Genomic DNA, 72,089 nt, shown 5'->3' with positions numbered 1-72,089 from the left:
GGAGTTTCAGCTTCAACATCAGTCCTTCCAATGAACACCCAGGATTGATTTCCTTTATGATGGACTGGTTGGATCTCCTTGCAGTCCAAGGGACCCTCAAGAGTCTTCTCCAACACCACAGTTCAAAAGCGTGAATCCTTTGGCCCTCAGTTTTTTTTTTACAGTCCAACTTTCACATAAGTACATGACTACTGGAAAAACATATCTTTAATGAGATGGATCTTTGTTGGCAAAGTAATGTCTCTGCTTTTTAATATGCTGTCTAGGTTGGTCATAACTTTCCTTTCAAGGAGTAAGCATCTTTTAATTTCATGATAGTCTTAAAATAGGCAAAGTGCTTTTCCATCACTATAGTTCCATTTATTCTTTTGTAGAATGTAATTTCAGAGATCTGAAATATTTTACCCCTAAAATGATGAGACATACTTTAGAACAATATATGTAAATTTAATGTTATTTATACAATTTACAAATATTTATCAGATACCTAACATTGTGTCACATTTTTCAGATAATGTAAACTCAGAGCCATCTCAAAGTGTCTACTAATTAATTAATGGTCATGGCAAATACCAGGAGTGATACTATCAGAGAACAAAAAGTAACAGTGTTACTGTGGAAGCATCTTTTCATTAAACTCTCCTTCATTTCCAATTAAGGATGCTTCTTTAGGTTAAAAGATGGCTTCTGACTTCATTTAATTTTTTAAACCTTTTCGTGACAAATACCATATAAGTCTTAACCAGCCATGTTCTAATCTTGTTCCACTTGTTACTCAGTGATAGTGAAGATTCCTTAACGTTTCCATTTAGCAAACTATTATATTTGATCATAAATGTCTCTTTCTACTCCAGTGATCTAGTTTATATGATATGAAAGCCAAAACTCTTATGAAACTGGATTTTACATAAATTTCATCATTAATATGTGTAACTTGAATGTCTTTAAAAGTCTTCTTTTAGAAAATATATATCATTTTTATCATGAAAGCTATTTCAAAACCAGTAAAATATACTTTATTAAAAACATATTAAAAAGCAGAGACATTACTTTGCTGACAAAGGTCCGTCTAGTCAAAGCTATGGTTTTTCCATGGTAGTTATGTATGCATGTAAAAGTTTGACTATAAAGAAACTTGAGCACTGAAGAATTCATGCTTTTGAACTGTGGTGTTGGAGAAGACAGCAAGGAGATCCAACCAGTCCATCTTAAAGGAAATCAGTCTGGATTATTCATTGAAAAGACTGATGCTGAAGCTGAAACTTCAATATTTAGCCACCTGATGTGAAGAACTGACTCATTTGAAAATTCCCTGATGCTGGGAAAGATTGAGGGCAGGAGGAAAAGGGGTTAACAGAGGATGAGATGGTTGGATGGCATCACTGACTCAATGAACATGAGTTTGGGTAAACTCCAGGAGTTGGTGATGGACAGGGAGACTTGGCGTGCTGCGGTCCATGGGGTTACACAGAGTCAGACACGATTGAGCAACTGAACTGAACTAAAAATATAGTTTTATAAATCTAGGTGTAATACTTTAAATAAGGGTCAATCATCACTCTGGGTCATAATTTTCATATTTGTAAAATGAGATTTTGATAGTTTCTGTGAGTATCTAGTGGGCTACATATATGTATGTAACAGAGTTCTTGAACCAACATAGATAATCAATCTCATTTTTTTTTTGTTTACAAAATATCAGAAATTCAATTTAAGCATATCAGTAAGTTTATATCCCTCTGAAATGTAAAACATGGTGAGAAAACACATATTTTATTCAATTATTTACATTAATATAGGCCAAAATATATTAATGAAAAGAAATAACAAGATTAGAAGAACATAAAAATTCATTTATTATGCAAAATTATACACATGTGCTTAATCATTTTAGTTGTGTCCAACTCTTTGTGATGCTATGGACTGTAACCTGCCAAGCTCCTCTGTCCATGGGATTCTCCAGGAAAGAATACTGGAGTGGTTGCCATTTCCTCCTCCAGGGGATCTTTCCAACCCAAGGATTGAACCCGTGTCTCCTGTGTCTCCTGCATTGTAGGTAGATTCTTTTCCACTGAGCCATTGGAGAAGCCCATATATACACATATAAATATCTATGATTTATATATTACAATATATATGATTTAATGTATCACATTTTATGTTCACAATGACAAAAATAAAATCTCCAATTTATAGTTAAAACAAACAAACAAAAAGCTGAGGCTCAGAATTTCAAATTAACTTTCCCAAAGTTACCTGATTTTAAGTGACAGACCTGGAATTGGAGTCTAAATTTGATTTATTTCATTTTCTCTATGGTCAGTAGTTTAAAAAAAATAAAAAAATAAAAAAAAAACTAAAACTTCAGTTCTTAGAAACTCAAGTGATGTGATTCCCTATGTACTGTAATACAGAAATCTATACAAATGCAAAGCCTGGTTTCACTATTAACTATTAAAGTCTTACCTTTTGGAAACTTGCTCACAATTTGAAGGGGAATTTTTAACTTACTTATGAAGACCTGGAAGTCTTTGGGCCATCTGCTTAACTCATCGAGGACAAAAAGCTGCTTTATTCTTTGAAGGCATATTTGATTTCATATGTTTATGTCTGTCCATTTTCTCCATGGTCTTCCAAGTATTTCAGAAAAGTTTTACGTACATTGTAGATCCATTTCAAAAGAATCATAGTAGAAGAAAAACTAAAAATTTCCCATTAGAAAAATTTCTCAAAAACTCATAAAAAATCCTATATCATCCTGTGTCTACATATGAAGATAACAGCAGCTATTTTACCAGTTAAATTTCTATCTTATCTATTCTTTTCTAGCAATATCAATAAAGAATAACTACCATTCAGATGTTTAACCAGTCTCATTATATTGTATTGGTATGGCCAAACAGTTCTACTTTAGATTTAGAGATAGCATTATTGTGTCTTTTTTATATCATGGTTTAAGCCTACTAAAGCATCTCCTGCAATCATTACATTAGCTCTTAAGAGGATAGTGTTGTCTACTTAATACAAGCAAATGTCATGATGATTTTGTACCTTCTCATGATGTTGATCATGGAATCCTGCAATTGGAATGTATCCCAAACTGGTTGTTGTTTAATTAAATTCAATGGGATTTTCCACCAAATCTTAAAATAACATCTACATGTTAAAAAAAAATCTGTTCAGGCAATCATATCACATAACTAGGGTAAGGAATATGTAACAAAAGGAAAAAAAAAAAAAAACAGTCTCAGAACCATTATGGAAATATTGCCAGCTGAAAATAAAATGTCAGCCCTGTCATTTTGTTCCACTGACAATGAGTTTGACACTTTCTCTACTTTGCCTTAGCAAGACATTTTTCTTTGATTTAATCAACTTATTTCCATATAAGTGTGAGGCTGAACAGGTGAAAATCTTATCTCCAATACAGCTATCTAATCATTCATTAAAAAAAAATGAACATATATATTTTGTCAGGTTTTATTCTATGAGCTATTAATGTAATAGTTAATAAAACAGAAGAAAATAACAGGATAAACTCAGCTTACATTCACATTAAGCTCTTATAATAAAGTCAGAAAATAAAAAGTGGAACAACTTAGGCAGGTAATTAGAGTTTGAGACTTCTAACTATAAAAATTCCAGTATTAGAAATGGACACATCCAGTAGGCATAAAATCAGTAAGGGCATAGCTAAACTCAACAGCATCAGTTGACTGGATAAAATGGACATCTATAGACTACTTCATCCAACAACAGCAGAATACACATTCTTCCAAGCAAGGGCTAACCCTTCCAAAGATTATTTAAGATTTAATCAAATTATCAATTATTAAGTAGCTTTCCTACTTAAACTCACTATGCAGATTCCATCATCAGCTAACAATCCTGACTGATGTACTAAACTGATCTAAAATTTTCCATTTCAATTTGTCAACAAGAATAAAAGTCACTATCTTCAATTTCAGAAGCAACCAGTTAACGTGTCCCTTTTAAAAATGCATTTACTCTTTATCTTTATTTATTTATTTAGGCTGTGCCTGGTGTTCGTTTCTGCATGTGGGCTTTCTCCAGCTGTGATGAGCCAGGTTTACCCATCACTGTGGTGCACAGGCTTCTCATTGCAACAGCTTCTTCTCTTGTAGAGCACATGCTTTAGGCCTGTGGAGGCTTTGATGTTTGCAGCACATGAGCTCAGTTGTGGTGGCTTGCAGGCTCTACAGCACAGGATCAGTAGTTGTGGCATAAGAGCTTAGTTGCTCCACATCATTCTGGCACCTTCCCAGAAAGTGAAAGTGAAGTAACTCAGTCGTGTCCGACTCTTTGTGACTCCATGGACTGTAGCCTACCAGGCTTCTCAGTCCATGGGATTTTCCAGGCAAGAGTACTGGAGTGGGTTGCCATTCCCTTCTCCAGGGGATCTTCCCAAACCAGGGATTGAACCTGGGTCTCCTGCATTGTAGGCAGACGCTTTATCCTCTGAGCCATCAGGGAAGCCCCTGGCACCTTCCCAGACCTGGGATCAAACCCATGTCTCCTGCATTGGCAGGCAGATTCTTTTCCACTGTACCATCAGGGAAGTCCTGTATTCACTCTTAAAAGGGGTAACTGGAAGTGATAGCTTTTTATTTGGGAAATATTTAAAAAGTATTTACTCTGTTTCAAGTCTATTCTATGTACTGGAAATGCAGTAATGACTAAAATAGCCAATACCTCTACTACATGGAGTTTACATACTAATTAGAAGGGAGAGATAATAAGTATATTAAGCAATCAGATGATGAAGATGCTGTACAGAAAAGGTAATACAGTGAGGTGATGGAGAGTAAATCAGGGAGATAGACAATGATTTTATATTGGAGGCTGAAGAATACTTCTAAGGAGGTGACAGGTGAACTGAAGTCTGAGTGGGGACCATGATCCAACCAGATGGAGTTTTAGAGGAAGAGTATTGTGGGAATAAAGAGATTTAGTTCAAAGGTTTGTGAGCAAAAGCAAGGCCATTGCAGCTGGAGCTAGTGAACAAGGTAAAGGATGATATAGGACAAGTTCAAAGATATGCATATTAAAAAGCAGAGACATTATTTTGCCAACAAAGGTCCATCTACTCAAGGCTTTGTTTTTTTCTAGTAGTCATGCACAGATGTGAGAGTTGGACTACAGAGAAGACTAAGCGCCAAAGAATTGATGCTTTTGAACTGTGGTGTTGGAGAAGACTCTTAAGAGTCCTTTGGACTGCAAGGACATCCAATTATTCCCATCCTAAGGAAATCAGCCCTGAATATTCATTGGAAGGACTGATGCTGAAGTTGAAACTCCATTACTTTGGCCACCTAATGCAAAGAAGTGACTCATTAGAAAAGGCCCTGATGCTGGGAAATATTGAAGGCAGGAGAAGAAGGGGATGACAGAAGATGAGATGGTTGGATGACATCATTGGCTCTATGGACATGAGTTTGAGTAAGCCCTGGAGTTGGTGACGGACAGGGAAGCCTAGCGTGGTGCACCCCATAGGATCGCAAAGAGTCGGGCATGGCTGAGTAACTGAAATGAACTGAACTGAAAGGGATGTGCGTTTGAAGGGAGTGGAGGTATTGAAATTGGGCAGAGGCTGATAGACCAAGACCAATTACTAACAGTGTAAATTTGATTAAATGGATAACTTTCTTTCTACCGAGCAGTTTAGTTCAGCTCTTCTACTTCTACATGGAAGAAACTGCAGAATTTAAAAGAAGCCACAAAGAGGCAATATGGAAATCTATGTTGCTGACTACACTAGAGTCCATCAAAGAGAACCCCCAAAGAGAAATGAACACAAGTTCTGGGGAAAGAGGTTGTTTGAGTACATATGTTTTATTTCACTTCCTCCTGATTTGAGTGGAACTTGATTAATCATAACATTAAGGTTGTTTGGTTATCTTTGAGTTAGAAAGAAGTTAATGATACTCATCCAAGTCAGATAAAACTTCCCTTCCTACATGGACAAATTCCTTTTGAGTGGTTTTAATCATGACCTTCAGGTCAGTGTCTCCCATTCTGGACATTGTTAGACAAGTGCTATAAATTCTTGCTCTTGGGTCTTCCTTGAACACACTATCTAAAGTGGTCCCTGCCATCACTCTCACATCAGGTATTTCAACTTTTTAAGCACTTTGCACTCTGAATGCAATTTTTAATAGGTTTCTTACTTACCGCCTATCTCCCTCCACTAGAAAGTGTTGTGAGCTGTGTGATGTGTATCATTATTATGATATAGAGTGTAGTCTTTAAGAGTGCAAGTTCTAAAGCCATATTCAGTAGGTTTAAGTCCAACCTCAGGTGTTTTCTAGTTGTGGTCTCTGGTAAAGCTTCAGTTAATTCTTCTGGAAAGCAGGAATAACATCTATTTTCACAAGGTTTTCATGGAGATTAAATAAAAACTTGCTTTTACAGCACCAGCAAAATTGTAGTAAATAACAATAGCTTTTACTACAATCACTAATTATTGCACTACAGATTTCTAATTTGTCATACAAAGTTTATCAGACGTTGGGATCTTCCTGAACCTGATTTTAACTTTGGAGATGTTCACATTTTAAGATGAATTGTTTAGAAAGTGAATCCATGCTTCTTGCATTAATTTAGGGGGTTTTACTCTTAGAATCTTGAAAGTTTCTCATGACCTCCTAATATAATAACTACATAGAGTTGAAAAATAAATGTAAATCAGTTTTTTTTTTTAAGGTCGAATATAACTAGGAAACTGAGGAGGATATGAAGGAAGTGGCAAAGATAGTGACATTTGTTAAGCACCCACTGAGTGAAAAACATTGTCATGGATATTTTGCATAAAATGTTTTCATCTAATGCTTAAAATAGACCTATGAAATGAACTACCATTTCATCGCACATATGAACTGAGAATAAAACAAGATCCCATGAGCTTATGAAATACATGTACTGTTACATAAACTAAAGAGGTAGAATTCAATACTAGCTCTGTTAGTTCAAGGGAAAAAGTTATCTGACACAGTATTGCTTATATAAGGAAGCATCTTTTTCACCTAAGAAATCAAGCTAAGATCCATGGAGCTCTTGATCTGGAAGGAACGATGCTCTTGCATTGTATCTTTGAGATACAATCCCAAATCTCGCCTTTCTGGAAGGCGGGTCAGCACCAGTCAATTTTTTTTTCCTTTTAAAAACATTTTTATAACATTTACCATTAGCTAGAAACCTCTTCAAGCACTTAATATCTGTAAACCCACTTAACTGGCCCCATATCATTATGAGATAGGCATTATAGCCACTGTAGTTACAGATAAATAAAGTATGAGGTAGAAAGATTAAATAACTTTCCCAAGTAACATGAAAACTCAGGAAAGCTGACTTGAGTCAACTCTTACCATTGCACTATACTACCTTCTCTACACAAATATCTGGTCATATTCTGGTTGCCTGTTGTGTTGAAGCCCCATACAAAAGAAACATATTCTATGATTCACTTACATGAGGTACCTAGAAAAGGCAAAATCATAAAGACAGAAAGCAGAATAGTGGTTCCCAGGGATTCAGGGGAGGGGAGGTGCTATTGTTTAAAGTGGAATATATATATGATGGACTATCACTTAGCTATAAAAAAGAGCAAAATAATGTCATTTTTTTGGGGCATTAGAGATTGTTAGATGGACCTGGAGATTACTATACTGAGTGAAGTAAATCAGACATAGAAAGACAAAATACCATATGATATCGGTTATATGTGGAATCTTAAAAAGAGGGTACAAATGAACTTATTTACAAAACAGAAGTAGACTCACAAATGTAAAAAACAAACTTAATCAGGGAGGTTAGAGGAAAGCATACCTATAAATGGATCAGTCCCAAACCCTAAGGGACATGAGGCCAACGGAAATCAGAAAAGCAAGAGAGAGTGGTGAGTAATGGCTGAGAATGTTGGGAATCACTCCAGCCCCCAAGAAATGCTATAAGGCGAGTCAGCTCAGAGCCTTACTCTTCACAGAAGATGCAGATAAACCATGCATTATCTCTCCTAATGATCAGAAACATTAGATTAATGAATGATTCTATATAGTTCAGAGATTCCAATAATGATATTCATGATAGCTAATAGCTATGGAACACTTATTGATAATAAAAGATCCATGAGGATTATTTATTTAATCTTGATAAAGTTTCTATCATTCTTTTTTTTTTTTAACTCAGAAAGATGTGATTTGCCAAAGTTCATACTCTATGTGGTGAAACTAATTTTTGATCTCAGATTTATCTTACTCAGATACTACTCTTAACCATTATAGAATATCAAAGCCTATCACACATTCCTCCAAATGTGCATATAAAAATGACACATAAAGTCTCTTTCACAGAGCAAAATTGTAAAAGCAATGTTCTCAATATGAATGAATAGTTGAGATTACAATAACAATGAATTTTATTAATAGTCCAAATAACTTAGCAAGAATAGATGATAGATCTTCCCTTTGTAAGCACAGAGAGAGAGGAAAAAATAAAAAAGACCACATGTAGTAAAATATTTAAAAAGTATAGAAAGATAATTTGGAGAATAAAGACCTTAAACATATCTATTTTCTCAGAATACTATATTTTTTGTTCTGCATTGCAAAGGTAGTAAGTGTGTTTTGCATGATCTATGAAGAACTGAAAGTTTTATGATTTTTGTAATATATGCTATGAAAGATAATCCCCAGGAAATGCTTTAATCAAGTGATTCATTAATCAGTTGAGGATACATATATTATTTACAGCTCTATTATTCAAAGTGTATGCATAAATTACCCACTTAGGAACATCTGTATAAATTTATTTAGAATGTAGATATGCCAACCCCACAGTCCTATTGAATTAGAATCTCTAGAGCTGTGTCCTGAGAATGTACATTTTAATAAGTATTCTGAATAATTTGGAAAGTATACCCAAGTTTGACAACCAAATGGGCACTAAATAAATCTAAATAGGGTATTTGGAAGTGATAAACAATTTTCTGCCTGAAATTTTCCTCAAAGGATTTATATGCCAACACCAACATACTTTTACATATGGTATTCACTTGGCGCTGAACCAGAGAAATTATTTTTGCATTTAGAAGACAAAGTCATTTTATGCTGCTGTGATTATTTCTCAGTTGAAGTCACCTTTTGACCCAGAGCTTCTTCATAGCATTTTTCACCTCTGCATTTCTGAGAGTGTAGATTAAAGGATTTAACATAAGTATTATCATGGTATAAAACACAGCTGCAGCTTTATCAATGGAAAAGTGATCACTGGACACATATATACAAATAGGTAACGTGCAAAAAAGAGAATGACCACGGTGATGTGGTAGACACAAGTGGAGAAGGCTTTCTGTCTCCCCCACGAGCTACAGGTCCTTAGGGAGCACAAGATGACCACATCTTGGAGACCATCAAAAGGAGGAATTTCAACAGGCAGATGAAGCCACTGTTGGCAGCAACAAAGAGACCAAGGGTATGAGTGTCCATGCAGACCAGTTTCAACAAAGGGTTCAAGTCACACATGAAATGATCTATGACATTAGGTCCATAGAAGGGCAGCAGACTGTAAAAAGGATCTGAACGGTTGCATGGACAAAGGCTCCAGCCCAGGCCACTCCCACAAGAAGGCTACACATCTGCTGACTCATGAAGGTTGTGTAGTACAGGGGTTTACAGATGACCACATAACGGTCATAGGCCATCACTGTTAGAAGGATACTCTTAGCAGCACCAAAAAGATGCTCAACAAAGACGTGAGTCATACACCCCCCAAAAGAGATAGGTTTTCTCACAGTAAGGGAGTCAACTAACATCTTAGAGGTCACGGAGGAAGAACAGCAGCCATCTATAAAGGATAAATGAGACAAAAAGAAGTACATGGTGGATCTTAGGGTTGTGCTGGCACTGATGGTGATCATGATGAGCAGGTTGCCTGCCAAAGTGACCAAGTAGACAATTAAAAACACAACAAAGGATAATTTCTGAAGCTTCACATTTTGAGTCAGGCCCAGGAGAAGGAATTCCGTCACATGAATTCCATTCTGGTGACAAGGCACTTCGCTGGAATGAAAATCGCAGTAATCCTCAATTATAACCCTTTTACTTAAGGAATAAATAATGTCATAGAGTGCCTATTTTCTTTAGTTTTATAAAAGCCAAAGACAAGCACAAAGCCATAAAAAATGTTTTTATTTTGTATATCCTTACAAGTGAAAATACAGGTGGTATTTATTTTGTTCTTTATAAGTTACAAATTTGTTTTTAATTTTCAGTGATAAAAAATTTGTAACTTTTAAAATCAGAAAAGAAAAAAATACATCAAGCTTTAAGAGCCAATCCATGATGTGGCCACATAGGCGGCACATCACAAACATCCAAAGATGTATGAATTCTGTTCCTTGAAAAGCTGGACATGTCTACCAGTGAGACACAAAAAGACTCAAAAGATAAGATTCTCATGAGCCATATATTTTCCTACTTGGCATGTCTGATAGCTTCTCCACTTCCTCAAGATTGAGAAATGGTGTCTCTTCCAGATCTCAGAGGCTGTAGTCAACGTCCATTATAGCACTGGTCACACTGTTTCACACTCATATCTCTTTTTTATAACTGTGTGTGCCCTTGAAGGCAAAAATATGCATTACTAGAACTGCAATCTTATTCATACACTCTTTCTCCTCTCCTGGTCAAAAAGTAAACATTTACTGACAGAGAGAAAGAAAACAATAAAATAAAAAAAGAGGAAAAGAGAAAGTGGGGGAGAAAAAAGAAAAGTAAAGTTAGAAATCCATTAAAGAGCAAAGAAAGAGGAACTTAAAAATCCAAAGCCTTAGTTTAAATCTGGGACTTACACCTTATTAACTATGTTACATTGATCCATTTAATCTTTCTTCAATTTTTTTCATCTGTTAAAGGAAGCTTATGTATGACTGTATTTAGGATTACCATAAAGATTACATTTTAAACATTATTATTGTTGTTGTTGTTGTATGATTTAACTCTTTTCATGAATTCATCACTAAAGAAAACTTCAAAATTCTCTCTAAACATCACCAAAAGGCAAAGATTCTGAAAATGCAAACTAATCAGTTGAGGAGAACATGGATAAATGTCAAAAGGAAGGTCCTCAGATTTAAAAAAATTGAAATAAGCTATTAATAAAATCTTTAACATAAAGATATAATTCTTGCTTTTTTTTTTACTTTTGTGGGCTTTTCTATCATTATTTGTTTCATTAACTCATTTGCTAAATACATAAGAAATTTAATACTTCCAGTTTCATCATATGACTGGGTGTGAAAGTTTTTGGGAAAATAGTAACTTTAAACTTAACTCATTATTCAAATAAAGACTTCATAGATGGGAGGACACAGGTACACCTGTGGCTGATTCACATCAATGTATAGCAAAAAGCACCACAATATTGTAAAGTAATTAGCATCCAATTAAAATGAATAATTTTTTCTTTTTAAAAGGAAAATAAAATATACAGGCTAAAACAAAAATAAATAAATTTAAGTGGAATATAACCTTTAAAAAACAAGCAAAAAAAGTCTTCATAGAATGAAGTTTTATGATGTATTTATTTTTGGCCAATATTTGGTATTATAAAGCATTTGGTGAGAGAGACAGGAAATGTGGAGAGAAACAGACAGCACAGTTGAGGGAAAAGGTGAAAGGATGAAATAAAGAAAGGAAAAAACAAAAAAGGAAGAGGAAAAAGAGAAGAAAAAGGACATGCTACAGAGTGATCCGAGAAAGACATTTTGAAGCAAATGCTTTGTAATATAGCCAACAAGTGCTACACTTGAATTCCAAACTATTTAACTTCTTTATTGTAGCCACTAAGATCAGCAACACACAAAAAAATACAATGACACTTGTTAAAGAGATTGTCTTTAATCCATTGTATATTCTTGCCTCCTTTGTCAAAGATAAGGTGTCCATAGGTGTGTGGATTTATCTCTGGGCTTTCTATTTTGTTCCATTGATCTATATTTCTGTCTTTGCGCCAGTACCATACTGTCTTGATGACTGGGGCTTTGTAGTAGAGCCTGAAGTCAGGCAGGTTGATTCCTTCAGTTGCATTCTTCTTTCTCAAGATTGCTCTGGCTATTCAAGTTTTTTTGTATTTCCATACAAATTGTGAAATTATTTGTTCTAGCTCTGTGAAAAATACCGCTGGTAGCTTGATAGGGATTGCATTGAATCTGTAAATTGCTTTGGGTAGTGTACTCATTTTCACTATATTGATTCTTCCAATTCATGAACATGGTATATTTCTCCATCTATTAGTGTCCTCTTTGATTTCTTTCATCAGTGTTTTATAGTTTTATATATATAGGTCTTTAGTTTCTTTAGGTAGATATATTCCCAAGTATTTTATTCTTTTCGTTGCAATGGTGAATGGAATTGTTTCCTTAATTTCTTTTTCTGCTTTCTCGTTATTAGTGTATAGAAATGCAAGGGATTTTGGTGTGTTGATTTTATATCCTGCAAATTTACTATATTCATTGGTTAGCTCTAATAATTTTCTGGTGGAGTCTTTAGGGTTTTCTATGTAGAGGATCATGTCATCTGTAAACAGTGAGAGTTTTACTTCTTTTCCAATTTGGATTTCTTTTATTCTTTTTCTGCTCTGATTGCTGTGGCCAAAACTTCCAGAACTATGTTGAATAGTAGTGGTGAAAGTGGGCACCCTGTCTTGTTCCTGACTTTAGGGGAAATGCTTTAAAATTTTCACCATGATAATGTTTGCTGTGGGTTTGTCATATATAGCTTTTATTATGTTGAGGTATGTTTCTTCATTCCTGCTCTCAGGAGAGTTTTTATCATAAATGGATGTTGAATTTTGTCAAAGGCTTTCTCTGAATCTATTGAGATAATCACATGGCTTTTAGTTTTCAATTTGTTAATGTGGTGAATTACATTGATTGACTTGTGGATATTGAAGAATACTTGCATCCCTGGGATAAAGCCTACTTGGTCACAGTGTATGATCTTTTCAATGTGTTGCTGGATTCTGATGGCTGGGAAAACTGGTCAACCATTTGTAAAAGAATGAAACTAGAACACTTTCTAACACCATTCACAAAAATAAACTCAAAATGGATTAAAGATATAAATGTAAGACCAGAAACTATAAAACTCCTAGAGGAGAACATAGGCAAAACACTATCTGACATAAATCACAGCAAGATCCTCTATGATCCACCTCCTAGAATACTGGAAATAAAAGCAAAAATAAACAAATGGGATCTAATTAAAATTGAAAGCTTCTGCACAACAAAGGAAACTATAAGCAAGGTGAAAAGACAGCCTTCTGAATGGGAAAAAATAATAGCAAATGAAGCAACTGACAAACAACTAATCTTAAAAATATACAAGCAACTTATGCTGCTCAAGTCCAGAAAAGTAAACGACCCAATCAAAAAATGGGCCAAAGCACTAAATAGACATTTCTCCAAAGAAGACATATGGATGGCTAACAAACACATGAAAAGATGCTCAACATCACTCATTATCAGAGAAATGCAAATCAAGACCACAATGAAGTACCATTTCACACCAGTCAGAATGGCTGCGATCCAAAAGTCTACAAGCAATAAATGCTGGAGAGGATGTGAAGACAAGGGAACCCTCTTACACGGTTGGTGGGAATGCAAACTAGTACAGCCACTATGGAGAACAATGTGGAGATTCCTTTAAAAACTACAAATAGAACTGCCTTATGACCCAGCAATCCCACTGCTGGGCATACACACCAAGGAAACCAGAAATGAAAGAGACACGTGTACCCCAATGCTCATTGCAGCACTGTTTATAATAGCCAGGACATGGAAGCAACCTAGATGTCCATCAGCAGATGAATAGATAAGAAAGCTGTGGTACATATACACAATGGAGTATTACTCAGCCATTAAAAAGAATACATTTGAATCCGTTCTAATGAGGTGGATGAAACTGGAGCCGATTATACAGGGTGAAATAACCCAGAAAGAAAAAATCAATACAGTATACTAACACATATATATGGAATTTAGAAAGATGGTGATGATAACCCTATATGTCGCACAGCAAAAGAGACACAGATGTAAAGAACAGACATTTGGACTCTGTGGGAGAGGGAGAGGGTGTGATGATTTGGGAGAATGGCATTGAAACATGTATACTATCATGTAAGAAATGAATCACTAGTCTAGGTTCGATACAGGATACAGAATGCTTGGGGCTGGTGCACTGGGAAGACCCAGAGAGATGATATGGGGAGGGTGGTGGGAGGGGCGTTCAGGGTTGGGGATTCATGTCAATATATGGCAAAACCAATACAGTATTGTAAAGTAAAAAAAAATAAAATTAAAAAATAAAAGTTAATGAAAAATAATTCATAAGTTGTTCTACATGTAAAATGATCAGAAAAAAAAAATATTTTTGCCCAGTTCAGGACTCAGGATTACAAACTAATGACCTATGAACATTTGGTCCTTTGAAGCCTCAATAATATTTAAAATAAATTCCATTGGGGTTTTCTTCAACCTAAGGTGTGTGTAATCAGAATCATGAACATGTTAATTTACTGCACAAAGGAAAAAAAAAATCCAAGTGTTTCCAGAAAAGGAAACCCTGAAATAAAATTTCAAAAAAGAGAACTGTACTTCTACATATCAGTTCAAATTTGATTCTGTCTAAGACTTCTCCCTAACCGCAGGCAGCTGCGACCGGTGCACTAAGCACGGCCGAGAGGAGCTACCAAAAGTCTGAGGCCAGGGGCGGTGGCTGGAAAGAGCAACCCCATGCTGGAGGTCAGGGGCGGCAGCCGGGAGGAACAACCCCACATCCAAGGAGCAGTGGCTGTGCAGGCACAGGAGGGCCTAGAGGAGATATCCCACGTTGAAGGTCAGGAAGGGTGGCGGTGAGGAGATAACCCTCATCCAAGGTAAGGAGAACCAGCTGTGCTTTGCTGGAGCAGCCGTGAAGAGATATCCCATGCCCAAGGTAAGAGAAACCCATGTAAGATGGTAAGTGTTGCAAGAGAGCATCAGAGGGCAGACACACTGAAACCATACTAAAAAAAAAAAAAAAAATAGTCAATCTAATCACACTAGGACCGCGGCCTTGTCTAACTCAATGAAACTAAGCCATGCCTGCTGGGCAACCCAAGATGGGTCGGTCATGGTGGAGAGGTCTGACAGAATGTGGTCCATTGGAGAAGGGAATGGCAAAGCACTTTAGTATTCTTGCCTTGAGAACCCCATGAACAGTATGAAAAGGAAAAATGATAAGAGTACTGAAAAAAGGAACTACCCAGGTCAGCAGCTGCACAATATGCTACTGGAGATCAGTGGAGAAATAACTCTAGAAAGAATGAAGGGATGGAGCCAAAGCAAAAACAATACCAAGCTGTGGATGTGACTGGTAATAGAAGCAAGGGCCGAAACTGTAAATGGCAATATTGTATAGGATCCTGGAATGTCAGGTCCATGAATCAAGGCAAATTGGAAGTGGTCAAACAAGAGATGGCAAGAGTGAACGTTGACATTCTAGGAATCAGTGAACTAAAATGGATTGGACTGGGTGAATTTACTCAGATGACCATTATATATACTACTGCGGGCAGGAATCCCTCAGAAGAAATGGAGTAGCCATCAATGGTCAACAAAAGAGTCCGAAATGCAGTACTTGGATACAATCTCAAAAATGACAGAATGATCTCTGTTCATCTCCAAGGCAAACCATTCAATATCACGGTAATCCAAGTGTATGCCCCAACCAGTAATGCTGAAGCAGCTGCAGTTGAAGGATTCTATGAAGACCTACAAGACCTTTAAGAACTAACACCCAAAAAAGATGTCCTTTTCATTATAGGAGACTGGGATGCAAAAGTAGGAAGTCAAGAAACACCTGGAGTAACAGGCAAATTTGGCCTTGGAATGTGGAATGAAGCAGGGCAAAGACTAATAGAGTTTTGCCAAGAAAATGCACTGGTCATAGCAAACATCCTCTTCCAACAGCACAAGAGAAGACTCTACACATGGACATCACCAGATGGTCAACACCGAAATTAGATTGATTATATTTTTTTGCAGCCGAAAATGGAGAAGCTCTATACAGTCAACAAAAACAAGACCAGGAGCTGACTGTGCCTCAGATCATGAACTCCATATCACGAAATTCAGACTTAAATTGAAGAAAGTAGGGAAAACCGCTAGACCATTCAGGTATGACCTAAATCAAATCCCTTATGATTATACAGTGGAAGTGAGAAATAGATTTAAAGGCCTAGATCTGATAGAGTGCCTGATGAACTATGGAACGAGGTTCGTGATATTGCATAGGAGACAGGGATCAATACCATCCCCATGAAAAAGAAATGCAAAAAAAGCAAAATGGCTTTCTGGGGAGGCCTTACAAGTTGCTGTGAAAAGAGAAGTGAAAAGCAAAGGAGAAAAGGAAAGATATAAGCATCTGAATGCAGAGTTCCAAATAATAGCAAGAAGAGATAAGAAAGCCTTCCTCAGCAATCAATGCAAAGAAATAGAGGAAAACAACAGAATGGGAATGACTAGAGATATCTTCAAGATAATTAGAGGTACCAAGGGAACATTTCTTGCAAAGATGGGCTCAATAAAGGACAGAAATGGTATGGACCTAACAGAAACAGAAGATATTAAGAAGAGGTGGCAAGAATACACAGAAGAACTGTACAAAAAAGATCTTCACGACCCGCATAATCACGACGGTGTGAACAGTCATCTAGAGCCAGACATCCTGGAATGTGAAGTCAAGTGGGCCTTATAAAGCATCACTACGAACAAAGTTAGCGGAGGTAATGGAGTTCCAGTCGAGCTATTTCAAATCCTGAAAGATGATTCTGTCAAAGTACTGCATTCAATATGCCAGAAAATTTGGAAAACTCAGCACTGGCCACAGGACTGCAAAAGGTCAGTTTCCATTCCAATTCCAAAGAAAGGCAATGCCAAAGAATGGTCAAACTACCACACAATTGCACTCATCTCACATGCTAGTAAAGTAATGCTCAAAATTCTCCTAGCCAGGCTTCGGCAATATGTGAACCATGAACTCCCTGATATTCAAGCCAGTGTTAGAAAAGGCAGAGGAACCAGAGATCAAATTGCCAACATCTGCTGGATCATCGAAAAAGCAAGAGAGTTCAAGAAAAAAACATCTATTTCTGTTTTATTGATTATGCCAAAGCCTTTGACAATGTGGATCACAATAAATTGTGGAAAATTCTGAAAGAGACAGGAATAATAGACCACCTGACCTGCCTCTTGAGAAATATGTATGCTAGTCAGGAAGCAACAGTCAGAACTGGACATGGAACAACAGACTGTTTCCAAATAGGAAAAGAAGTACGTCAAGGCTGTATATTGTCACCCTACTTATTTAAGTTATATGCAGAGTACATCATGAGAAACGCTGTACTGGAAGAAACACAAGCTGAAATCAAGATTGCTGGGAGAAATATCAATCACCTCAGATATACAGATGATACCACCCTTAAGGCAGAAAGTGAAGAGGAACTAAAAAGCCTCTTAAAGAAAGTGAAAGAGAAGAGTGAAAAAGTTGGCTTAAAGCTCAACATTCAGAAAACGAAGATCATGGCATCTGGTCCCATCACTTTATGGGAAATAGATGGGGAAGCAGTGGAAACAGTGTCAGACTTTATTTTGGGGGGGCTCCAAAATCACTGCAGATGGTGATTGCAGCCATGGAATTAAAAGACACTTACTCCTTGGAAGAAAACTTATGACCAACCTAGATAGCATATTCAAAAGCAGAGACATCACTTTGCTGTCAAACGTCGGTCTAGTCAAGGCTATGGGTTTTCCAGTAATCATGTATGGATTTTAGAGTTGGATTGTGAAGAAGGCAGAGCGCCAAATAATTGATGCTTTTGAACTGTGGTGTTGGGGAAGACTCTTGAGAGTCCCTTGGATTGCAAGGAGATCCAACCAGTCCATTCTGAAGGAGATCAGCCCTGGGATTTCTTTGGAAGGAATGATACTAAAGCTGAAACTCCAGTACTTTGGCCACCTCATGTGAAGAGTTGAATCATTGGAAAAGACTTTGATGCTGGGAGGGATTGGGGGCAGGAGGAGAAGGGGACGACCAAAGATGAGATGGCTGGATGGCATCACTAACTCGATGGATGTGAGTCTGAGTGAACTCCGGGAGATGGTGATGGTCAGGGACGCCTGGCGTGCTGCGATTCATGGGGTCACAAAGAGTCGGACACGACTGAACGAGTGAACTGAACTGAACTGAACTGAAGACTTCTCATCCTGGCCTGACTTGTGCAGATAAAATTCTTGTCCAGACAGAAAACATATGCAGTTTGTATTTAAAAGGAATTTGGGTTTTAGAGAGAGAGGAAAGAGTTCAGCAGCTGTAGCACATTTCTATTTCTCTGAGACTCAAAGATGTTTATAATATTTTAAGTTTTGGCTCAGACAGTAGAAGCGTCTGCCTGCAATGTGGAAGACCTGGGTTCAATCCCTGGGCCAGGAAGAAACCCTGGAGAAGGAAATGGTAATCCACTCCAGTATTCTTGCCTGGAAAATCCCATGGATGGTGGAGTCTGACAGGCCATGTAATCGCCAAGAGTCAGACATGACTTCACTTTGGTCTGCTAGGCCCTAAGAACATAATAGCCATACCTAACACTTTAAAAAGTAAATCCAATTATAAAAATTAGCAGTGGATTAAAAGTACTTTGGTTAGAAACTTCTCGAAGCCATTTCTTCCAACTTTTTTCAGAGCATCTACACTCAATGAAAAGTCAGGTATTTTGGCCCTTGAGACTCAACTTGCCCTCTCTCATCATTTCACTAAACACCATGGCTAGCCAAAAAGAAGATCATTGCCTTTGTGGTTTATGCACCAAAATACCTTCACAGTTCTTCTCAAATCCTTCAGTTCTTACAATATAGAGACACTAGTTTTATTCAAGTGGGTGACTTATCTTTGTGTTATTGTCTCAAGGAGAGTAATTAATTTGGGAACACTATGCGAAAATGACAACCAAATGTCTTTCCCTTCCCCCTATGGTTCCTCTGACCAGAGAATGATATTTCTGACAAGGGTTAGAATTTGTCTGTAGGAATGGGATCACCAGGCTACAGTCAGACCTTGGAATCTTCATTTTTTTTTCAATAAATGTTTATGGAATATCTAAAATGAACCAGGGAGTTTTATTCAATAATAAAAAAATGATAGCAACAAACTATTGAGTGCTAATGATGAAACTCTATATTAAACACACTATGTGAGGTACACTTTGTGATGGGTCCTTTTATTATTCGCACTTTACAAATGAGCTGTGTGAGTTTAGATAATTTACCCAATATCAGAAGTGAGTAGTGGCAGAGCTGAAATGTATATACAAATCTGCCTCCAAAGCCTCAATAATATTCCTGCCATTGTGATGCAAGAATTCAACTATTAAAAGAGAGAGAGAGAGTAGAAAAGTGTGTGTGTGTGTGTATCTGTGTGTGTCAAGTAGGACGGAAGTGAAATGCTCAGGTAAGGTTTTCTTTCAAAAATTGATATTGAAGTTGAAGCCAAAAAAATATTATCCAAGGCCTAGATTAAATAAATTGAGGGATTAGGAATATTTACAGGTTTTAGAATTGAGCCAGACTCTATCATTGTTGAACAATGAAGAAAATATCTCTGTGAGTCCACCCGGTACATTGGTAATTCCATCCTGTTATGAGCCAAATCCAATCAACTTTACTTTTTGAAACATTCTTCAAGTATATCATGTGTTTTCATTATCACTATTAATTATCTGGAAAGTACATAAGCAGAAGAGTTAAAATGCACTGAGCAACTGAAAAATCAGTTATAGGTGATTCAGTGAAATATGAATAAAGACAGCTTAGTTAAGTACAGACCTAATCTCTAACCTAAGCTGTGCTTTCAGTTTTACCTTGAAATGAGTTATTCAAGCTTCCTCAGCCTGTTTTACTCATTTTCATTTTTTTTCAAGGGTTAAATAGACAAACAGTAAAAAAAAGAAAAAAGTCAATAAATGGGAGCCATATTTTTACTAACTTAAAAAAGTAGGATCCAAACTCTAAATAAAATTTCCATTAAAATTTTGTAAAGTAAAAATTAAAAATAAATAAATAAATTTAAAAAAAAAAAATAAAGCAATAACAATGGAAGAAAAAAAAAATAAAATTTTGAGAATTTGTTTTCAAGTGACTAAAGAAATTAACCCTCTCTGACATTCCTCATAAAATTATTTCCCATCACATAACAAATATGGTCACCCTTTCTCCCTGGAGCTTTTTGTTCTGCAAGACACCAGTGCTGAATTCTACAGTATTTGGGGGGAAAACTGTGGTCTTTGGAAGTGCTCACTGTAGTACTTAAGAGCTGATGTTGGTTCACAGATTTCTGTGTGCATCCACATTTTATATGCTACTGACAGTCTACTATAAGGACTAGTACACAATTCCAATTGTACAGGTGTCAACTATTTCTTGGGTGCACATCTAGGAGGTGAACCTAAGAATTGAGGATATGTGAATGTTTAGATAAAACTAGATAGAACTTATTAATGAAGCATTTGTATCAATATATACTTCCAACAGCAATGTAAAAGACACCAGTTGGTTCATATATTCTACATCAGACTGGCTCATACAACTCAGTATCAAAAAACAAACAACCTAACTAACTAATGGGCAGATGACCTGAATAGACATTTTCAGGGTAGAAGACCTGAGAAGACATACAGATGGCCAACTGGCACATGAAAAAATGATCAACATCACTAACCATCAGAAAAATGTATATCAAACTCCACAATGAGGTAGCACTTCACTCACACCTATCAGAATGGCTCCTTTTAAAAGACCACAAATAACAAATGTTGACAAGAATGTAGAGAAAACAAAAACTTAGTACATCGTTGGCAGCTTTTTTGTTTGTTTGTTTTTAGTAGTTTGGTGCAGACACTATGGAAAACAGTATGGATGTTCCTGAAAAAAACTAAATATAGAACTACCATAGGAATTATCAATTTTACTGAGTATCCCCAGAATTTTTGCCTCGAGAATTCCATGGACAGAGGAATGTGGCAGGCTACAGGCCACAGGGTCTCAAGAGTTGTGCACAACTACATGACTAAAACACCACCACCATTCCTGAGTATCAGTTCAGTTCAGTTTCTCAGTTGTGTCAGACTCTTTGCAACCCCATGAATTGCAGCATGCCTCCCTATCCATCACCAACCCCTGAGTCCACCCAAACCCATGTCCATTGTGTTGGTGATGCCAACCAATCATCTCATCCTCTGTCAACCCTTTCTCCTCCTGCCCTCAATCTTTCCCATCATCAGGGTCTTTTCAAACGAGTCAGCCCTCCACATCAGGGGGCCAGAGTACTGCAGTTTCAGCTTCACATCAGTTCCTCCAATAAACACCCAGGACTGATCTCCTTTAGGATGTATTGGTTGGATCTCCTTGAAGTCCAGGGTTTCTCAAGAGTCTTCTCCAACAACACAGTTCAAAAACATGAATTCTTCAGTGCTCAGCTTTCTTATAGTCCAACTCTCACATCCATACATGACCACTGGAAAAACCATAGCCTTGACTAGATGGATCTTTGTTGGCAAAGTAATATACCTGCTTTTTAATATGCTATCTAAGTTGGTCAAAATGTTCCTTCCAAGGAGCAAGTGTCATTTAATTTCATGGCTGAAATCACTATCTGCAGTGATTTTGGAGCCCAGAAATATAAAGTCAGCCACTGTTTCCCCATCTATTTGCCATGAAGTGATGGAACCAGATGCCATGATCTTAGTTTTCTGAATGTTGAGCTTTAAGCAAACTTTTTTATTTTTTTTTTACATTCATCAAGAGGCTGTTTAGTTCCTCTTCACTTTCTGCCATAAAGTTGGTGTCATCAGAATATCTGAGGTTATTGATATTTCTCCCAGCAAGCTTGATTCCACACTTCTGCTTCCTCCAGCCCAGCGTTTCTCATGATGTACTCTGCATATAAGTTAAATAAGCAGGGTGACAATATACAGCCTTGATGTACTCCTTTTCCTATTTGGAACCAGTCTATTGTTTCATGTCCAGTTCTAACTCTCGCTTCCTGACCTGCATACAGGTTTCTCAAAAGGCAGGTCAGGTAGTCTGGTATTCCCATCTCTTTCAGAATTTTCCACAGTATATATCCCCCTAAAATGAAAACACGAATTCAAGAAACTCTATGCATCCCAGTGTTCACTGCAGCATTACTTACAGTAGCCCAAATATGGAAGCAGCCTAAATGCCCATCAACAGAAGAGTGGATAAAAAAGATGTGAAATACACATATCAGTTCAGTTCAATTCAGTGATCAGTCGTGTCTGACTTTCCAACCCCATGAATCGCAGCATGCCAGACCTCCCTGTCCATCACCATCTCCTGGAGTTCACTCAGACTCATGCCCATTGAGTCAGTGATGCCATCCAGCCATCTCATCCTCAGTCGTCCCCTTCTCCTCCTACCCCCAATCCCTCCCAGCATCAGAATCTTTTCCAATGAGTCAACTCTTCGCATGAGGTGGCCAAAGTACTGGTGCTTCAGCTTCAGCATCATTCCTTCTAAAGAAATCCCACGGTTGATCTCCTTCAGAATGAACTGGTTGGATCTCCTTGCAGTCCAAGGGATTCTCAAGAGTCTTCCCCACCACCACAGTTCAAAAGCATCAATTCTTCAGCCCTCAGCCTTCTTCACAGTCCGACTCTCACATCCATACATGACCACAGGAAAAACCATAGCCTTGACTAGACGGACCTTAGTCGGTAAAGTAATGTCTCTGCTTTTGAATATACTATCTAGGTTGATCATAACTTTTCTTCCATGGAGTAAGCATCTTTTAATTTCATGGCTGCAGTCACCATCTGCAGTGATTTGGGAGCCCAAAAAACTAAAGTGTGACACTTTTTCTACTGCTTCTCCATCTATTTCCCATGAAGTGATGGGAACGGATGCCATGATCTTCGTTTTCTGAATGTTGAGCTTTAAGCCAAGTTTTTCGCTCTCCTCATTCTCTTTCATCAAGAGGCTTTTTAGCTCCTCTTCACTTTCTGCCATAAGGGTGGTGTCATCTGCATATCTGAGGTTATTGATATTTCTCCCAGCAATCTTGATTCCAGCTTGTGTTTCTTCCAGTCCAGCATTTCTCATGATGTACTCTGCATATAAGTTAAATAAGCAGGGTGATAATATACAGCCTTCACGTACTCCTTCTCCTATTTGGAACCAGTCTGTTGTTCCATGTCCAGTTCTAACTGTTGCTTCCTGACCTGCATATAGATTTCTCAAGAGGCAGGTCAGATGGTCTGTTATTCTCATCTCTTTCAGAATTTTCCACAGTTAATTGTGATCCACATAGTCAAAGGCTTTGGCATAGTCAATAAAGCAGAAATAGATATTATCTGGAACTCTCTTGCTTTTTCGATGATCCAGCAGATGTTGGCAATTTGATCTCTGGTTCCTCTGCCTTTTCTAACACCAGCTTGAATATCATGGAGTTCACGGTTCACATATTGCTGAAGCCTGGCTAGGAGCATTTTGAGCATTACTTTACTAGCATGTGAGATGAGTGCAATTGTGCGGTAGTTTGAGCATTGTTTGGCATTGCCTTTCTTTGGAATTGGAATGAAAAGTGACCTTTTGCAGTCCTGTGGCCAGTGCTGAGTTTTCCAAATTTGCTGGCATATTGAGTGCAGCACTTTCAGAGCATCATCTTTCAGGGTTGAAACAGCTCAACTGAAATTCCATCACGTCCACTAGCTTTGTTCATAGTGATGCTTTCTAAGGCCCACTTGACTTCACATTCCAAGATGTCTGGCTCTAGATTATTGATCACATCATCATGATTATCTGGGTCATGAAGATCTTTTTTGTACAGTTCTTCTGTGTATTCTTGCCACCTCTTCTTAATATCTTCTGCTTCTGTTAGGTCCATACTGTTTCCGTCCTTTGTTAAGTCCATCTTTGCATGAAATGTTCCCTTGGTATCTCTAATGTTCTTGAAGAGATCTCTAGCCTTTCCCATTCTGTTGTTTTCCTTATTTCTTTGCATTGATCGCTGAAGAAAGCTTTCTTATCTCTTCTTGCTATTCTTTGGAACTCTACATTCAGATGTTTATATCTTTCATTTTCTCCTTTGCTTTTCACTTCTCTTCTTTCACAGCTATTTGTAAGGTCTCCCCAGACAGCCGTTTTGCTTTTTTGCATTTCTTTTCCATGGGGAGGTCTTGATCCCTGTCTCCTGTACAATGTCATGAACCTCATTCCATAGTTCATCAGGCATTCTATCTATCAGATCTAGGCCCTTAAATCTATTTCTCACTTCCACTGTATAATCATAAGGGATTTGATTTAGGTCATACCTGAATGGTCTAGCAGTTTTCCCTACTTTCTTCAATTTGAGTCTGAATTTGGTAATAAGGAGTTCATCATCTGAGCCACAGTCTGCTCCTGGTCTTGTTTTTGTTGACTGTATAGAGCTTCTCCATCTTTGGCTGCATAGAATATAAACAATCTGATTTTGGTTTTGACCATCTGTTGATGTCCATGTTTAGAGTCTTCTCTTGTGTTGTTGGAAGAGGATGTTTTCTATGACCAGTGCATTTTCTTGGCAAAACCCTATTAGTCTTTGCCCTGCTTCATTCAGCATTCCAAGGCCATTTACCTGTTACTCCAGGTGTTTCTTGACTTCCTACTTTTGCATTCCAGTCTCCTATAATGAAAAGGACATCTTTTTTGGGTGTTAGTTCTAAAAGGTCTTGTAAGTCTTCATAAAACCGTTCAACTTCAGTTTCTTCAGTGTTACTCGTTGGGACATAGACTTGGATCACTGTGTTATTGAATGGTTTGCCTTGGAGACGAACAGAGATCATTCTTTCATTTTTGAAATTGCATCCAAGTACTGCATTTCAGACTCTTTTGTTGACCATGATGGCTACTCCATTTCTTCTGAGGGATTCCTGCCCACAGTAGTAGATATAATGGTCGTCTGAGTTAAATTCACCCATTCCAGTCAATTTAGTTCGCTGATTCCTAGAATGTCTACATTCACCCTTGCCAAACACACACATAATGGAATACTACTGATCCATCAAAAATAAAATTGTACCATTTGGAAAAACATGGATGGATTCAGTGAATACAATCCTTAGTGAGTTAAGCCAGGCAGCAAAATATTTATACTATTTTTTTATTCATCTGGAAACCATGAAATTCCTTAGTGATAAATTAGAACCATAAAATACCTATATTAGAAATTCAATAGTATCTAGAAACAATTATCAAAGGCTTTGATTCAGAGAGGTAGAAAAATTAGAGGCAACCAGTCCATCCTAAAGGAGACCAATCCTCAGTGTTCATTGGAAGGACTGATGCTGAGGCTGAAACTCCAATACTTTGGCTACCTCATGTGAAGTGTTGACTCATGGGAAAAGACCCTGATTCTGGGAGGATTTTGAGAGGCAGGAGAAGAAGGGGACAACAGAGGATGAGACGGCTGGATGGCATCACAGACTCAATGCACATTAGTTTGTGTAAACTCTGGGAGTTGGTGATGGACAGATTGGCCTGGTGTGCTGGGATTCATGGGATCACAAAGAGTCAGACACGACTGAGCAACTGAATTGAACTGAACTGAAGCAGAAAGTAAGTTAAAATAGGAAATAATAAAGTTAAGAAAAAAAATCATTGAAAAAGAAGATGGAAAAACAATAGAAAAATCAATGAAATAAGAAACTGGTTCTTTGGATATCTTAAACAGAATTGAAAAAGCATTAGCTTGAATGATAAGGAACAGAGGAGATAGGGATGAAGGACAAGAAAGTATGATGAGAAGAGAGAAATTATTTATATGAAGAAGAAATAAAATACAAGTATGACTTAAATGGGATTTCCCTGGTAGCTCAGCCGATAAAGAATCTGCCTGCAATGCAGAAGACCCCAGTTCAATTCCTGGGTTGGGAAAATCTACTGGAGAAGGGATAGGCTACCCACTTCAGTATTCTTGGGCTTCCCTCGTGGCTCAACTGGTAAAGAATCTGCCTGAAAGTCCTGAGTTCAATTCCTAGGTTGGGAAGATCCCCTGGAGAAGGGAACACTTATCCATTTCTGTATTCTTGTCTGGAGAATCCACAGACTGTATAACCCATAGGGTCACAAACAGTTGGACATGACTGAGTGACTTTCACTCACTGATGACTTAAATGGGATTCTCAGATGACTCAGTGGTAAAGAATTTGCCCGCCAGTGCAGGAAACACAGGAGACATGGGTTCAATCTCTGGGTCAGAAAGATCCCCTGGAGAAGGAAATGGCAATTCTCTCCAGTATTCTCCCCTGGAAAATTCTATGGGCAAAAGAGCCTTGTGGGCACGGGGTTACAAAGAGTTGGACACCGCTAAGCAACTGAGCATGCACACATGTCCTAAAACATAATAGAACATACAGAAAAAAAAAAACTCAAATATATTAACTTTTTACAAAGATGTTAAGATAATTCAATGGTTAAAAAACAGACTTTAAACAAATTATGCTGTTTCAATGGGATATCTATGAGAAAAAAAAAAAAAGGCCTACTACCAACACAAAACCAACACAACACCCCAAAATTAACATGACATGATTCACAAACCTACAAACTAATGCTTACTCTAAGATAATAACAATAATATCTATTTCTAAATGTTTGAGTAGGCCAATATTTGTTAGATATGATACAGTAAGCATAAAATAAGAAAAAAAATTTAAAAAGGACTTTATCAATATTTTAAACCTTTCAGTTGTTGATGCCTATTTTTCATCCTGTGTATAGGTCATATTTTTTTTTTTTTGCACATCTCCTAATTTTTTATTGAAAACCAGACATTCTATTAATGTATTTTTATTTTTAGCTGTGCCAGGTCTTCATCGCTTCATGCAGACTTTCTCTAGTTGTGGTGAGCTAGTTGAGGTGTGTAGGCTTCTTTTTGCTGTGGTTTTGCAGAACACTGGCTCTAGAGGGCTTGGGCTTCAGTAGTGCTGGCACATGGGCTGAAGTTACTCTCAGCATGTGAGATCTTCATGGACCAGAGATGAATCTGCATCCCTTGAATTGCCAGGCGGATTCTTAACCACTGGACTACAAGGGAAGTCCTGAAAAACAGATATTTAAGATAATATATTGTAGCAACTTGGGATATCAAACACCCACCTACCTCCATCCAGGTGACTCAGTGGGTAAATAATCTGCCTGTGACACAGGAGATGCGAGTTCAATCCTGAGACATGAAGATCCCCTGGAGGAGGGTATGGAAACCCACTCTGGTATTCTTGCCTGGAGAATCCCATGGACAGAGGAGTCTAGCAGGCTACAGTTCATAGGGTTGCAAAGAGTCAGATACCACTGAGCATGCCCCAACAGATGTCACTATTTTAAAAAATAAAAGGGCAATTCATGAGCAAGGAGAAAATTATATATATATATATATATAATATAATGTGTATTATATACTTTTAAAACTCTACTTTCAAATGTGCAAAGAACACGAACAGTAATATCACAAAAGAAGATATGTAAATGGTCAATAATAGCAGGGAAAACAGTGCTCAACAAAATTAGCAACTGGGAAACAAGAAATTAAAATCACAGTAAAGTACCAAGGCATACTTCTTGGAATGACTGAAAGGAAAATAACAAAATAAAAAGAATGTGAAACAATTTGAACTCTTGTGTTTAGATATATAGTCTCATTTTTACTGCAAATATTTCACACTGAGAAGCTCATATGTACAGAGAAAGAAAATTACTGTAAGATGGAACCTTCTGTGTTTTGTGGCTACTTAAACAGCTCTCTGAGAAAAGTAAAAAACAGCTCTTGCATTAAAAATACATACAGATCAATAATAATAATAATAAAAATCCCAAGTTACCTTGAGCAAGAGGAATACAACTGTAGACCATCCAATTCGTGATTTCCAAGTAAGAAATAAGCCACCCGCATACATACAGTCAACCGAACTTTCACAAGGGTATAAAGAAGAAGGAGGGTTTCTTTAGTAACGGCTTGTGTACGCTGAATAACCACATGCAGAAGAATAAATCAGACCCTTATCTCACAGTATAAAAACAATAAAACTCAAATGGATTGGACTTAAATATGAGACCTGAAACAAACAAAAACAAACAAACAAACAAACAAAAGTTACTTGAAGAAAGCACAGAGAAAAATCCTGACATTGGTCTTGGTAATGATTTTTTAAGTATGACAACCAAAGCAAAAGTAGACAAGTGGGGTTTTCTTAAATAATAAATAAATAAAACCTGCACAACTAAGGAACCAATCAATAATGAAAAGGCAACCAGTGGATGGAGAAAATATTTGCAGCCACATGTCTGATAAGGGATTAATATCCCATACACATAAGGAACTTGCATAAATCAATAGTGAAAAAATAACTTAATTTTAAAATGGTCAAAGGAAATTTCTCAAAAGAATACAACAGTGGCCAATAGGTAAATGAAAAAGTGTTAAATGTCACTAGTCATCAGGAAAATGCTAATCAAAACAGCAATGAGATATCACAGTGATAAGGTAATCATCAAAAACACAAAAATAACAAGTGTTGGTAAAGATATGGAAAAAAAGGAAATTCTTGTAAACTGATGAAGAAATTATAAAAAATAAAACAGAGATTTCTCAAGAAACTAAAACTAGAACTACTTTTGATTCATCACTTTCACTTCTAGGTATATATCCAAAGGAATTAAAGTCAAATATGCTGAAGAGATATCTGCATTCAGGTTCATTCACAATAAATAGAATATGGAAATAATATATATGTCAGATATATGAATAAATCATGTGGGAAGTGTGTGTGTGTCTCTGCATGCATGTGTGTGTTTGAGCGCTATGTCATATCAACTCTTTTGTGACCTCATGGACTGTGGCCCGCTAGGCTCTTCTATCCATGGGAATTTCCAGTCAAGAATACTGGAGTGAGCTGTCGTTTCCTTCTCCAGGATATGTAGCACATATATATATAATAGAATACTATATTTTTTTTTCTTAAAAGGAAATTTTATTAGTAAGAACATGAAATGAATCTAGAGAACATTATGGTAAGTACAATAGGCTAAATAGACGAGAAAAATACTGCATAATATTGCCAAAGTCTTTGACAGTGTGGATCACAATAAACTGTGGAAAATTCTGAAAGAGATGGGAATACCAGACCACCTGACTTGCCTCTTGAGAAACGGGTATGCAGGTCAGGAAGCAACAGTTAGAACTGGACATGGAACAACAGACTGGTTCCAGATAGGAAATGGAATACACCAAGGCTGTATATTGTCACCCTGCTTATTTAACTTATGTGCAGAGTACATCATGGGAAACGCTGGGCTGGAAGAAGCACAAGCTGGAATCAAGATTGCTGGGAGAAATATAAATAACCTCAGATATGCAGATGACACCAACCTTATGGCAGAAAGTGAAGAGGAACTAAAGAGCCTCTTGATCAAAGTGAAAGAGAGTGAAAAAGTTGGCTTAAAGCTCAACATTCAGAAAACGAAGATCATGGCATCCGGTCCCATCATTTCATGGGAAATAGATGGGTAAACAGTGGAAACAGTGTCAGACTTTATTTATTTATTTATTTATTTATTTATTTATTTATTTGCTTGACTCCAAAATCACTGCAGATGGTGATTGCAGCCATGAAATTAAAAGACGTTTATTCCTTGGAAGGAAAGTAATGACCAACCTAGGCAGCATATTAAAAAGCAGAGACATTACATTGTCAACAAAGCTTGTCTAGTCAAAGCTATGGTTTTTCCAGTAGTCATGTATGGATTTGAGAGTTGAACTATAAAGAAAGCTGAGCACTGAAGAATTAATGCTTTTGAACTGTGGTGTTGGAGAAGGCTCTTGAGAGTTCCTTGTACAGCAAGGAGATCCAACCACTCCATCCTAAAGGAGATTGGTCCTGGGTGTTCATTGGAAGGCCTGATGTTGAAGCTGAAACTCCAGTACTTTAGCCACCTGATGCGAGGAGCTGACTCATTTGAAAAGACCCTGATGCTGGGAAAGATTGAGGGCAGAGAAGAGAATGACAGAGGATGAGATGGTTCATTGGCATCAGTGACACAATGGACATGAGTTTGGGTAGACTCTGGCAGTTGGTGATGGACAGGGAGGCCTGGTGTGCTGCAGTTCATGGGGTTGCAAATATTCGGACACGACTGAGCGACTGAACTCACTGATGAGAGAGTCATTTCCTAGGCAGGTTGATGAGAAGTCTAGGGGTCCCCAAGGAGAGAGGGGTCTGGAATTCTCAAGGAGGAAGAAAGGACAAACGTTTTTCCTTCTCTACATTCCTTAGGATTGTATAACAACAATGTATTATGTATTATGCCTGAGGACAGTCTCTGGATTAAACCTTCTGGCTAATTCTGTAAATTATGGGAGTAGACCTGCTCTTTACAAGGATTATATAACAACAATGTATTATGTATTCTGACTGAGGACAGTCTCTGGATTAAACCTTCTGGCTAATTCTGTTATCTTAAAATGTAAATTATGGAAGTAGGTCTGGTGAGGTATTTACAACCACCAGACATTCTTTGGATTCACTGGAGAGTATATAACTCCATTGCTAACACTAACAAGCGGGTACTCTTTCTACCCCCTTCTGAGGCCTATGTCAGAAGCTTTCTCTATCTCCTTTATATTTTAATAAAACTTTTATTACACAAAAGCTCTGAGTGATCAAGCCTCATCTCTGGCCCCAGATTGAATTCTTCTCCTCCGGGGGCCAAGAATCCCAGCATCGTAATTCAACAACAACCTTTCACTGATTACTTATATGTGTGTGTGTGTGTGCATGTTAAGTCACTTCAGTTGTGTTTGATTTTTTGCAACCTATGAAATGTAGCTTGCCATGCTCCTCTGTCCATGGGATTCTCTAAGCAAGGATCCTGGAGTGGGTTGCCATGACCTCCTTCAGGGTATCTTCCCTACCCAGGGATCAAACCCCTGTCTCTCACATCTGCCTGCATTGGCAGGTGGGTTATTTATTACTAGCACCACATGGGAGGCTCCATTACTTATATATGGAATCTAGAATAGTTAAACCTATAGAAGCAAAGAGTAGAATGCCAGGGAGAGATGAGCAGAGATTGATAAAGGGGAACAAAGTTTCAGTTATGTAAGGATAAATAATTCCTGGAAGTATCCTATACAGCAATGTAATTATTGTTAACAACATTGCATTGTACATTCAGAATTTGCTAAAAGGGTAGATCGTGTTACCACCAGAAAAAATGGTAACAATATGATTGATAAATATGTAAATGGTTTGATTGTGGTGATTATTTCACAATGTAAACTTATATCTAAATGCTGTTATACACCTTAAAAACAAATTTTTATTTATCTATGATACAATAATAAATCTGTAGGAGGAGGTAGAAGAGAGAAAGAAAAACAGCTTTCAGATTCAAGAACTTTTAAAAGGCTGTCATTAATTGTATTTTCAGTGATCTAGCTCTAAAGCAATCAATAATGATTTCCAACAAAGTTTTAATAATTGATAAGAAAATACAAACTCTCCTATGACAAACTCTCCTACATCACATGTCACACAAAGGAATTATGTCACTTTGCTATTGACAAGACATTCAGTTTCCTTAACAATCCAGGTCCTGATAGAAAAGACAGAATCTCACAGATTTAGGTTCCAGGTGAAGGAGATACTGAGCTTCCCCAGTGGCTCAGCTCATAAAGAACCTGCCTGCCGATGCAAAAGACACAAGAGACGTATGTTTGATCCCTGGGTCAGGAAGACCCCCCACCCCCCAGAGAAGGAAGTGGCAACCCATTTATGTAATCTTGTCTGGAAAATTGCATAGACAGAGGAACCTGGCAGGGTACATGGGGTCACAAACAGTAGAACACAACTGATCTCCCATGCACACACACGAAGGGAAAACTATTCTCCCCTTCACAGTGAGTGTTTCTCCACAGTCTCTCCAGAATACTTGCTTCTGGATAAAGTCTTTCCTTCAAAGGAGATACTTAATTCCTAGGAGAGAAAGCAGCAGCTGTAAGACAAGGCATCTGACCTTATCAAAGTCTCTCTCTCTTTTTTTTTTAATTTTTATTTTTAGTTTATTTTACTTTACAATACTGTATTGGTTTTGGCATACATTGACATGAATCTGCCACGGGTGTACATGAGCTCCCAATCATGAACCCCCTTCCTACCTCCCACCCCACATCATCCCTCTGGATCATCCCTATGCACCAGCCCCAAGCATCCTACATCCTGCATCGAACATAGACTGGCGATTCATTTCTTACATGATAGTATACATGTTTCAATGTCATTCTCCCAAATCATCCCACCCTTTCCCTCTCCCTCAGAGTCCAAAAGAAAAACACCAATACAGTATACTAACACATATATATGGAATTTAGAAAGATGGTAATGATGATCCTGTATGTAAGACAGCAAAAGAGACACAGATGTGTAGAGTGGACTTTTGGACTCAAAGTTTCTTTGAATATCTATGAATATACAAGAGCAAGGTGGAAGTGATTTGTGTTGCTGTTCACCTCTCTAGAACAAGATTCATCATGGGCAGAATGAACCATTTGAATATGCTCACTCCACACTGTCTGTTTGTGCTGCAGAACCACATAATTTTTTTCAAAATCAGTTCTCTATAGTATTTCTAATGAACCCATTCTAAATTCAAAATCATAAAGCAAATTTTCTGTGAAGAACACTTGAGGCTTTAGAAGCTAGCTGGAAAGATTTAGACTTATAAGAACACTTTTTTTCTTTTAAAACAGGTTTCATGAGATATAACTGATATACTAAGAATTTGTACATGTTCAATGCATACAATTTCCTAACAACTGTTCATTTCAGAGTTAACAAGTTCTTCTCAAGTGTACACCTTTTATACTGAAAGTTACTTGTTATAAGAAGTTAGTTTGAATATGGAACTGCTTCTGAACACATTCAAACATCACCGAAGTCATGTGAAGAGCTAAGGTAAGGTTTTCAATTGTGCTGATGCTTATTTTAATTTGCTACTTCATTTATGTAACTCATTATTTTTCAACACTTTTCAATATAGTAAAAGACTATTTTATCTGCATTTCAATTTTTCATAAGATATTCATAAATATTAACTTAATTTGATACTTGAAAATTTTGAGACTCAAAGAGGTTAATCAAATTGAGAAACTCAGCTCTGTGACACCAGGAACCATGCTTGTCCATGAAACATCTTTTTTAGTAATCAGGACTAATAATGAGGATGAAAACAAAATTTAATTATATTTCACATACATAGAAGAGAAATTTACAAATATCAGTAACATAAATCACAAGTTATTTCATCAAGTACAAATATGGAGACCCTTCCTGGGGAAACCTGCTATGGTTTCTATCAGCCTCTGCTGTTTCTTTGAGAGTAAAATTAGCAGTAGTTCTTCTGGAGCTTGAAGCATGGTTAAGCATTTTTTCTGTATTACTGCTCCAATTGTTAATTCTTCCTATCCCTCAGTTGTATACACAGTCACAAAAGTAACTAAAAGTTCTTTTTTTTTTTTTTGTCCACAGCAGGTAGGTGTATTCATATACATAATCACTCAACTATTGATCTATGAAGTGGATATTATTATTATAACCTTATAGCTGAAAAGGCAAGAATGTAAGGTGTCAAAGAAATGCACTTCGGATGAAAGAAGTTGCAATTGAAAGAACCAGGATTCAAACTGGGTCTTTCTGATTCTCAAACCAAACCATTTAACCAGTGGCATAGATTTTCTCAACAGTTTGCAGAGAAATCTGGGGCCCCATTCTTCGGAATGGTATCAGAGAAGGGAAAGTTAGGTCTGAGGAAGAAGTTAAGATGAAAGGGCTATTCAATAAATTCAGTACCACAGTTTACTTACTACTTGGGAGTTCAGAGATATCAATGTGTGGGTTTGTGTGTGACAGAGAGAGAATGGATGAAATTTCTCAATATAAACTTGCCTCTCAAGTAGTATTACAGTAGTCAAAAGTATAATAATTATGGTCATTTCAAAAGGAAGTTATTAGTCCTCTGTTGTTTGCTATAACATGACAAAACAGAGCATAGATTAAGAATTTGGAGCAAAAAATAAAGATGCGTAATCTGAATTAACCTTACTTCTGCCTAAAATTTTAGCTGCTTGACCTTGGACAGAATCCTTAATTTCTCTATGCTTCTATTTCTTAGTGTGTAAAATAAGCATAAAAATGATAGTAGTAACCATCTTGTAGGTTTGCACAAAGGATTAAAACTAAATGTCTGCATAACACTTAAAGAACACTAAGTGTGCCATTTTCATTAATATTCGCACTTTTATTAAACTCTTCACATTAGTCTATGAGATTGTTTTCTCATCTGCAAAGTGGATGATACAATATCAACCATACAAGTTATTATCACTAGGAAAAGAGTATGTGCTGGTATACTATGAACATTGCAATAAATCATTGGAAAGTACATGTTATTACCTATTGAAAAGTAATTAGGTTTAGTCAACATGCATTATGAATACTAATTAGCTCTTGTACCCATTCTTTGGCCTTTCTTGGTGGCTCAGTGGTAAAAATCCGCCTGCAAACCCAGGAGACATAGGTTCGATCCCTAGGTCAAGAAGATCCCCATGGAGAAGGAAACAGAAACCCACTCCAGTATTCTTGCCTGAAAAATCCCATGAGTAGAAGACTGTGGAGCAGCTACAGTCCATGGGGGTCACAAAAGAGTTGGATATGACTTAGTAACTAAACAGCAACAACAACCTGTTAGGAAGATGGCAACCTGAGGGCATGGCAACCTACTCCAGTGTTCTTGCCTGGAGAATCCCATGGAGGGAGGAGCCTGGTGGGCTAGAGTCCGTGGGGTCACAAAAATGATGGACATGACTGAAGCATCTTAGCATGTGCACATTGTAGTGTTACTCCTTTTTCAACTATTCTAGGTACTTTGCTACTGTGGTTTCTATCTCGGAGACACCTTCCATCCACTTACTGAAACCTGCCAACTTCATCCTAGACACACAAAATCTTTACTAGAACAACATCCAAGATTTTCTCTTCATCAGGTTTCTTTCATCCTTCCACTTATACTTTCAACTACCTTCCATAGTCCCCCATTTCTTAGTAAAAGGAAAATTCCTAAGCTTTACATCCATCCTCTACCTCTTTTCACGCTTAGTTGCCATTATCTGGGAAATACACTACTTGAGGTTAGACTCTGAACCATTTCAGATGATTAATGTCTCCCACCCATAGGTTTACAAAAGTTCCTCACATCTGTATTATTAAAATATTTTTTTTTCCTGGAGGTAATTGGATTAATCTTAAAAACTCAGAATCTTTTCTTCATTATAAAAAAGAAGTAGAAGAAAGAATTCATACTCAGTAAATCTGAGTATTTCTTACTTGTTAAAGTGAAGAAGTTTAGTAAGTTTAAGAATGCATAAGTTAAAATTATGTATTCCTTTGATAGCTTTGGATAGTAAAGGATAGATTTGTGATCTCCTAAGAAGAGGATTTAGCTTCAGAATCAGGGACCAGGCTTGATCACTCAGAGCCTTTGTGTGGCAAAAGTTTTATTACACTGAAAAAGGGTAGAGAAAGCTTCTAACATAGACATCAGAAGGGAGACTGAGACTGCCTCTTATCAAGTCTTACCAAGGCCTTATATAACTTTTACCACCCACTCCCACAATATACATCTTAATTTCACAAGGTTAGAACTCACAATAGAAAGGTCTTATCAGACCTACTCCCACAACATAGAAAACAAGATTAGTCAGAAGGTTCATGTTAAGAAGGAAAAACGTGTCCTTGAGCAAGATACATTGTTGTTAAATAATCATTAGCACAGAGCTTAAGAAAAAGCATACCCTTTAGCAAGATTAGTTGTTTTGTTATGTAATCATTATCTTTGGGCTTAAAGAAAGTTAATTTTATTGTCACAAAAACTCAGTTTAAAAAAAAAATGTATGTGACTAAGACAAAGCAATGTAGAAAAAAAAAAAAAAACCATTTATCTCTTTCTCCTTCTCAAGGGTCCTGGACTCTTTCTCTTTGAGGGCCCCAGACTCCTTATCAACCTACCTAAGAATTAACTCTCTCACTTTTAGGTCATGATTAAACCACTTCATGAAACACATGGAGAACAGGAACAATGTGACAGAGTTTGTTCTACTGGGGCTCACAGAGAATCCAAAGATGCAGAAAATTGTATTTGCTGTTTTTTTTTTTTTTTTTTTTTTGTCATCTACATTACCACTGTGGTAGGAAATGCGCTTATCATGGTCACCATCATTGCAAACCCATCTTTGGGGTCCCCTGTGTACTTTTTCCTGGCCTTTCACTTATTGATGCCTGCTACTCTTCTGAATGTGCCCCTTAGATGATTGTAGATTCACTCCATGAAAAGAAAACCATCTTATTTAATGGATGTATGACCCAAATCTTTGGGGAACATTTCTTTGGAGGTGCTGAAGTCATCCTTCTTACTGTGATGGCCTATGACCACTATGTGGCCATCTGCAAACCCTCGCACTACACAAGCATCATGAACTGGCAGGTGTGTTGTTTGCTAGTGAGAATGTCATGGGTGGGAGGCTTTTTTCATGGATTCATACAGGTTCTCTTCATCTTCCACTTACACTTCTGTGGCCATAATGTCATAGACCACTTTATGTGTGACCTGAACCCTTTGCTCAATCTTGCCTGCACTGATATCCACGCTCTAGGGCTCTTCATTGCTGCCAACAGTGGCTTCATCTGTCTGTTAAACTTCCTTCTACTGCTGGTCTCCTTTGTGGTCATCTTGCATTCCCTAAGGGCCTACAGCTTGGAAGCAAGACGAAAAGCCCTCTCCATTTGCATCTCCCACATCACAGTGGTCATTTTATACTTTGTGCCCTGCATATTTGTGTACATGAGACCTGCAGCTACCTTACCTATTGATAAAGCAGTTGCTGTATTTTATACTATGATAACTTCCATATTAAACCCTTTAATCTATACCTTGTGAAATGCCCAGATGGAAAATGACATTAGAAAATTGTGTAGTAGAAAATCTTTTTCAGGGAGCAAATAAATGTGCTTTAGAGTCAAACATTGGTCAACTGATACATAGGTCAAAGGACAGTTTGGATTATCTCAACAAGGAATGTGTAAAGAATAAAGAAGTAAATTAACAACAACAAATTATGCATTCTGCACTTAGATGAACAGAAAGAAGAACCCACTCCCCCCCCCCGCAAAAAAAAAAAAAGAAAAGAAAAACAAATCTCAGAACCACTCTTTCCATATTTAGAAAATTCTACCAAATTGGGGTTTAGTTTTACTAGCAGAACCATGTATGCAGATTCATAGTTTATTTCATCTAATAAAATGAAAGAAATACTAAGTAGATTAGTATTAACCAGTAATCTCTATAACAACAACAACAACAAAACTGGTAGATAGCTGCCTTCCGGTTTTACAAGTGGTGAAATTGTAAGAAAATGGATGGTATCAAAGCATATATATTGAAAAGACATTAATCAGAATGACACCCATTTCCCTGACCATAACCCTAACTGCCTTGATACATTGTCAAAAAAAGATAGAAAAGGAAGATAAAAATCAAGGACTATGCTGGAAAGATTGTAAATAGTAGTTTGCTACTGTAGCTAAATGGTAATGATAACACTCTACGCAAGACAGCAAAAGAGACACAGATGTATAGAATGGACTTTTGGACTCTATGGGAGAGGGGGAGGGTGGGATGATTTGGGAGAATGAATTGAAACATGTATACTATCATGTGGACTTTCCTGGTGGCTCAGATGGTAAAACGTCTGTCTACAGTGTGAGAGACCTGGGATCGATTCCTGGGTTGGGAAGAATCCCTGGAGAAGGAAATGGCAACCCATTCCAGTACTCTTGCCTTGAAAAGCCCATGGATGGAGGAGCTTGGGGCAGGCTACTATCCATGGGGACGCAAAGAGTCGGGCACGACTGAGCGACTTCACTTTCACTTTTATACTATCATGTAAGAAATGAATCGCCAGTCTATGTTCGATACAGGATACAGGATGCTTGGGGCTGGTGCACGGGGATGATCCAGAGAGATGATATGGGGGTGGGAGGTGGGAGGGGGGTTCAGAATTGGGAACTCATGTACACCCATGGCTGATTCATGTCAATGTATGGCAAAACCAATACAGTATTGTAAAGTAAAATAAAGTAAAAATAAAAAATTAAAAAAATCCAACTATTTATTGATAACTCTTCACTTTATGCATCATAGTTGATGGTGATCTGTTATCTGTAATGTCATGGTATGTAACTATTTTATTGTTATAAAACCCAACTAATATGTAGAGCACTTATTCTCCAATTAAAAATAAATACATTTAATTAAAAATTGTCCATTGAACATTTGTAATAGTTGAATGGAAATTATATGATTTCTTGAAATTTCCTTATAGGCTTCCTAGCCCTTAGTATTGCTCATATCACCATCTTAGGCTAAAAAACCATCTGAAAGAGTGATGACTCAAATAGAAGAAACTCTTGATGTCAGATAGGAATTTCTATCTATTAAACATATTCCATAAAAAACTTTACTGGCATATAATAATGGTAACTTCAAGGTAGCACAATTTCTGGTTAATAATAAATACTGAAGTAATAAATAAAATTTTAAAGTAAAACAAAATTTCAATAACATATAGAAGAAAAAAAGCACTGTAGTTGAGAGATTTTTTCCTGCCTTTATTTAATTCAGATCCTGAGAATTCTAGTTGAACTGTTTAAGGAGATCACAGTTGCTTTATACTGTTTCTTTTGAGAGACAGAAAGAAAGGAAAACAGATTATCAGCAATATGAGCAAATAGTTTACCTTGATGTTTTTCCTGTCTCAACAAGGTTTCATTATCTTATATATATATATGAGCTATTCATATATTTCTGTTAATCTTTAACTTTTGGCAACACTTCACTATTAAAAATGTGTTTTTTTTTTAATTTGTGCCTACATCTACATACAAAACAATTTAATAATGTTTCCATTATTCCTCTATCCTTCATTCATTTATCAGTAAATATTTTTGATCTCAAGTAATGACTTTAACACATGGATAGTTATTGAGTCTTCAGTGATTAAGAAAAACACAGATTTTGTCCTACCTTCTCAGACCATAAAATTGTACTCTAGAGCTCTCATGAGTACAGGCTGAATCCAGAACTGAGTTTAGAATACACTTTATCTTCTACCTTAGGCACTTCATTCTATCCCTTCTCCTTATAAATCACTTCTGTAAAAATCCCATCCCAGGATCTGCATCTAAGGAACCCCATCTAACCTGGAGAGATAGAGTTCAAATTATTTTCAAATTATAGACAAAATAACTTCATAGAAAGTTGGTGAGTAAAATTGTGACATGGCTTTTTGAAAGCAATTACATGACCAGATAGGTGACAATTCATAGTAAATTCAGGACAAAGTGCTCCAGAAGGCTGACATGCTCTAAATCAGCACAAATAAATGCCACTGTTTCTCCCATAATCAAGATTTATTCTTAATGATGAAAGGCTGAAAGCTTACCTCAGAAAATCAGAACATGCTCCCTTTTATAACTTCAGTTTAATATTTCCCTGAAGATTAATGTCAGAAAAATTAGACTAGAAATGGAAATAAAAGGCATACAAATTGGAAAGAAAGAAGTAAAAGTATACTATAACAAATGACATAATCTTATGTAGAAAAAAAAAATCTAAGGAATCCACACACACATGAAGAAGTTCTTAGTACTAATACAAAATCAGTTATATTTCAATATACTAGGAACTAATAGTCTAAAAACAAAATTAAGGAAATAAGTGTGTTGACAATACCATCAAAAACAATAAAATACTTTGAAATAAATTTACCAAAATGGTGGATGAATTGTACACTAAAAAATTAAAAAAAAATCACTAAAAGAAATTAAAGAAAGCATAGGGTTGCTCACTGGGTAAAGAATCCACCTGAAATGCATGAGACACAGGAGACCCAGGTTCGATACCTGGGTCAGGAAAATTCCCTGGAGAAGGAAATGGCAACCCACTCCAGTATTCTTGCTGGGAGAATCCCTTGGACAGAGGAGTCTGGCACGCTACAGTCTATGGAGTTGCATAGAGTCAGACATGACTGAAGCGACTGAGCACAGGTAAATATAAATGTAACCTGTATTCATAGACTTGTAGACCAAATAATTAAGATAACAATATCCCCCAGAGTGCATATTTAGTGCAATCTTTATAAAAAACCATTTTATGCAGAAATGGAAACACTAATACTAAAATTTGTGTGAAACTTTAGAGAAGTTTCATATAGAATTTCAACAAATCTCAAATTAAAAAAAAAATAAGAAATCTGAAAAGTGAAGAACAAAGTTGGAGGATTCATACCTTCATCTCAAAACTTAATACAAAGATATAGTTCTTATGAGAACTATAAGGACTTGTAGAAATGTGTGCCCCCAAGTGAGGTTAATGAAGAAAAATATAATACATGTATCTTCACATATGAAAATTTATTTTCATTAAAAATGTTAGAAGAATATTATGATATAATAGTTATATAATATAATGTCTATATTTATTACTTTATTTTATTTTTGCTATGCATGATTTTATTTATTTTTTATTTTACTTTACAATACTCTATTGGTTTTTGCCATACATCAACATGAATCCTCCATAGGTATACATGTGTTCCCAATCCTGAACCTCCCTCCCACCTCCCTCCCCATATCATCTCTCTGGGTCATCCCAGTGCACCAGCCCCAAGCATCCTGTACCCTGCATCGAACCTAGAGTGGCATTTATTTTCTTACATGATATTATACATGTTGCAATGCTATTCTCCCAAATCATCCCACCCTTTCCCTCTCCCAGAGTCCAAAAGACTGTTCTATACATCTCTGTCTCTTTTGCTGTCTCGCATATAGGGTTATCATTACCATCTTTCTAAATTCCATATATATATGTTAGTATATTGTATTGGTGTTTTTCTTTCTGTATATAGAGTACCAGTTTTTGTGATTTTATTTGCATAAATCCAAACTGTTCATAAAAATCATAAACATGAGAGACATTATCTCTGACTGTTGATGGTAGTTCATTCAGTTCAGTCGCTCAGCCGTGTCTGATTCTTTGCAACCCCATGAGTTGCAGCACGCCAAGCCTCCCTGTCCATCACCATCTCCCGGAGTTCACTCAGACTCACGTCCATTGAGTCCGTGATGCCATCCAGCCATCTCATCCTCTGTCGTCCCCTTCTCCTCCTGCCCCCAATCCCTCCCAGCATCAGAGTCTTTTCCAATGAGTCAACTCTTCGCATGAGGTGGCCAAAGTACTGGAGCTTCAGCTTTAGCATCAGTCCTTCCAAAGAAATAAAAGGGGTGCAACTCCTACAGAATGGACTGGTTAAATCTCCTTGCATTCCAAGGGACTCTCAAGAGTCTTCTCCAACACCACAGTTCAAAAGCATCAATTCTTCAGTGCTCAGCCTTCTTCACAGTCCAACTCTCACATCCATACATGACCACAGGAAAAATTATAGCCTTGACTAGACGGACCTTAGTCGGCAAAGTAATGTCTCTGCTTTTCAATATGCTATCTAGGTTGGTCATAACTTTTCTTCCAAGGAGTAAGCGTCTTTTCAATTCATGGCTGCAGTCACCATCTGCAGTGATTTGGGAACCCAAAAAGATAAAGTCTCGCACTGTTTCCACTATTTCCCCATCTATTTCCCATGAAGTGATGGGACCGGATGCCATGATCTTCGTTTTCTGAATGTTAAGATTTAAGCCAACGTTTTTGCTCTCCTCTTTCACTTTCATCAAGAGACTTTTTAGCTCCTCTTCACTTTTTGCCATAAGGGTTGTGTCATCTGCATATCTGAGGTGATTGATATTTCTCCCAGCAATCTTGATTCCAGCTTGTGTTTCTTCCACTCCAGCATTTCTCATGATGTACTCTGCATATAAGTTAAATAAGCAGGGTGACAATATACAGCCTTGACATACTACTTCTCCTATTTGGAACCAGTCTGTTGTTCCATGTCCAGTTCTAACTGTTGCTTCCTGACCTGCATACAGATTTCTCAAGAGGCAGGTTAGGTGGTCTGGTATTCCCATCTCTTTCAGAATTTTCCACAGTTTATTGTGATCCACACGGTCAAAGGCTTTGGCATAGTCAAGAAAGCAGAAATAGATGTTTTTCTGGAACTCTCTTGCTTTTTCCATGATCCAGCGGATGTTGGCAATTTGACCACAGGTTCCTCTGCCTTTTCTAAAACCAGCTTGAACATCAGGGAGTTCAAGGTTCACATATTGCTAGAGCCTGGCTTGGAGAATTTTGAGCATTACTTTACTAGCATGTGAGATGAGTGCAATTATGTGGTAGTTAGAGCATTCTTTGGCATTGCCTTTCTTTGGAATTGGAATGAAAACTGACCTTTTCCAGTCCTGTGGCCACTGCTGAGTTTTCCAAATTCGCTGCCATATTGAGTGCAGTACTTTCACAGCATCATCTTTCAGGATTTGAAACAGCTCAACTGGAATTCTGTCACATCCACTAGCTTTGTTTGTAGTGATGTTTTCTAAGGCCGACTTGACATCACATTCCAAGATGCCTGGCTCTAGATTAGTGATCACATCATCATGATTATCTGGGTCGTGAAGATCTTTTTTTGTACAGTTTTTCTTTGTATTCTTGCCACCTCTTAATATCTTCTGATTCTGTTAGGTCTATACCATTTCTGTCCTTTATTGAGCCCATCTTTGCATGAAATGTTCCCTTGTTACCTCTAATGTTCTTGAAGAGATCTCTAGTCTTTCCCATTCTGTTGTTTTCCTCTATTTCTTTGCATTGATCGCTGAAGAAGGCTTTCTTATCTTTTCTTGCTATTATTTGGAACTCTGCATTCAGATGCTTATATCTTTCCTTTTCTCCTTGGCTTTTTGCCTCTCTCCTTTTCACAGCTATTTGTAAGGCCTCGCCATACAGCCATTTTGCTTTTTTTGCATTTCTTTTCCATGGGGATGGTCTTGATCCCTGTCTCCTGTACAATGTCACAAACCTCATTTCATAGTTCATCAGGCACTCTATCTATCAGATCTAGTCCCTTAAATCTATTCCTCACTTCCACTGTATAATTACAAGGTATTTGATTTTGGTCATACCTGAATGTTCTAGCGCTTTTCCCTATTTTCTTCAATTTGAATCTGAATTTGGTAATAAGGAGTTCATGATCTGAGCCACAGTCTGCTCCTGGTCTTGTTTTTGTTGATTGTATAGAGATTCTCCATCTTTGGCTGCAAAGAATAAAATCAATCTGGTTTCGGTGTTGATGATCTAGCGATGTCCATGTGTAGTCTTCTTTTGTGTTGTTGGAAGAGAGTGTTTGCTATGACCAGTGCATTTTCTTCGCAAAACTCTACTAGTCTTTGCCCAGCTTCATTCTGCATTCCATGGCCAAATTTGCCTGTTACTCCAGGTGTTTCTTGACTTTCTACTTTTGCATTCCAGTCCCCTATAATGAAAAGGACATCTTTTTTGGTGTTAATTCTAAAACGTCTTGTAGGTCTTCATAAAACCGTTTAACTTCAGTTTCTTCAGCTTCACTGGTTGGGACATAGACTTGGATAACTTTGATATTGAATGGTTTGCCTTGGAGACGAACAGAAATCATTCTGTCATTTTTGAGATTGCATCCAAGTACTGCATTTTTGACTCTTTTGTTGACCATGATGGCTACTCCATTTCTTCTGAGGGATTCCTGCCCACAGTAGTAGACATAATGGTCATCTGAGTTAAATTCACCCATTCCAGTCCATTTTGCTGATTCCTAGAATGTCGACGTTCACCCTTGCCATCTCTTGTTTGACCACTTCCAGTTTGCCTTGATTCATGGACCTGATATTCGAAATTCCTATGCAATATTGCTCTTTACAGCATCGGATCTTGCTTCTATCATCAGTCACATCCACAACTGGGTATTGTCTTTGCTTTGGCTCCATCCCTTCATTCTTTCTGGAGTTATTTCTCCACTGATCTCCAGTAGCATATTGGGCACCTACTGAGCTGGGGAGTTGCTCTTTTAGTATCCTATCATTTTTCCTTTTCATACTTTTCATGCGGTTCTCAAGGCAAGAATACTGAAGTCGCTTGCCATTCCCTTCTCCAGTGGACCACATTCTGTCAGAACTCTACACCATGACCCACCCATCTTGGGTTGTCCCGCAGGCATGTCTTGGTTTCACTGAGTTAGACAAGGCTGTGGTCCTAGTGTGATTAGATTGACTAGTTTTCTGTGAGTATGGTTTCAGTGTGTCTGCCCTCTGATGCCCTCTTACAACACCTACCATCTTACTTGGGTTTCTCTTACCTTGGGAGTGGGGTATCTCTTCACAGCTGCTTCAGCAAAGCACAGCTGCTTCTCCTTACCTTGGACAATGGATATCTCCTTACTGCCGCCATTCCTGATGTTCAATGTGGGATAGCTCCTCTAGGCCCTCCTGTGCCTGCTCAGCCACGGCTCCTCGGGTTGCTCCTCTGGGCTGCCAGCCCTGGTTCAGGCGTGGTGGCTCCTCCCAGCTCCTGTCCCTGGCCTCGGGCTCAGGGTGGCTCCTCAGGGTCACCGCCCCTGGCCTTGGGCACGAGGTGGCTTCTCCCGGCTGCCCCTGACCTCAGACGTGGGTTGTGTCCTCCAGGCCGCCCCAATCTCGGACACGGGGTAGCTCCTCTCAGCCACCACTGACCTCGGACGTGGAGTGGCTCCTCCAGGTCACTGCCCTGACCTCGGACGCAGGTTGTCTCCTGCTGGTCGCCCCTGACTTTGGATGCGGGGTGGCTCCTCCCGGCTGTTCCTGCGCTGTCACAGCCTGGCACTCTGGGCCACTGTCCCTGACTTCGGAGGTGGGGTAGCTCTCGGCCATTCTTAGTGTGCTGGCCCACCGCCGCCACGATTAGCAATATTACACAGTACAAAAAAAAAAAAAATGAAGAAATGAGTTGGTGATGGAAACAGGATGGTCTGAGGAACATAGATGCTTAGATGCAAAGGGAGATGAGATATATCTGATAAAAGCTTTTTATAAAAATTGCCTTGTGGTATAAGAAACAGAATTGCAAAGAAAATAAGTTTAACAAAAGGAATGAAGTGTAATGTGATTGTTGTTATTATTGTTGTTCAGCCACTAAGTTGTGTCCAATTCTTTGCTAACCTGTGGACTGCAGCACACCAGTCTCCTGTGTCCTCCACTACCTCCTGGAGTTTGCTCAAATTCATGTCCATTGAGTCAGCTGAGTAGAGACACCATTTATTAAGCCTGCTTTACTAATCTCTGTGACCATCTGATCATGCTTAGTGGGAATCTACATGAAGATTTATAACCAACACACCAGTTTCACTGACTTTGTTCCTGTACAAACTGGGCATTTTTCTTAATTTCCTTACAATTATAGAATGAGTAGGAAGATACCATAGAGTTTTGCCCTGTAAAATTCTCCAAGTTCTTTTTTCCCACTGCTCTGAAGTGTCTTGGGTGGCTTGGTATATGTTATCCATTTTGTTGACTTATGTATGATTTTGCCTTTTTGCCATGTTGAAATTCCATTCACTTTGGATATCATTTCTGGTTTTATCCCTGGATAGTGGCTAGCTACTTAAAATCTTTCCAAGGCTTTGCCTTCTCTAGATATTCCTGCCTCTATCCTAGTGCCAAACTCTAACTCTATAAACTCTTTTGACAATGGAGAAAAGACTAGACCCTTCATTTACACTTTGAAGAAGGCAATGGCACCCCACTCCAGTAATCTTGCCTGGAAAATCCCATGGATGGAGGAGCCTGGTAGGCTGTAGTCCATGGGGTCACTAAGAGTCAGGTGCGACTGAGTGAATTCACTTTCACTTTTCAATTCCATGCATTGGAGAAGGAAATGGCAACCCACTCCAGTGTTCTTGCCTGGAGAATCCCAGGGACAGGGGAGCCTGGTGGGCTGCTGTCAATGGGGTCACATAGAGTCGGACACGACTGAAGTGACTTAGCAGCAGCAGTAGCAGACTTCTTCCCAGGTTGCGCTACTGATAAAGAACCCACTCAAGGAGGGAGATGTAAGATATAAGGGTTTGATCCCTGGGTCAGGAAGATCTGCTGGAGAAGGAAATGACAATCCACTTCAGTATACTTGCCTGGAAAATTTGATGGACAGAAGAGCCTGATGGGCCCATTGGGTAGCAAAGAGTCAGACATGACTGAAGCAACTTAGCATGCACATGTACTTACTATCCATGAAAATTCAGAGTTATAAGTTTTTTGTGACTGTATCAATTTTCATTTTATGTATACTTTGAAGCAATGTATAAAAGTTCAGCTAATTCACGTCCTCAACAACATTTGGTAGAATTAGTCTTTATCTTTTATTTTTTAAATTATGAAAGTATGATAGCATATTTACAAGAGACTTGGAAAATGTTGAACAAAGTTATATATAGTTCCACTATATATTACAATTATTTGTAAACAGGTAAATTTAGATTTTTAGTTGGAGTTTCAACATCAAACTCACAAAAATTAATACAATGAATAGGCAGAAAAGTAGAAGGATACAGTAGACCTGAAAAGCACTATTAACCAGTACAATATAATAAAAATTTATACAATTTTCACATAACAGTGAAATACAAATTCTATTCAAGTTCCCATAGACTATAAACAAGAGGAAACTGGAACATATCCAGGGGCATAAAACAAGGTGCAAATTTTCATAGTCTAAAAGAATTGAAATCATACATACAGAGCCTGTTCTCTTATCAGTGTTGAATTATTATAGAAATAAATATTAAAATATATTTGACAATACCTCAAATAATTGCAAGTGCAATGTGACATTCACCAAGAGATCCTTGACTTAATCATTAAAAGCTTTCAGGTGAGTTCAGTCGCTCAATCGTGTCTGACTCTTTGCAACACCATGAATGGCAGCACGCCAGGCCTCCCTGTCCATCACCAACTCCTGGAGTTCACTCAGATTCACGTCCATTGAGTCAGTGATGCCATCCAGTCTCGTCCTTTTCTCCTCCTGCCCCCAATCCCTCCCAGCATCAAAGTCTTTTCCAATGACTCAACTCTTTGCATGAGGTGGCCAAAGAACTGGAGTTTCAGCTTTAGCATCATTCCTTCCAAAGAAATCCCAGGGCTTATCTCATTCAGAATGGACTGGTTGGATCTCCTTGCAGTCCAAGGGACTTTCAAGAGTCGTCTCCAATACCATAGTTCACAAGCATCAATTCTTCAATGCTCAGCCTCTTTCACAGTCCAACTGTCACATCCATACATGACTACTGGAAAAACAATAGCCTTGACTAGACGGACCTTAGTCAGCAAAGTAATGTCTCTGCTTTGAATATGCTATCTAGGCTGGTTATAACTTTTCCTCCAAGGAGTAAGGTCCATGGCTGCAGTCACCATCTGCAGGGATTTTAGAGCACCCCTCCCCCCCAAAAAAAAAGTCTGACCCTGTTTCCACTGTTTCCCCATCTATTTCCCACGAAGAGATGGGACCGGATGCCATGATCTTCGTTTTCTGAATGTTGAGCTTTGAGTCAACATTTTCACTCTCTTCTTTCACTTTCTTCAAGAGTTTTTTTAGTTCTTTTTCATTTTCTGCCAATAGGGTGGTGTCATCTGCATATCTGGGGTTATTGATATTTCTCCAAGCCATCTTGATTCCAGCTTGTGTTTCTTACACTCCAGCTTCTCATGATGTACTCTGCATATAAGTTAAATAAGCAGGGTGACAACATACATCCTTGATGTACTCGTTTTTCTATTTGGAACCAGTCTGTTGTTCCATGTCCAGTTGTAACTGTTGCTTCCTGACCTGCATACAGATTTCTCAAGAGGCAAGTTAGGTGGTCTGGTATTCCCAACTCTTTCAGAATTTTCCACAGTTAATTGTGATCCACACAGTCAAAGGCTTTGGCATAGTCAATAAAGCAGAAATAGATGTTTTTCTGGAACTTTCTTGCTTTTTCCATGATCCAGCAGATGTTGGCAATTTGACCTCTGGTTCCTCTGCTTTTTCTAAAACCTGCTTGAACTTCAGGAAGTTCATGGTTCACATATTGCTGAAGCCTGATTTGGATAATTTTGAGCATTACTTTACTAGCATGTGAGATGTGTGTAATTGTGCGGTAGTTTGAGCATTCTTTGGCATTGTCTTTCTTTGGAATTGGAATGAAAACTGACCTTTTCCAGTCCTATGGACACTGCTGAGTTTTCCAAAATTGTTTGCATATTGAGTGCAGCACTTTGACAGCATAATCTTTCAGGATTTGAAATAGCTCAACTGGAACGCCATCACCTCCACTAGCATTGTTCATAGTAATGCTTTCTAAGGCGCACTTGACTTCACATTCCAGGAAGTCTGGCTCTAGATGAGTGATCGCAAATCATGATTATCCAGGTTGTGAAGATTTTTTGTACAATTCTTCTGTGTATTCTTGCCACCTCTTCTTAATATCTTCTGCTTCTTTGTGGCCCATACAATTTCTGTCCTTTATTGAACCCATCTTTGAATGAAATGTTCTCTTGGTATTTCTAATTTTCTTGAAGAGATCTCAAGTCTTCCCCATTCTGTTGTTTTCCTCTATTTCTTTGCATTGATTGCTGAAGAAGGCTTTCTTATCTCTTCTTGCTTTTCTTTGGAACCATGCATTCAGATGTTTATATCTTTCCTTTTCTCCTTGGCTTTTTGCTTCTCTTCTTTTTCACAGCTACTTGTAAGGCCTCCCCAGACAGCCATTTTGCTTTTTTGCATTTCTTTTGCATGGGGAAGCTCTTGATTCCTGTCTCCAGTACAATGTCACGAACCTTATTCCATAGTTCATCAAGCACTCTATCTATCAGATCTAGTCCCTTAAATCTATTTCTCACTCCCCTGTATAATCATAAGGGATTTGATTTAGGTCATACCTGAATGGTCTAGCGGTTTTCCCTACTTTCTTCAATTTGAGTCTGAATTTGGTAATAAAGAGTTCATGATCTGAGCCACAGTCAGCTCCTGGTCTTGTTTTTGTTGACTGTATAGAGCTTCTCCATTTTTGGCTGCAAATAATATAATCAATCTGATTTTGGTGTTGCCCATCTGGTGATGTCCATGTGTAGAGTCATCTCTTGTTTTGTTGGAAGAGAATGTTTGCTATGACCAGTGCATTTTCTTGGCAAAATTCTATTTGTCTTTGCCTGCTTCATTCCACATTCCAAGGCCAAATTTGCCTGTTACCCCAGGTATTTCTTGACTTCTTACTTTTGCATTCCAATCCCATATAATGAAAAGGACATCTTTTTTGGGTGCTAGTTCTAAAATGTCTTGTAAGTATTCATAGAACTGTTCAACTTCAGCTTCTACAGCATTACTCGTTGGCGCATAGACTTGGATTACTGTGATATTGATTGGTTTGCCTTGGAGATGAACAAACATCATTCTGTCAGTTTTGAGATTGCATCCAAGTACTGCATTTCAGACTCTTATGTTGACCATGATGGCTACTCCATTTCTTCTGAGGGATTCCTGCCCACAGTAGTAGATATAATGGTCATCTGAGTTAAATTCATCCATTCCCGTCCATTTTAGTTCTCTGATTCCTAGAATGTCAGCGTTCACCCTTGCCATCTCCTGTTTGACCACTTCCCATCTGCCTTGATTCATGAACCTGACATTCAAGTTTCCTATGCAATATTGCTCTTTACAGCATTGGACCTTGCTTCTATCACCAGTCACATCCACAGCTGGATATTGCTTTTTCTTTGGCTCCATCCTTTCATTCTTTCTAGAGTTATTTCTGCACTGATCTCCAGTAGTATATTGGGCACCAACTGACCTGGGGAGTTCCTCTTTTAGTGTCCTATCATTTTGCTTTTTCATACTGTTCGTGGGGTTATCAAGGCAAGAATACTGAAGTGGTTTTCCATTATCTTCCCAGTGAACCACATTCTGTCAGACCTCTCCACCATGACCCGATCATCTTGGGTTGCCCTGCATGCATGCCTTGGTTTCATTGAGTTAGACAAGGTGTGGTCCACTGGAGAAGGGAGTGTCAAACCACTTCAGTATTCTTGCCTTGAAAACACCATGAGCAGTATGAAAAGGAAAAATGGTAGGATACTGAAAGAGGTACTCCTCAGGTCAGTAGGTGCCCAATATGCTACTGGAGGTCCGTGGAGACATAACTCCAGAAAGAATGAAGGGATGGAGCCAAAGCAAAAAACAGTACCCAGCTGTGGATGTGCCTGGTGATAGAAGAGAGGTCCGATGCTGGAAAGAACAATATTGCATAGGAACCTGGAATTTCAGATCCATAAATCAAGGCAGATTGGAAGTGGTCAAACAGGAGATGGCAGGACAAAACGTCGACATTATAGGAATCAGCGAACTAAGATGGACAGGAATGGGTGAATTTAACTCAGATGACCATTATATCTACTACTGTGGGCAGGAATCCCTCAGAAGAAATGGAGTAGCCATCATGGTCAACAAAAGAGTCTGAAATGCAGTACTTGTATGCAATCTCAGAAACGGCAGAATGATCTTTGTTCACTTGTAAGGCAAATCATTCAATATCACAGTAATCCCAGTCTCTATGCCCCAACCAGTAACACTGAAGAAACTGAAGTTGAATGGTTCTATGAAGACCTACAAGACCTTTAGAACTAACACCTAAAAAGGATGTCCTTTTCATTATAGGGGACTGGAATGCAAAAGTAGGAAGTCAAGAAAAACCTCGAGTAACAGGCAAATTTGGCCTTAGAATGTGGAATGAAGCAGGGCAAAGGCTAATAGAGTTTTGACAAGAAAATACACTGGTCATAGCAAACACCCTCTTCCAACAGGACAAGAGAAGACTCTACACATGGACATCACCAGATGGTCAACACCAAAGTCATATTGATTATATTCTCTGCAAAAAATGATGGAGAAGCTCTATACAGTCAACAAAAACAAGACCAGAAGCTGACTGTGGCTCAGATCATGAACTCCTTATTTCCAAATTCAGCCTGAAATTGAATAAAGCAGGGAAAACCGCTAGACCATTCAGGTATGACCTAAATCATATCCCTTATGATTATACAGTGGAAGTGAGAAATAGATTTAAGGGCCTAGATCTGATAGATAGAGTGCCTGATGAACTATGGAATGAGGTTCGTGGCATTGTACAGGAGACAGGGATCAAGACCATCCCCATGGAAAAGAAATGCAAAAAAAGCAAAATGGCTGTCTGGGGAGGCCTTACAAATAGCTGTGAAAAGAAGAGAGGCAAAAAGCCAAGGAGGAAAGGAAACATATAAGCATCTGAATGCAGAGTTCCAAAGAATAGCAAGAAGAGATAAGAAAGCCTTCTTCAGTGATCAATGTAAAGAAATAGAGGAAAACAACAGAATGGGAAAGACTAGAGATCTCTTCAAGAAAATTAGAGGTACCAAGGGAATATTTCATGCAAAGATGGGTTCTATAAAAGATAGAAATGGTATGGACCTAACAGAAGCAGAAGATATTAAGAAGAGGTGGCAAGAATACACAGAAGAACTGTACAAAAAACATCTTCATGACCAGGATAATCACGATAGTGTGATCACTCATCTAGATTCAGATATCCTGGAATGTGAAGTCAAGTGGACCTTAGAAAACATGACTATGAGCAGAGCTAGTGGAGGTGATGGAGTTCCAGTAGAGCTGTTTCAAATCCTGAAATATGATGCTGTGAAAGTGCTGCACTTAATATGCCAGCAAATTTGGAAAACTCAGCAGTGGCCACAGGACTGGAAAAGGTCAGTTTTCATTCCAATTCCAAAGAAAGGCAATGCCAAAGAATGCTCAAACTACCACACAATTGCACTCATCTCACATGCTAGTAAAGTAATGCTCAAAATTATCCAAAACAGGCTTCAGCAATATGTGATCCATGAACACCCTGAAGTTCAAGCTGGTTTTAGAAAAGGCAGAGGAACCAGAGGTCAAATTGCCAACATCCACTGGATCATGTAAAAAGCAAGAGAGTTCCAGAAAAAAAACATCTATTTCTGCTTTATTGACTATGCCAAAGACTTTGACTGTGTAGATCACAATTAACTGTGGAAAATTCTGAAAGAGATGGGAATATCAGACCACCTAACCTGCCTCTTGAGAAATCTGTATGCAGGTCAGGAAGCAACAGTTAGAACTGGACATGGAACAACAGACTGGTTCCAAGTAGGAAAAGGAGTACGTCAAGGCTGTAGATTGTCACCCTGCTTATTTAAATTATGCAGAATGTATCATGAGAAACGCTGGCATGGAAGAAACACAAGCTGGAATCAAGATTGCTGGGAGAAATATCAATAACCTCAGATATGCCGATGACACCACCCTTATGGCAGAAATTGAAGAGGAGCTAAAAAACCTCCTGATGAAGGTGAAAGAGGACAGTGAAAACGCTGGCTTAAAGCTCAACATTCAGAAAATGAAGATCATGGCATCCGGTCCCATCACTTCATGGGAAATAGATGGGGAAACAGTGAAAACAGTGTGAGACTTTATTTTTTGGGCTCCCAAATCACTGCAGATGGTGACTGCAGCCGTGAAATTAAAAGATGCTTACTGCTTGGAAGAAAACTTTTGAGCAACTTGGATAATATATTCAAAAGCAGAGACATTACTTTACCGACTAAGGTCCGTCTAGTCAAGGCTATTTTTTTTCCATTGGTCATGTATGGATGTGAGAGTTGGACTGTGAAGAAGGCTGAGTGCCGAAGAATTGATGCTTTTGAACTGTGGTGTTGGAGAAGACTCTTGAAAGTCCCTTGGACTGCAAGGAGATCCAACCAGTCCATTCTGAAGGAGATCAGCCCTGGAATTTCTTTGGAAGTAATGATACTAAAGCTGAAACTCCAGTACTTTGGCCACCTCATGGGAAGAGTTGACTTATTGTAAGATACTTTGATGCTGGGAGGGATTGCATGCAGGAGACAAAGGGGACGACAGAGGATGAGATGGCTAGATGGCATCAGTGACTCGATGGATGCGAGTCTGAGTGAACTCAGGGAGTTGGTGATGGACAGGGAGGCCTGGCATGCTGCGATTCATGGGGTTGCAAACAGTCGGACACGACTGAGCAACTGAACTGAACTGCACTGAACTGTGCTGCTAGTGTGATTACATTGGCTAGTTTTCTGTGAGTACGGTTTCAGTGTGTCTGCCCTTTGATGCCCTCTTGCAACACCTACCATCTTACTTGGATTTCTCTCACCTTGGGTATGGGGTATCTCTTCATGGCTGCTCCAGCAAAGCACCGCCACTGCTCCTTACCGTGGACTAGGGGTATCTCCTTACTGCCGCCATTCCTGACCTTCAACATGGGATAGCTCCTCTAGGTCCTCCTGTGCCTGCATAGCCACCACTCCTCAGGTTGCTCCTCTGGGCTGCCGGCCCTGGCCTCTGGCATGGGTGGTTCCATCCTGCTGCTGCCCCTGGCCTCAGGCTTGGTGTGGTGCCTCAGGGTCACCACCCCTGGCCTCAGGTGCAAGGTGGCTTCTTCAAGCCGCCCCTGTCCTCGGATGTGGGGTGTCTCCTCCCAGCCACCACTGGCCTCAGCCATTAAAAAGAATACATTTAAATCAGTTCTAATGAGGTTGGTGAAACTGGAGCTGATTATACAGAGTAAAGTAAGCCAGAAAAAAAAAAAATATATATATACAATATACTAACGCATATATATGGAATTTAGAAAGATGGCAATGATAATCCTGTATATGAGACAGCAAAAGAGACACAGATGTATAGAACCGTCTTTTGTACTCTGGGAGAGGGCGAGGGTGGAATAATTTGGGAGAATGGCATTGAAACATGTAAATTATCATATGTGAAATGGATCGGCAGTCCAGGTCCAATGCATCATACAGGTTGCTCAAGGCTGAATCACTGGGATGACCAAGAGGGATAGGATGGGGAGAGAGGTGGAAGGGGGGTTCAGGATGGGGAACACATGTACACCCATGGCACATTCATGTCGATGTATGGCAAATCCAATAAAATATTGTAAAGTAAAAATAATAATAATTTTTTTTAAAGAAAAGAAAATGCTGATCCTGAAGCTGAAGCTCCAATACTCTCACCACCTGCTGCGAAGAACTGACTCATTGGAAAAGACCCTTATGCTAGGAAAAATTGAAGGCATGAGGAGAAGAGGAAGACAGGATGAGATGGTTGGATGGCATCACTGACTTTATGGACATGAGTTTGAGCAAGCTTCAGGTGTTGGTGATGGACAGGGAAGCCTGGGGTGCTGCAGTCCATGGAGTCACAAAGAGTCAGACATAATTGAGCAATTGAACTGAACTAATATTTTCTAAAAGATAGCACAATATTATATGCATTATAAATATTTAATGTGTTGGGATATATATATACACACACACACATATATATATATATATAAAGGAAAATAATCAAATTGACTAAAATGAAGTCCAAAGACTAACACTAGAGGCTAGGGAATTCGTTTCTACTTTAAATGATTCAAATTCAAGGAACATTCTGGCCTAATCTCAGGAGGAAGTACAATTTGTTTTCATTCCTGTTTAAACTAAGGATGAGAAATAAATTGAAACTATAATTCTCAGCATATGAATGAATAGTTTGCTCTTAGTAAGGCTTTTTATCTGATTAATATGAGCTCTTTAAGTAACATTCTTCTGTTAACCTGTTTACTTTTCAATAACATTTCATTATTAAAAGCTGTTTTAAAAAAATACATGGCTATGGCTACATACCAACTGGTTTCAGGATAAATGGACACCTTTTATTCTTTTTGTTTTAATTCATTAACAAACATTTTGAGCACAAAGAATATATCAATCATGTTTATCATTGCTGGGATTGCAGTGGTGAAAAAAATAGAGAGAGAGAGAGAGAGACCTAGATTCTGCCTTTACATAGTTTAGGATCTGCTGAATGACTCCCAAGAGGGAGTAAAAAATTACAACATGGTGTTGTCAATTACAGGCTTCCCTGGTAGCTCAGTTGATAAAGAATCTACTGCAATACAGGAGACTCTGGTTAGATTTGTGGGTCAGGAAGTTCCCCTGGAGAAGGGATAGGATACCCTTCCAGAATTCTTGGGCTTCTGTGGTGGCTCAAATGATAAAGAATCTATAGGCAATGCAGGGGACCTGGGTTTGATAGTGGAAGCACAGGGTAACCATGAAATTTGTAGGGAATATAAATTTGTACAGTCACTATGGAGCATAGTATGGAGATTTCTTAAATAACTAAAAATAGAATTGCCATATGATTCAGTGATTCCACTCCTAGGCATCTATCCAGAGAAAAACACAATTTAAGGAGATGCATGCACCCCAATGTTCATTATGGCACTATTTATAATAGCCAGGACATAAAAGCAACCTAAATGTCCATCAACAAAGGAATGGATAAAGAATGCGTAGTACATATATGCAATGGAATATTACTCAGCCATAAATAATGAAATAATGCTATTTACAGAGAAATAGATGGAACTAGAGACTTTCATTCTTAGTGAAGTAAGTCAGAAAGAGAAAAACAAATATTGTATAATATCACTTATATATGGATCTAGAAAAATGGTACTGCTACTGCTAAGTCACTTCAATCGTGTCCGACTCTGTGTGACCCCACAGACGGCAGCCCACCAGGCTCCCCCATCCCTGGGATTCTCCAGGCAAGAACACTGGAGTGGGTTGCCATTTCCTTCTCCAAAAAGAAAAATGGTACAGATGGACTTATTTGCAAAGCAGAAATAGAGTCACAGACATAGAGAACAACTTATGGACTTATGGTTACCAAGGCGGGGGAGAGAGAGTGGAATGAATTGGGAGATTAGGACTGACATATATACTTTACTATGTATAAAACGGATAAATAATAAGAACCTACTCTATAGCACAGATAACTCTACTCAGTGCTCTCTGGTGACCTAAATGGAAAGAAAATCCAAAAAGGAGGGGATTATATACATGTATGACTGATTCATTTTTCTGTTCAGCAAGAAACTAAGCAACATTGCAAAGCAGCTATACTCTGATTAAAATTAATTTTTAAAAAGAACTATGAAGATTTGCAGAAATGCAAGTGCCAAGTTTAATTTTAAAATAATAAAATAGTGTTATACAGATTTATTCATATACGAAAAAGTTTTTACTTTAAAGATTAGAAGACATGTTACAGGAAATATTTATTATATAATATGTTGTTGGTATTTTAACATAAAGATACCAATGTTTTTAATTATTATTTTCAAAAATCAAAACTGTTCATAAAAATTATATATGTGAGTGTAGTTTGGCATAACTGCAATTGTTGACAGCAGTGACTAGCAACAGAACAAAGCACAAAAACATACAGGAATGAGTTTGTGGTGGAAGCAGGCTGGTCTGAGGAACATGGGTACATGGATGCAAAGGAAGAGCGAATTAGAGTTGATAAATTAACAGCTTTTTAACTGTTCTAATGAGAATTAAAATTTTCTCATGATATAAGAACTAGAACTTCAACAGAAAAAAAGTTAAAGTAACATAAACAATGAAGTACAATGTGAGTAGAGATCACTGTTACAGCTGATGAACTAATGATCATCTCTGGGACCATCTGATCATGCTAAATGGGAAACTATGTGAAGTTTTTTTTTTTTTTTTAATAAATATCACCAGTTTCATTACCTCATTTCTGTCCAAACTGTCTGGAAAAGACACACTAGAGTTGTGTGTAATGAGTAAACAGTATTTGGACAACGAGTGATATCTCAGTATATATCTCAGTTCTACCATTAACTTGAAGTTTGGTCAAATCATGCCATTCATTCATCCATGGGCAAAAGCTAAACTTTCTGGAAAAGATTGGAATCCTAACCTGAGAAGGAAGTCCACATTCTAAATGAACTCCTTGCTTGGATATTCATTTCTCAGTTCCATGGCTTTTTTTTAGAGAGCTTTTTACCCCCTTTATAGTTAATATGCTGATACAATTAATAATTGTATATGAAATTTTTTGGTTCAAATTACTCTGTTCAGTTCCTTGACGGGACCCTGCCTAAGAAGATACTGAAAAATATGTTATACAATGCCAGTCTAATAGACATGCCATAAGTATTTCTTTACTGTACAATCAAGATTTAATTAACAAGAAAATTCACAAAAAATGTCTATATTGAGGTCAGAGTCCAAAGAGGAGGAAAATCATTAAACATTTTAATAATCAGTTTTTGTTGTCATTGTTCAGTGGCTCAATCGTGTCTGACTCTATGATCCTATGGACTGCAGCAAGCCAGGCCTCCCTGTCCTTTACTATCTCCTGGACTTCGCTCAGACTCATGTCTATTGAGTCAATGATGCCATCCAAACATCTCATCCTGTCATCCCCTTCTCCTCCTGCCCTCAATCTATCCCAGAATCAGGGTCTTTTCCAATAAGTCAGTTCTTCACACCAGCTGGTCAAAGTATTGGAGCTTCAGCTTCAGCATCAGTCCTTCCAATAAATATTCAGGGTTGATTTACTTTAGGATTGAGTAGTTTTATCTTCTTGCTGTCCAAGGGATTCTCAAGAGTCTTCTCCAGCACCACCATTTGAAATAATCAGTTCTTCAGCACTCAACCTTTTTTATGGCCCAAGTCTAACATTCATACATGTCTACTGGAAAAACCGTAGCTTTGACTATACACATTGTGAGCAAAGTGATGACTCTACTGTTTAATAAGCTATCTAGGTTTGCCATAGCTTTCCTTCCAAGAAGAAAGTATATTTTAATTTCATGGCTGCAGTTACCATACACAATGATTTTGGAGCCCAGAAAAGAAAATTGGTCAATGCTTCTACATTTTCCCCTTCCATTTACCATAAAGTGATGGGACTGGATGCCATGATCTTAGTTTTTGAAATGTTACATTTTAAGCCACCTTTCTCACACTCCTCTTTCACCCTCATCAAGAGGCTGTTTAGTTTCTCTTCACTTTGGGCTATTAGAGTGGTGTCATCTTCATATCTAAGGTTGTTGATATTTCTCCTGGCAATCTTGATTCCAGCTTGTGACTCATCCAGCCTGGCTTTTACATGATATACTCTGCACATAAGTTAAATAAGCAGGGTGACAATATACAATATGGAAAATATGTAATACAATGCTAGTCTTATGGGTGTTTTACAGATATTATTTTTTTTTCACTATGCAACAAAGATTTAATGAACAAGAAAATTCACAAAAGAATCTATACTGAGGCCTGAGTCCAAAGTAAAGGAATATCATTAAACATTTTTTTAATAATCAGTAGTAACCAGCATCTCAATGTTACATAATGAGACAACTTTAATACCCATCAAAAATAAGATTCATACTTTTTAGTTTTTGAAGATATTCCAGATTTCCTGTTAATAGATAAATATTTATGATTAAGAAGAATTAAGTTGTGACAAGGAGAGTGTGGGATGGGAGACAGTAAGTCGAGATTCCAGCCTAAGCGTTGGATCCATGCTTAAGTGTATATCTGCAAGTATATTCGACCCATTGTTAGATTTGATATATTGATCAAGAGGATTAGACTGCTGCTGCTGCTGCTAAGTCGCTTCAGTCGTGTCCGACTCTGTGCGACCCCGTAGATGGCAGCCCACCAGGCTCTGCCGTCCCTGGGATTCTCCAGGATTAGACTAGAGTATCTCTATTATTTCTATCTGTAATATTTAATGATTATACTTAAGTACTATCTCAAGTCAATTTTTCTTCCAGTGTTTATTCATAGCATTTTTTATCTCAGGATTTCTGAGGGTATAGATTAAATGATTGAATATAGGGGCCACCATAGTGTAAAAGACAGCAACAGCTTTATCAATGGGCAGAGTGGTGACTGGAAGAAAAAGATACACAAATACGCAGGGCACAAAGATAAAACAACTACTGTGATGTGAGAAACACATGTAGAAAGGGCTTTGTGCCTCCCTTCCAAACTGTAAGTCCTTAGGGAATGCAAGATGACCACATAGGAGACCAACAGGAGGAGGAAGTTTAACAGGCAGATGAACACACTGTTGGCAGCAACAAAGAGGTCAAGAATGTGAGTGTCCATGCAGACGTGCTTTAACAAAGGATACAAGTCACACATGAAGTGGTCTATGACACTGGGGCCACAGAAGGGCAGTTAGGCTGTAATGGTTGTGTGGAGAAATCCTCCAGTCCAGGCCACCCACAGCAGGAGGAGGCACAGCCTGTGGCTTATGATAGCCTGTAGTGCAGAGGTTTGCAGATGGCCACGTAGCAGTCACAGGCCATCTCTGTGAGCAGGATGATCTCAGTAGCACCAAAAAATGTGTTCTGCATAGACTTGAGCCATATACCCATTAAAGGAGATTGTTTTGATCTCCCAAAGGGAGTCTACAATCAACTTAGGAGCTGAAGAAGAAGAGTAAATTGTGTCTATCAAGGAAAGGTGGGTCAGGAAGAAGTACATGGGGGAGTTCAGAGACTGGCTGGTAGTTATGGTAACCACAATGAGCAGGGTGCCTGAGAGGGTTACCATGTATAAGACCAAAAACACGACAAACACTATTTTTTGCATTTGGGGGTTCTATTAAGACCTAATAGAATGAATATAGTCACATTCTTTTCATTCTCCATCTATGAGGTGTGGGTAATAGAAAGTCAGGGGAAGAATCCTTTACCTTAAAAAAATAAAATAAAAAAAGAACCATAAAACAATCAAATACACCGAAACTCTGTCTTTTAACAGTTCTCTAATAATGTCACACATGAGTCTTGCTTTTCCCAAAACTTTGTAGGAGTTGTATCTTAAAACTTCTTTTAGTTTTTTTTTTTTTTTTTAATTCTAATCTCAAGCTATTTTTCTAAGACATAGAATAACCAGAAGAAATTCAATTTCCTTGGCCATAGCATCTGAAATATTTCAATGGAACATCAATATAATGGAAAAATTGGTCCATTAGATGTAACAATTTTGGAGGATTACCTAAAAGTTTATGTATAAAATAACATGGATAAAAAAATCATGTCTATTTTTACAAATTATGTAAAAATAGGTAAAATTTTAATGAATGCATTTATTGAATTAATATTTAAAGATTATAGGTTTTATATGCCTCCTTTAAAAATAGAGTTCAAATTCAAAAATTTCACTTATAAAATTGTATATAACTTTTTAATCTATGTTAAAACATATGTATAGAAGATTGATAAGAAAAATAATTTAATGCATTGAGGATATTTCCTCTTGAATGTGAGATTATGGTTGATATTTTATTTCTCATGTTTTCCAGTATTTTCAAAATTTCTACAGCTTACATTACTAATTTTATCATGAGAAAATAAATATAATTTTCATGTTTTGTCTTAGAGTTGTGATGTTGAAACTATGTCGTTTTAAATTGATTGGAATATGCATGAGAAAACAGATAGAGGGAACTGTACTTTTGTAAATCATGGGACCCCAAGAAATATCTAAATATAATTTTAGTTAACTGCTCTAATGTACTTGAAATTGTTATCAGTTCACCAACTAGACATAGAGTGAGGGCACAACTGGCACTCACTGACTTCAGAAAATTAGGATGAAGTGTGAGGCTGCCTTGGGTGCCCCATGGGTCACTTATAATTACCCTAAATCCCATCTTTATTCTACCAAGCAAAAATTGTGACCTCTGCTTTTAACTTATACCATTTATACTTGTAGCAGATAAGTTCTTTGAATAATCAACCATATCAGTTTAAAGTAAAGTCTATTTCAACTTAATTGTTGTAATAATAATAAAGACATTATTCAATTAAACTTTAAGGTAGCATATAAAACTAAGTTTTATAAGATATTAATAATGGCATTATTAATGTCTACTTTTTCCTGGATCTCAGATTCCCTTATTCTCTTTAGATATTCTTAAAGCAAAGAGGCAGTGGATAGTAAAATGATTTCTCATTCATCAAACCTGGACTCCAATTAAAATAAATAAATTTATATTAAAAAATGATTTCTCCCAGTTACACATGGTCAAGTTGAATAATGAGTTATGTGGAAAGGAAATCTCTTCCAGATGATCCCACATAATCTTCATTGAGAAGCTAGTTTTAATGTTCCAAGCCCCAGGATATTGGTCTCCCTTCTGGATAGCCCAGTGTATCACAGAATCCTTCCAGAGACAAGAACATTTGAGGAACTAGTTGAATATATTTCTAATTACTTCTCTTCCCTAGAGAAGATGGCCTATGGGAGAACCAAGAAAAAAATAATATATTTTTATAATTTCATGAGGGTCTGTACCAAAGGTTGGATTTCATGATCAAAATCAGATAGAAAATTCCAAACATGACCCACCTGTTAGCATTATTTCACTTATTGCTTCAGTTTCTTGAAAACCTTAAAGTAATTAGAACTATGTTTAAAATAGTCCTATCTTATCAATGTCTCTGATATCTTCTATTAACTGACAGACTCAAACACATGATCATTTTCTTCTTCTGTGCTAGACTTAACTATGCCTATTAACACTCAAATCCTCTATGATACATATTTTTGAGAAATGAGAAACAGTATTAATCTCACAGAGTAACTCTTATCTCTCAAAAAGGCATCAATACAATTGAGAGGCAATAACTTAAGCAGATAAATTTCTTTCCAAGCAGAGAAACCTTTATTACTAGTCTAAATACCATATACTCAAACACTATAATATACAATCCTTTATTATCAATCTGTTTTTTCTCATTCTTAATAGAATGCAGAGACTAATTTTCCACCATGTGGTTCTTATGGGCTTCCCAGATGGTACTAGAGGTAAAGAACTTGCTTGCCAGTACAGGAGACATAAGAGACACAGGTTCAATCCCTGGGTCAGGATGATCTCTGGAGGAGGGCATGGCAACACACTCTAGTACTTTTGCCTGGAGAATCCCCAAGGACAGGGGAGCCTGGCCAGCAATAGTACATAGGGTTGCAAGGAGCCAGACATGACTGAAGCAACTTACCACCCATTGTTCAAAGGAGTACGTCAAGGCTGTATAATATCACCCTGCTTATTTAACTTATATGTAGAGTACATCATGAGAAACACTGGACTGGAAGAAACACAAGCTGGAATCAAGATTGCCAGGAGAAATATCAATAACCTCAGATATGCAGATGACACCACCCTTATGGCAGAAAGTGAAGAGGAAATAAAAAGTCTTTTTCATCAGAAAGTGAAAGTGGAGAGTGAAAAATTTGGCTTAAAGCTCAACATTCAGAAAACGAAGATCATGGCATCCGGTTCCATCACTTCCTGGGAAATAGATGGGAAAACAGTGGAAACAGTGTCAGACTTTATTTTTGGGGGCTCCAAAATCACTGCAGATAGTGATTGCAGCCATGAAATTAATAGGCGCTTACTCCTTGGAAGAAAATTTATGAGCAACCTAGATAGAATATTCAAAAGCAGAGACATTACTTTGCTAACTAAGGCCCGTCTAGTCAAGGCTATGGTTTTTCCTGTGGTCATGTATGGATGTGAGAGTTGGACTGTGAAGAAGGCTGAGCGCCGAAGAATTGATGCTTTTGAACTGTGGTGTTGGAGAAGACTCTTGAGAGTCCCTTGTGCAAGGATATCCAACCAATCCATTCTGAAGGAGATCAACCCTGGGATTTATTTGGAAGGTCTGAAGCTGAAGCTGAAAGTCCAATACTTTGGATACCTAATGTGAAGAGTTGACTGATTGGAAAATACTCTGATGCTGGGAGGAATTGGGGGCAGGAGGAGAAGGGGATGACCGAGGATGAAATGGCTGGATGGCATCATTGACATGATGGACGTGAGTCTGAGTGAACTCCGGGAGTTGGTTATGGACAGGGACGCCTGGCATGCTGCGATTCATGGGGTCACAAAGAATCGGACATGACTAAGCGACTGAATTGAACTGAACACATTGTTCTTATGATAATCTTTAAATGTTGTTGAGTTTTTGCTATGTTCTGTCACTATACTACAGCTTTATATGCACTATTCCTTTTAACAACACTTTCACAACAATCTTATGAGTTTAGTACACTATTATCTGTAGTCTAAAGAAAAGTAAATGTGGTTAGAAGGTAAAAAATTAGTCCAAGTCAAAATGATAAAAAATAAAATAAAGTCTGTATTAAAAACCAGGATGTCTGGCTCTACTCTTTTGAATTTAGCTCTCCAGAGTGGATCTAGTTTACTTCTTGGAATCAGTAATGTCAGAGTTTGGACAGAGCTACCACCTGTGATCATATATAATCCATAGCAGCTATTTGGCTAAGCTGTGAAATGTACAAGTAGATGTTAATGAGTTCAGGATCTATTTTAAAATTTCAGAATTTTTGTGCCCTAAAATTCTTCCTGTACCAAGGAATAGTTCGGGAGTTTTGGGTGGACATGTACACGTTGCTATATTTAAAATGGATAACCAACAAAGACCTACTGTATAGCACATGGAACTCTGATCAATATTATGTGGCACTGAGGAGAGGAGGGGAGTTTGAGGGAGAATAGATACACATATGGGTGTATGGCTGAGTCATTGTTAATTGGCTATACCCCAATACAAAATTAAAAGTTTTTTTTTTTTTTTCCAGGACTTGCATTTTGTCAACTCATGTTCTCTTTAAAGATGAGGGAACTGAGGTCCAGAGAAGAAACACAACTGATTAGTAGCAGAGAAGAATCCAAGTTTTCTAATGCCCAAGGTGTGGTTTTTCCCACCACCACACCTTATCTTCCTTAAAATGACTTAAGTCCAGTGTACACAAGGGAAAAAAAAATACTTATGGTGACAAAGAAAATTAACTTTCATCTTTTATCTTGAGCAATATGCATCTTGACTCTCAAAGATAAAAGTCTAAGTCTGAGGTCAGGGAGGCAGAAATTCAGTCATATTGCAGAGACCACATCCATTCCAGCAGAAATAAGACTTTACCTGGTTAGAATATCCAAGAATGTTTAAATCTAATCAGAATAAAAAGTTCCCCAGAGCTTGGGATTTAATGTATATTCCCGACTACAGCAAAGGGTATATTCTTTATAGCATTCTTGTAGATGTCATATATTAACACAATTTCCACTTGGAGTTCAATGTTTGAGCTGAAGATTTCCTTCAAAGAACAAAATCTAAATGCTGACCTTCCCTTTTAGTCCTAGGCTGACTTAAAAAATTGACTTCGGAATCCACAAATTGTAATCCTATTCTGGATAAATTACAGATAAATCCATATATATGGTGGAGAACAAATATTTCTGCAAAAGATCCCAGGATATCTAAAAGTAATCCATAAAATATTATGAAGTAAATCTTTAATGATTTTCATTGTAAAAATCCCTTGGAAGAAAACAGAATTGTAAAAACTTGAAAAGAAAAAAATAACAAAAAATAGCAATTCTAATTCCCTTACCATGGTTGACTCTGTAGTTAAGGAGAATGCCCAAGGTATTTATTAATAAGAAATAACCATTACTTGTAATGTCAAATCATACATATTTCTCAAGTCTGCACTGCCTGGACAATTCTACAGGAAGCAGAGATGTAAAAATGACACAAATTTATTTAAATGGATTCAGCACCCTCCAATGCCTTGGAAAACCAAGTCAAAATAAAAGAAAATGCTATGTTGAATTTGAAACCCAAAGTCTTAGGTACTAAGGGGAATCTTCTGATCTTCAAAACCTAGTCTATGGCTAATAGAACAAGAGACACAAATATTTCTTTTACCTAATAAGCTTTTCTTAGTCTTCTCTTAAAATTAGGAAACATCTTCTCCATGAATTTTAGAGTTTAGAGAAGATACTGAGAACATCAAAGAACCAATCTTTCTAAGGTTTTATCCTCCCTGGAATTAATTACCTCTGTTTTGTAATACTTTGCCAGAAGCAGATATTTGGGAGAATTCATCCATGAGCAACACATTATCACCTTATTGGTTCTTTCCCTGCACTATAATAGCTTGCATTCTTGGTCTGGTAAGTGAAAGTGAAAGTGAAGTCACTCAGTCGTGTCCGACTCTTTGTGACCCGTGGACTGTAGTCCACCAACCCTCTCCTTCAACGGGATTCTCTAGGCAAGAACACTGGAGTGAGTTGCCATTTCCTTCTGGTCTGGAAAATTATGTGATAAAGCTGAGGCATGAAGGACTCTAAATGATGGAACCATGGGGGTTCATCCAGGTGGAATATCCCTGAGAAAATTTACTCACTGACTGACGTCACCAGAGGAGGATGGAATACATATAGGTTCATGATTATTATATCTTGAGTAACTGACTATTTAATCATTATAATCTTTCTTGGTCTATAGCAACAATTTATGGCCTAAAGTTTATTTTGTCCTATCTATGCATTGTCTGTTCTTTCACCTCTCTTTTTGTTACTATTTCCATAATATATATTTCTTGACATTTTCACTTTCCACTGTGTCTTTGAATTATGAACCTTGTAGATAAAATATATGAGCCATGTTTTTTGTCCATTCTACAAATATCTGCCTATTAATTGGAGCACTAAGCCAATTCTACTTCATATAATTATTGGTAAGATAAGATTTACATCTTACATCTGCTCCTGTTAGTTCTTTCCCCTTTCCACTCCTTCATCCTTTCCCCTGTGCAGGTCTATATAATTATGGAAACCTTTTATTCAGGGCTCCCTCAACAATGAGATGACTCGCATATCTGTGTTAATCCACCTAACTCTGGACTGTGCAATGTTTCATGAGGGATAATGGAACAGGGGAAGTTGATACTTACTCCACTTTTAACCTGTTGCTTATACTATGTCGGCAAATGATTAAGGTTCCTGCTTTCATTTGTGACATTAATTTATTCATTCCTCTGTCATCTGACAACTCAGTTCTCTCTTCCTCTCAGCTGAGCCCTTGAGTCTATGTATATAATTATAATATCTGTGAATAACAATGGTCTTATATTTTATTTTCCCATCTTGATACCTTTCATTTTATTTTCCTATTGTATTGTATTGAATAAGTTTCCCAGATTGTGCTAGAGAACCCACCTTCCAATTCAGGAGACATAAGAGATGCATGTTTGATCCCTGGGTCAAGATCACCTGGAGGAGGGCATGGCAAGCCACTCCAGGATTCCTGCCTGGAGAATCCCATGGAAAGAGGAGCCTGGTGGGCTACAGTGCATAGGGCTGCAAAGAGTAGGACACAACTGAAGCGACTTAGCACAATATATTGGATAAGACCTCCAATACTATATTAAATATAATATTTATAATATTTAATATATCCAATGCTATTTTAAATTTCTGAGACTTTTCAGAAAACCATGCCCCAGAAATCCACGGAGTCTATCCTTTGACTCCTGGTCAAGCCATTAAATTAAAATCAATCATAATTATTCATCTCCTGCATATATCATTTATAAACAGAAAAGAACAGATTGACATCTGCCAAGCTGCTAATGCCTTGTATCATCAAATGAAGTGTGGACATTTTTAAAAGAAGTATTTCAGTTAACCAAATATTTCACCACAAACTTGTTCATAAGGATGCACGAGTTTGATAACTGTTTTATCTCCTCTGACCACTAAAATTTAAACTTAATGAAAGGTATCAATGTATTGATTATATAACAATCCATTGATTGTTAACTAACTCTAGTTCCTCCTCTAACAAATCAGCTTTCGCCTAATGAATATCATGAGATTTTAATTCAATTTCATAATATGTTTGAACATCAATATCAGTATTAGCACATATTCCATTGAAATCGAATTAATCTTACCAGTTATACCTGTATTAACCCCCCAAAAAGGCACATTATGATTTATTTATTGGCTCCCTTTTTAGCGACAATTATTTCTTTCTATTATTTGAATTAATTTTCACTCAGATCCCCCCATTTTATATAATCCAGGGTTCCCTTTATCTTCCAGTTATCTAAGGCCCATTTTGCAGACCCTATTACGAATGCATTGAATACTTAGTAAGAACCAGTACAGTCCATCTGATGCCACTACCATTATAATGCACTTCTCATTCCACAAGAAACACCACTCTTCGTTCTACTCACTGAATGGATTTACATTTTCCTCTTCAGTGAATTAGTTTCTATGCTGCTACTTACCAGATTGAGTGATGGTTTTTCACTCTTGAGCCACCATTTGTAAATAATGCTGATTTTAGGCATCCTCCAATAACTGATCATAGGGAGGGACTCCTTCAGCCATGAGGTTTCAATAGTCTTCAGGAGGATCTAGTATAGGGCTTGAAGGCAAAGCAGCCATTGTTCATACATGCAATGATTACCACATTCACATATTCTTAAATTTGATTTCCTATTTGATAAAATAACTCTTCTTTACATTTCCCTACATACTAGAATGATTATCTGACATAACTCAGGGTATTTTTAGATCTCAATAATGTATGTCCTCTAGTAATAAAAAGCAGTTTCAGGTAAAGTTCAATTACAAGCTAGAAAATCATCTTTCAGTGTGTGTTTTTTTTTTTTAAGTGTTTCAGGTTAATTCTCAGTCCGGAATCCCACTGATTAACAATAAGTGGCAATTCTGGAACCCCCTTGCGAAAAAAAAAAAAAAAAATTCAGAAAAGAAAAAAAATGTTTTTATAACTCTTTTTAGGAACAGAGAAGCATCACTCAGAAGGGCACCCACATGTGGAGAAAAGGGAATGCTCCTACACCATTGGTGGCAATGTATATTGGTGCAGTCACTATGGAAAATAGGATGGAAGTTAAAAAAAAAAAAAAAAACTAGAGTTGCCATATTGAAAGGTTGTTGTTGAATCATGACGCTGGGATTCTTAGCCCCCAGAGGAGAAGAATTAAATCTGGGGCCAGAGACAAGGCTTGATAGCTCAGAGCTTTTGTGTAATAAAGTTTTATTAAAGTTTAAAGGAGATAGAGGAAGCTTCTGAAATAGGCATCAGAAGGGGGCAGAAAGAGTACCCCCCTGTTAGACTTCAGCTGGATATTATATAGTCACTAGCTGTCTGTTAATGAAAGAAAGGAATGTCTTAAAACTCAAAATGGCACCAGGCCCCTCACCCATAAGATGCATTTTGGGACTATCTTGGCACCAAATGGTTCATCCTGGGCCATAAAATGATTAACTTGAATCTTGAAGAAGGGCAGATCACCATACAAATAGTTTTATTTGCATAGATTGGAGGAACAATATCTGAGTATAACATACTGGTTTGTCAAGTAGGTTCTGAGCCAAAAGGCAGAACTGACTTGAAGACAGAGCTTGGGGTAAATGCATAGTACATTAGCATAGCTTAAGATAAACATTTCCATAAGATAAAGGCATTGGTTATCTCTAGGTTTGAGAATAGTTAACTTCAGGTGAAACCAGGTGTCATGGCAACACAGAATTTTAAGAGAAACTTCCTTTTAAATTTGTATAGAGAAGGAAAAATATCGCTAGTTTGTTTCCTCCTGCACTTAAGAGAGATAAAAATGTCTGACACTTGCAGGTTATTTCCTCTGTTTGGAGACCCTTGGCCTTCCTGCCTGTTACCATCTCAATATGACCCAGCAATTCCACTTCTGAGCATATACTCAGACAAAACAAATTTGAAAAGATACAGGCATTCCTACATTCATAGCAACACTATTTACAATAGCCAATACAAGGAAACAGCCTAAATGTCCATGAACAGAAGAATGGATAAAGAAAGAAGTGGTACATATATACAGTGGAATATTATTCAACCATCAAAAAGAATGAAACAGTGCATTTGTAGCAATATGGGTAGACTAGAGATTATAATACTAAGCAAAGTAAGTCAGAAAGAGAAACATAAATACCATAGGATATCACTTATATGTGGAATCTAAAATATGACACCAAAAAATACACGGGTATATGTTTAATTGCTTCACTTTGCTATACACCTGAAACTAACACAACATTGTAAATCAACAATATGCCAGTAAAATTTTAATAAACAAGTAAAATATGACAGAAATGAACATATCTACAAAACAGAAGCAGACTCACAGACATAGAGAACAGAGTTGTAGTTGCTAAGGGGGAGGTTGGGTAGGAGATGGAAGGAATGGAATGGGAGTTTAGGATTAGCAGAGGCAAACTATTATATTTGGATGGATAAACAAGGTCATACTATTTAGCACCAGGAACTATATTCAATATCTTGTGACAAATCATAATGGAAAATAATATATATTCTGAGTCACTTTGTTGTACAGAAGAAATTAACACAATATTGTGAATCAACTATATTTCAATCAAAAAATTTTTAAAGCAATACCCATAATTTTTTTTTCTTTCTTATCTAGGATTTTGTCAAATGCCTATCCCCAAGTTTATCACTAGAAAGGAGAAAAACATAGTCATAGTTACTTAAACTAATTCAGAGTCACACTATGGCCTGGAGATGGACCAGAGTTTCCCCCAAACACATGGCCACCTGGCACCAGAACAAATAGAGCTTTGACTGAAAGAAAGAAGATGAGAAATAGCTACTCTGTGGACAACTATCTGCCATACTTAACAAGCCTCTACTCCTTCCCACTCCTGTATGTATAACTTTATTGTTCCTTCCTTGTCCCCTCCATTTCCCTTCCCCTCCTCCTTCCTCTATCTCTTCCTCTTCTTTTCCTCTCTCCCAGTTTGTCACCCTCCCTCATCTCCTCTCTTTTTAAGCTCTCCCCATTGGTATTTAGACATGGCCAACTTTCTCCCATTTTGAAAAACAACCGTCTTCAATCCCATATCCCAAGACACTGCCTAAGTACCTAATTTGATTCTAATCAACCTATGAGGTACTGTTATTATTTCTCTTTACGAGATAGAACTGAAACACAGAGAAGTTGAAACACTAACCCAAGATTACACAGCTTAGCTAGGATTCAATAAATGATGATCAAAAGTATTATAGTTGTGGAGAAATGAAAAATTTTCAGGAAATATTTTTATGTATAAAGCACTAATGGGTAATTTTACATGATTTTTTTGGTGTTCCTCCCAATAACCTCTATTTATTTAAGCTGTATTTCAGCTGTTTAACAGGTTCTGGTAAGTTCAATGACAAGCATAAAATCTACAGTAAATAGAACTGATCATCAATACCCAGGTTCATGTCTTTGGTATATTATTTCTCTAGGACTCCACCATGCCCCATTCATATAGAGAATATCCATGGTCCCAGGTCTGAACATCTACTCCATCTTCCGTTCTACTCTGAAAACATCAGGACATTTATAGAATGAAAATTCCCAAGAAAATGCTTAGGAAGATATCCCAGATGGGGGCCAAATGTGGAAAGGGAGATGAGAAATATTTCCATATTCTTTTCTCAATGGTCTTTTCTGGCCAGTGCTACACAGGGACTATGTTTGAGAAATATGTGTTCCTTGCCACTGGTGACAGAATCAAAGCCTCTAAATAATGCAGTTGGTCTGAACCAGCACCTTTTCCCCCACCAATGCCAGTGCAAAAAACACTTCACAGAATCAGTGCCCAGTGGCCTGCAATAACATAATTATTAGAGCCCAAGCTTAGAAATTAGACCAGCTTGTATTTCAATCCAAGGTCTACTTATTATTAGCTATTTAATCTCAAAATATGCTCAAAGTAAACATCAATTTTCATTTACATAAGTAGGATTAATATATCCCACATGGAGTATGTGAGAATTAGATGAAATACCACACTTAGCAGAGTGATGTAAATACAGAGTGCTCATTATGTTAGTTCTCATTGCATCCACATTTCCTGTATTTCCTACAACCTTTCTAAGACTCAACTAAACTGTCAGATTTTTTAATGAGAGAAGGCTGAACATCCATATAGATTTCTGAACTATAATGACTTATGAATCAGTATTCAATACTTTAAAACTTAACCTTCCTTCCCTCTTAATTTCTGTATTTGCCCAGATTTTACCAACCATAAGAATAAAGAAGCCATGTATGTGAGTTGAGACAATTTTTTCCAGAAACTTGAATCAGTCAAGCCATGTGCTCTGGTTTCCTATACAGAAAGTGACAAAAGACAACAGTGAGCTTTTGCTTTATGCCAAGCACCGTTGTAAGCACTTTACATGTGCTCACTCGTAGAAACCCCACAATATCCTGTGACAGGTACTCCTATTGCCCTCTTTTTACATGTGTTAGAACTCAGGTGTAAAGAAAGAGGCTGAGGAACTTGCCCAAGATCACATAGTTAGCAAACAGAATAAGCAGCAAAACTCTTAGAGTTAATCATGATTCACTATTCTATTACTAAAAGCAGTTTCTCTAGCCTGGAAGTTGCTCAGTCGTGTCTGACTCTTTGCAATCCCAAGTACTGTAGCCCCCTAAGCTCCTCTGTCCATGGAATTCTCCAAAAAAGAATACTGCATTGGGTTGCCATTCCCTTCTCCAGGGCACCTTCTCACCCCAAGGACTGAACACAGATCCCCTGCATGTCAGGCAAATCCTTTACTGTCTGAGCCACTCTACCTACATGCCTTTATCTACAGGGTATTAGCAGAAGAATAGCAGTTCTGCAGGGACTTAGATATTTCCACACATTCTCTTCCTCAATCCCCCCTATAACTCTGTGTGACAGGTATGAATAAGGCTGTTTTATGAACACTAGGGAGCTCATGCATCCATTATCCCATGACTAGGACCTTCTGTGCCTTGGGTTCCAGAGTCCAAGATCATTTTCATTTTTTTAATTCTCTTTTTTTTAATATAAATTTATTTTTTTTAATTGGAGGCTAATTACTTTACAATATTGTATTGGTTTTGCCATATATCAACATGAATCTGCCACAGCACAGTCATAGAGGGGCTGCAAGCCCAGACCAGTTGCCCCTCCCTCGTCTCCTTGATCACAGGTGCCATGGGCACAAGAGAGAATGGATAAACTGGTTTGGCTG

The 72,089-nt window shown here is 37.7% G+C and overlaps 1 non-coding gene and 3 pseudogenes across 1 annotated transcript; 1 reads left to right on the top strand and 3 right to left on the bottom strand.

The window, feature by feature from the left end:
* Nucleotides 1-4,422: 4,422 nt before the first annotated feature.
* Nucleotides 4,423-4,494, bottom strand: TRNAC-ACA. The gene has a single exon. It is a non-coding gene; the product is annotated as a tRNA-Cys (tRNA).
* Nucleotides 4,495-9,151: 4,657 nt separating this feature from the next.
* LOC120876067 lies at nucleotides 9,152-10,896 on the bottom strand (annotated as a pseudogene).
* A 25,371-nt stretch (nucleotides 10,897-36,267) lies between these two features.
* Nucleotides 36,268-37,216, top strand: LOC120876112 (annotated as a pseudogene).
* Nucleotides 37,217-58,933: 21,717 nt separating this feature from the next.
* On the bottom strand, nucleotides 58,934-61,213 carry LOC120876066 (annotated as a pseudogene).
* Nucleotides 61,214-72,089: the final 10,876 nt, after the last annotated feature.

The sequence above is a fragment of the Oryx dammah genome, unplaced genomic scaffold (genome assembly GCF_014754425.2).
Source record: "Oryx dammah isolate SB20612 unplaced genomic scaffold, SCBI_Odam_1.1 HiC_scaffold_17, whole genome shotgun sequence".
Lineage (NCBI taxonomy): Eukaryota > Metazoa > Chordata > Mammalia > Artiodactyla > Bovidae > Oryx > Oryx dammah.
Note: the sequence above shows the minus strand (reverse complement) of the source record. Positions and strands in the feature narration are given on the sequence as shown.